This window comes from Lygodium microphyllum, chromosome 5 (assembly GCF_053477565.2).
Source record: "Lygodium microphyllum isolate KBCC chromosome 5, Lygodium_microphyllum_v1.1.10, whole genome shotgun sequence".
Classification (NCBI taxonomy): Eukaryota; Viridiplantae; Streptophyta; class Polypodiopsida; order Schizaeales; family Lygodiaceae; genus Lygodium; species Lygodium microphyllum.
In genome coordinates this window covers 71,773,765-71,845,853 of record NC_141139.1, presented here as the reverse complement: position 1 = coordinate 71,845,853, position 72,089 = coordinate 71,773,765, and the positions used below count along the sequence as shown (strand labels likewise).

The following is a 72,089-nucleotide window of genomic DNA, read 5'->3' as shown; positions in this document are numbered from 1 at the left end:
TTAATATTGACAAGTTGGATGGCACCAACTATAGTTATTGAAAGGCCCAAATCTAGCAAGTTTTAGTGCAAAAAATACAGGTTAAGCCTTTGAAACATGAGGATGTCAAGCCCAAATATATTGATGCAGAGGATTGGGCTGAATTGAACGAGCTGTGTAAGTCCACCTTCATTTTGTCCCTCTCTAAGCACGTGTTCTATAATGTTGTCTCTGATGGGCAGTCTGCATGGGACTTATGGGATAAGATTCGCAATGTCTATGATAAGTAAAGCTCCGCTTCTTAAATGTATTGGCTGAAGCAACTCATGGACCTTCGCCTGAAGAAGGGCTCTTCCATGTCATCCCACTTAAATGAGTTTTATTCTATTCTTAGCCATTTGTCTTCATAAGGGATTGAATTCAAGGGTAATCTTCCCCCTTTGTTCCTCTTGGTTACACTGCTTGAATCATGGGATACATTTCATACTGTTCTATGTGTAAACATGCCTATAAATGGGCTAAAGTTACAAGATGTAGAGGGTGCACTCTTGAATAAAGAGGTTACTAGAAAGAATAGTGATGCTTCCCACACCTCTCATGCTTTGATAGTTAGAGGCAATAATGGTAGGAGTGGTCATGACTGTCGTGGGAGAGACTCTTAGTAGTCTCATTCTTAGACACATGGATAGTCTCGTAGTACATCACGTGGTCTTAAGTCCTCATTAACTTGTTCTTACTATGGAAAAGAAAGACATATTTGGCCATAATGTCATAACATGTACAAGGACAAGTGCAAGGAAAAGGGTAAGGGTAAAGTACATGACAAAAATGATGATCGTAGCATTGTCCCTAGCAAGTCTAGCATTATGATTGAAGAGATTAGTATCGTGCAGAACTGATTCTGATGATTTTATACTTGCATCTTCTTCTCTTGATACTCTACAATGTGATTGATGTTTCTTTAGGGTATACACAGTGCTGGCTAATAGATTTAGGGGCTTCCTTTCATGCGACCCCTCATACAGAGTGGTTTCACTCCTATCACAGTATATGATTGGATATGTCCATTTGGGTAATGTAGAATTACCACCTCACTAGAAAATTCACAGCACATTTCACATTAGTTTATTAAGACCCTTTAGAGGCCAATTACTTGTATACCCTGTTTATGAAAACCCACCTTTATTAGAGGAAGAGACTGAAATACTTGAACTTGAAGCTATCATAGATACTGACTTTATGACCACTAGAACTGGCCGAAGATATTCTAGATATTTAGTCAAATTTAAGAACCATCCTGTAGAAGAAGCACAATGGATGCACGCTAGAGACTTAAATGCTTTCCCCACTCTGTTAGCTCCACATTGAGCTAATAGCAATTGAGGTCAATTGCTATCCCACCCCGGGGGTATGATGCCAGGAGGTATATTTCACGGTGGATTCCGTAAACTTTGATGACCGGGGCTCATACACAAAGTGGATTCTTTCTGCGAGAAGTTGATGGGGACGTCTGTCCTTTTCGAGCGTTTCATTAATTTAGTGTGTACATGGGTGATTCCATAGCGGGTGATTCCACAAAATGCATATTAAATTAATAAACATTTATGAGTTTAGAGTGCGCACTCGTAATAAATTAAGGTTAGGATTGATTTCTAACCAGTTGATTTATTTATGTAGTTGAAGACTTCTAGGTATTCACTTTTGTCGGTTTAATTATATTATTTTACTAACGATTGTGAATGCTTCAGTTGATGTGTAGAGATAGCAGCAGTGGCGGAGGAAAGCATTGGAGGATAGCAAGTATTCGATTTATCATTTATATTTTGATGGGCGCATACCTTAGGCATGGCGCCTATAGTTTGTCGCTCCTATTTATTGAGGCGTTGGATATTTATTTATTATTTTTTATGCGCATGGGTGCACGATTATGTTATTTGTACTCGGACATTGTATTGGGTATGCCAGACTCTTTGGGCACCGCCCATTAGCTTTATTTCTATTTTGTGCTAAAGCAAACTCAAAAGCTAAAAGCTTGCTATTTTGTAATTTGGGCTATTATTTGAGCTTGAAGATGATTAACACATAAAATACATGCTTCGTGGAGTGCTCACACAAGGCATGGGGGGAGATTGCACCCAATTGGTCTCTTGTTCATGTCGTTCATGCTTTTTACCTTGAGTTTTGTGCAAAAAGTAGAGTTCTTTTGTTCTTGGGGACCTTCCGGCATTCACTACGGGAGCGTACAACATCTGATCTGCGCACCACTAAGGGCTTTATAGAACTTGTCATAGGGACCACCTAGTATGTAGATTGAGAAAGAGCCTTTATGGCCTTAAGCAGGAACCTAGGGAATGGTACCACAAGTTTGATGCTTTTACGCATTCACATGGATATTCCCTTAGTGATATGGATCTGTGTTTATACATGAAGACGGCTCTCGATGGTAGCCTTATGATTTTGATCCTCTACTGGATGATATGTTGATTGCTAAGAGTGCTCATGATGAGCTAGATGCCTTAAAAGGTCATCTCAAGAAGAGCTTTGAGGTGAAGGACATGGAAGAGGCTTCACATATTCTGTGGGATGTGCATTACATGCTATCGCTCTAAGGGGCTCCTTTATTTGTTATAGAAGGAGGACATCCAGAAGGTCCTTGAGTTGTTTCATTTGCAAGATGTTAAGCCTATTCTCATGTGAAGGTTAGTCAGGACAATTATCCGTAGTCTGATGAGGAGGAGGCCAAGATGGACAAGATCCCGTATACCATGATAGCCACTCCTGACATAGCATTTGCAGTGGGAGTTGTGGCATGCTATATGGTTACACATGGTGGACTACATTGGGATATCATCAAGGATATCATGACGTACCTAAAGGGAAAAATAGCTATGTGCATCTATTATGATGTCTAGGATATAGGAGTCATAGGATACACTAACTCTAATTATACAAGACATGTAGACAATAGGAAATCCACCTCTAGCTATGTCTTCACCTTTTCTAGAGGCGATGTTTCTTGGATGTCTAGAATACAAAAATGCATGGCCCTATCTACTATAGAGGCAAAGTATGTTGCAAGCATTGAGGCTTAAAAGGAGGCTCTTTGGTTAGGCCGTTTGGCATTACTGATGAGGTCCCTACACTACATTTGGATTCTATGAGTGCTATTCAATTGACCAATAATCTGGTCCTTCGTAGGAAGGCGAGGTAGATTGAGGCTCCATGCTTCCACTTCAGGGCTCACTCCCTTCAATAATGTGAGGAAATACTAGTTATACTGGCTGTTAAAGGAGTCAAATAAGACTCTACTATTGAGTATTAGAGTTTTCTTAAGCCTTGAATGAGTAATGAAGCCAATTAAGATCGGATCATACTAAAGAATAGTTGTTTTATGCTGTTGTCCAGGAGTGATATAGTTCTTGATAGGGCAAGAGCTCAAGCTTATTTAATAGGAAGCATAGAAGAGGAGTAACATAGAAGAAGATTAGTAGAGTCGCTCTATAGAGTACTTGATTCAAACAAACCAAAACATGCTACCACCTTAAGCATTGAGACTAGACCTTGAATGTGGCACAAATAACATAGATTGTCCAACACTTCTACGTTTTTATTCAAGTACAATGATGGCTACCATGGTAGTCTTTACACTTAAGCACTAAGATTTTGTGCCAAAAAGCTTGAAGAAGAAGAAAAAAGGCTTTCTTTAAAAAGTAGTGAAGACTTTTAGTCTCCTCCAAGTCTAGTGAAGGCTCTTTTTCCAAGCTTCTTATTAAAATGACTCAAAATTTGACCATGACCTGCCAACATAGCATGGAGGCCACCATTTTTGTCATCAACTCCTGTAAATACCTCTAGCCATGGTCTCTTTTAGGTGTAGTAGACTTGAAAATCACAGCTAGTTGAAATCCATGTCATGTACTTGCAATACAACTTGTTTGAAATAGGTTTTTATGATGAAAATTGAGACTGGATATGAAGAAAAAGAGGAGAAAATGGATCAAAGACCAATGCTCTAATATGACTTGTCAAGAAGTGAAACGGGAGAGAGAAAGACACGAGAGAGAAGACTACTGAAGGAGAGAGAAAGAGGGAAGAGGTGAGAGAAACACTAGAAGAAGAGATAGAAATACAAGAAATGAAGGAAGATGTTAGCCATGAAAGTTGGAGGACAAAGATGAAATAAGGAAAAACTTGTATTATATCAAAATTGAGTACAAAATGATTGGTACTTCCACCTTTTATACTTGTACCCTATGTACCCTATTTCTCATCCTTTGCATTCTTATCAAGAAGTGAATTGGGAGAGAGAAAGATAGGAGAGAGAATACTATTGAAGAAGAGAGAAAGAGGGAAGGGGTGAGAAAAACACTATAAGAAGAGAGAGAAACACATGAAATGAAGGAAGATGTTAGCAATGAAAGCTACATGAGAGAGATAAAGAACCAAGAAAAAAATTGTATTATATCAAAACTCGGTACAAAATGATTGGTACTTCCACCTTATATACATGCATCATATGTACCCTATTTCCCATCCTTTACATTCCATCCCCACTAAAAATAAGTTTTTATTCTCAAAAAAAATTTGGGACCGATTATAATGGTTGAATAAGATAACTACTATATTACAATGGCTACAAAAATAGAGAAAGCACTAATATGTGCCATAAAATAGATGGAATCACGAGTGGAAAATCAAATAGACCATATGTCCATCCATTATAAATGATAAGGCAGGGAATTAGACCACTATAACTCCAAGAAAACACCAGGAAGCAATAGATAGCCTGTTGTCTACTACAATACATGTTGTAGTAAAACTGAAACATCTTTTGATGGGCTTATCCAAATGAAGTGTGCTATGGGTCAAAAGAAAGATCATTTGACATGTTTTCATTCGATATATGTGTTGATCCTCTATAAATAAATCAAAATTAAAATTAATCCAAAATAGTAAGCTATTTGTAAATTGCCTACAATAGAACAGGGGTTAAAATGACTAGTTTTTAGCCAAATAGACCTCTTAAAGAGAAAGATTTTATCCCAATATGGATATTGGTCTAATGAAGGTGTGAAATCCATCCCATATCCTTTTGGATCAAAAAGTATGCCAACATAATAATGATTCAAAGTAAGGAAAATGTCATCAAACTCATAATCTTGACCACCCGGATCAAATTGGTAGGAAGAAGTATCCCCATAATCACATCCATAATCATATCCATCATCTATCAAATCATAACCATCATGAACCTCATGTACATCCTAATTATCAAACATACCGATCGTAATATTCATTACCAAAGTCTACATAATCATATACATGCCGCTCTTCTTATGGTTGGTGTAGACCTTAGTTGAGCGTGAGCTTATGCACATCCTCAACTAATCTATCATAAGAGCAATTAAAGACTTCAAAATCTTCATTTTCAACATACCCATATCCTTCCACAAGTGGTCCATAAGCTATTCACTTACTAAGTAATCCTCATATGCATTGTCCTCTTCATCATCCTCTTCTAGTTTATCTTCTTGCTAGTTGTCTTCTTGTTCTTCATGTTACTATTGACCTCTTCTTGTTCTTCATCTTGCCCATCGTATTGCCCATTGTCCACTGTATCATCATCAATATCTTGAACAAACAAAGAATTCAGCATTACATTTGTTTGATTTATTAGCTACACTAGTTGGTATCTAAGGTGTAAGGGAGTTTATTTTTCACCATTCAGAATTAATACGAAGTCTCTTTCATCTTCAAGCTTTCCCTAAGCTTCTATGGCTTCCATCTCTCACTTCTTGTCTTTCTCTCTCTACTTTCAATGTTTCTCTCTCCTTTACACTCTTCTTCTCTCTCTTCTTTTCTCTCCTCTAACTCACTTTATATATTTAGATAAGTATAAAAAAAGTTATGACCTCAAAACAAAAATTGACTAAAACTATCCAAAACTTATCCATGTCATGTTTGCCCTGTTTTAATTCTTTTTCTTCAAAAATGTCTTCAAAATTTCAACTCCACTTACGATGCCTATGGTAAGGGATAAAATAGTGTCAATTCAAGAATGAATACTATGGGAAGCTTTGCCAATTCAAATGGCAAGCATGCTTGAATGTATGGACAATAATGAATACTATGGGAAGCTCTATCAATTCAATGATTGCAAGAAATTAACCGATTCTAACAATAGAAGGATTCAAAATGAAGGTTCTAAGATTGATTTAATCTCTCAACAAATGGATGAATTTCAACAATAGGATTCCCAAGAGAGATGAAAGAAAATGGATAGAAATACCTCTTGAATGGAACCATTTGATGAAGAATAGAGTGCTCAATGCTTCCCACATCATCATTTGATAGCCATGAGACTTCATAGGTAGCTCCAATATGAATCTCCAATGATCACAATGATCTCAAAGCTTCAAGATGAAATAATGGGTGGACTTGAAGATTTGCCCCAAATCTTGCTTCATCTTGCAATGTTGATGGAAATGGCCTTCAATGTCTTCAATCTTGATGCTTCCTTTGAAGATACTCAGTGAAGATGGATCCTTGGAGCAATAGATGAAGCTTTCTTGAAGGAAATGAAGCTTGAAGAAGAAGCTTTAAGGGAAAACCTGTTGTGATCAAGGTTTCCAAGAATGGAAAATGATAAGAAAGAAGAGTATTAAAGGCTCTGACACATCAAATAGAATACATATTTGAATATTAGAGAAGGAAGCAATGATTGACAACAAGATTTCTTGCTAGAAATGGAGAAATTTTGGCTAAATTTTAGAACAAAATGCACTACCTTGTTGAGGCCAAAAGCTTGATTTAAAGCTTAAAAAAATGATTGCCTACTTATGGCATTTGATGCATAGAAGATTGAGAAATGGTTGAGTAGATATATGGTTGGATATCTCTATGGAAGCTTGAAAAAAGCTGAAGAAGAAGGATACCTTAAAAGTAATAGTGACTTTAGTCTTGCTCTAGCAAGTCCTTTTTCTCCAAAATAACTGCTAAAACAGTTAAGTAAATAGAAGGATGGATATCTCCATGGAAGCTTGAGGAAAGCCAAAGAAGGTTTCCCTAAAAAGTAATAGTGCCTTTAGTCTTCTCCAACTCTAGTAAGTCCCCTTTCTCCAAAAGAATGCTAAAATGGCTTAAAAATGGTATACGTTGCTAAAATGGTCCTTCTTCCACCAATTTTATCCATTACACCTATCAATGACTCCAAACCTGATCTTTGCTACATGTGACAAGTCTTTGTGTCATACAAAAGGACTTCAATGGCCTATATCTCTTGTTGCAAACTGTCTTGGATTTTTTGAATAGGAAAATGGAATAGGATATGGGAGAAATAGAGGCAAACTAGATCAAAGAGACAAGAGCTCTGATACCATGTCTAAGAAGCTGAGATGGAGGAAAAAGAAAATAGACTACATGATGGAGGAGACAAAAAATGATTGCATGATGGAGGGAGAGAGAAAATAGATTGTAGGAGAGAGAAAGAAGGGAGAATACTAGATTAAAGGAGAGAAAGAGAGGAATAAGAGAGAGGAACAACAAGAAGCCATGAAAGTTGAGAGAGAAAGCTTGAAAGATGAAGAAATTGTCCTTGTATTACCATATGGTTGTGTTGAAAATAGTCTCTTACATCTTTTACACCCAAGCCAATGTGATGCCAAGTATTATTTGAATATTCCCAAAGTATATGTATAATTTCTATTCATTATAGTATGTCACTAGGAAAATCACAAAAGAACTTGATCCAAATTATTTAAAGATTGATCGATTGAGCATTCAGATATGGAGCAAGGAGTTGTGTCTTTTTTATGAAAATGAGAATTTTTTTTTCAAGCTATGTTAATTTGAATGGCATATGGATATTTGTAAGAATTTTGCTATAATTAATCATGTTGCTATTTTTCAACTTCTTGTATACAATGATGGCCTTATTGGTTGTGTAGTTGATAAACTAAAGGGAGATTTGGGCAAAGTATCTCCCTTAAGGTAATATCTTAAGAACCTTACATTTCCAAAGTTTGTTATATATAATCACAAATGCAGAGTTTTGAAGATAATGTTCATGGAGAAGCAAGAAGCTCTATGAGTTTTTAATCAATGCTCCAATTACCACATACTATGTAGTCACTACCATTCAACATACATATGTGTGAGATCAAGGATCCAAATTTTCTTAGAGAATATGGAAAAAGACCTCTATTCAAATTTGGAACAATTCTAGCAATAGAGCAACAAAAGTTACAAGTAGAGGATGAAGTTGGACCATATTTAAAGAAGATGCAATTAAAGAAGTGAAAGACTATTGTATTGTCACACTACTCAGGTATAAAATTTTCCAAAAAGTAAGTATTTCTATACGCATTGACAAAAGTATTTCATTGTGTAAGGACTTGTGAGAAACTATTGGTTGTGGGTATCTATGCCTTTCCTTGTCTTTTTCTAGTTTGTCACCACATACTAATATTTAATTACTACATTATAATTTTTTAAAGACTCTTTTTTTCTTTATCTCTTTAAATGAAGCACTGTTTTGCTACTTTTTGATCTTCTTAGTGCTTCATTCTCATTGGATCTATGGAAAAGCTTTCTATAGGTTCATTGTTGTAATTCTTTTAAACTATTGGCTTTTCTAAACTATTGACTATCGTGTTCCTTTGTAAACCAACCAGTGTGATTACCGAGTTCCTTTGTAAACCAAGGGGTGTGATTATACATAATGTGTTGTCAAGGGATAAAAAAGTGGATTAGTAAAGCAATTGCAATTAAATTATTAAGTTTTGACAAACTTTAAGAAGATAAAGTACCATATAGTGGGTGATATGTTGATCTATCCATGTACTCTTTTGAACTCGTATAATATTGTTTCAAAGGCTTGATAGTCATGCCTATTCCATACTTGTATATCACAAACCTACATATTACATCAAAGACAACCATTGACCTTAAGTGATTGTGCTTTACCATTGTCTACATGTTCTATAGCTACATTGTGAATGCACTTTCGTCCATTGTATTGAATCCTTTGAGTGAACTATATTTCTCGATAATGAGGATTAGTACATGAGGCTAGTGAAAATAAAAATCTCCATGCTTTTATACCTCCAATGGAAAGATTCTTAGGCATGTCTCAACCATCCTTTGATATTTTCTCATCCTTTTTTAATCAATTAGATTTCCACCATGTAAACCAATGTTTAACAACACCTTCTCAAGTGATGTGACTGCCTTAACATACATAGACTTAGGTTGTAGAGTCTATGCAAAATATATGTACAAGAACAATATTTTTTCAATGATTTTGTACATATCATATATTATACATATATGGACTCTTGATAATGAAATATTTAAAAGTGTCTTGACATTTGAATATTTTAGATGCCTATTGGATGCATTTTTCCAATTCTTCTTATCAAGTTCCTTTGCACTACATCTGCAATATATACATGGGCTATTCCAATTGCCCCCTTTGAAACATCATGCATGCATTTCATGATCTTGAGGTTAGCTACTAGATGCGACTCTACTTTGTACCATCCAAAGCTTCCATCTTGAAGATTTTTCCATTCCTTTGCTCACAAATGATTTGGGATATATTTTTCTTATGGAAAATCCAATGTAAAGTTTTAACATTCTTGGACATAACTTGCAATGCATACATGTTATAAGCATGTGACACTTTGTTTGACACAATCAAACTATTAAGACAAGTAAACTTCTAATATAAATGCTCTATGGATCTCAAATGACCCTAGAGAAAAAATATCGTTCTTAGATTTTATACTAATTTCCTTCCAAATAGTTGGATCAAGCATCTTGTTCATTAGGGTGATAGTAACCTACTCTAGCTTTCCCTCCACAATTTGGCATTCATCAAGCTTGAGCAAAAATTTGAGGATACAATCACATTTATCTAAGTCACTTGAAATAATTTTAGTATGTATCGTCGATGTGAAATGAAGCTCTTAAGACCTATAAAACTTCTTTGTTCACTTGCTTTCACATTCTTTTGAGTGATGTTGGATTTGGTGACTTTGATCCATGCATCCTATATTCCTTCATCTTGGATTGAAGAGATTTGTCAATAGTTGCATATCCTCTCTTGGATATGCATATCTCATCCAACAATATCTACATATCACCTAGGTTGAGTTGGTTCTCTTTCATGAAGGCCTTAATTTCCTATTTTGTAAGCTTTTGATACTTCTAATCCTTTAGGAAAGAAGCATTGTGATGTGTGAAATTCATGCCTCTAGGATTGGAGCTTCTTATTCATTGGGTTGTAGGATATATTCTATTTTTTAAAGAAAAAGCTATCATAAAATGTAAAAAAAAAAGTGCTTTTTGAGATAGAGAAACAAGGCTTAAAGAGCTTACTTCATTGTGTGTATCCTCTTCTTAATACGATAGCTTTGCAACTTCATATCTTAAATATTCCTAAGAAATTATTTGCAAATCCTTAATAGTGTTTCTTTGAACACTAATTGATCACTTTGTTCCTCAAGCTCTAAAATAGTCTCCTTGTTCTATAATCATTTATGCTAGCACTTCTCTAATATGAGCCTCAAATATGCATTCTCTCTTTTTGACAAATATCTTTCTAACTTATATACATTGCTAATTGTATCTAAATGTTGTGTATATTCTAAGAGTCCATTATATCCATCTCCAATAAAGCTAATGAAGGATGTTATATCCTAGAATGGAAGTGTAGAGTTATGCAAATGATGCAATTCCGAGTCATAAATCTATACTCATGTCTCCTTGTGATCTACATATTTCTTTGGTCATGAAAGACATGAGACAAGGTTCGTTTTTCTTATGTAATAGCTCATACTCATGATCAAGCTCAATATAAAGGTGATATACATGACTCTTATACTTATTTGATGATGATTTGGGCATTTCCATCTCCATTTGAGATGTTGATTTGACCCCATCCATCTTTGTTTGTAATGTTGATTTGGCCCGAGCTTTCTCTATTTGTGATGTTTGTGAAGTTACTTCCAAAATATGAAAATATGTCAAATGAGAATCTTTTCATATATAATGTGGCAAACACAACTTGGGCATTCACATAGTATTTTGGCTTAACTTTTGATGAAAAGAGAGTACATCATTAATCCAAATTGGTATGGGATACGAGCCATCAAATTCTAAGTACTTGATAGTTTATTCCAAGTGTTGATCTCTAGAATTTTAATCAAGGATAATTGATTACTTAAAAGATTTGTGGAATTTGTGTATTTTGGAAAAGGGATAAATTTTTAAAATTTTATGAATTATGTCATTTCTAATGAGATTTGCTTAACCTCCCTCTATGTTGAGGTGGAATTTTTTAAAATCCCAAACTTGAGCCCAAGTTTTCCCTAATGTCAAAGTCAAAGATGACAAGAACATCAACCCTTCACTTTGAGTTTTCATATTCTCAAAGTTTCAAGGTTTCATTATCATGATTGATTTCTAAGGAATGGAACTTAGCATGAGCAACATGCAATGTGGTAGAAAAGAAGAACTTTTGCATAAAAAGTACAAGTGTATGAGAGGCTAACGGTATCTCATTACATGAGTAACATGCAATGTGGTGGAAAAGAAGAAATTTTGGATATCAAAAGTGGAAGTGTATGAGAGGCTAAGGGTATCTCATTCTCAATTGATGGAGGTGGTAGCATGGTGCCTCATCATCTTCAATAATTGGGTCATTCTCCTAGTCATTTTCAAGATGTGTAGGGAAAGAAGTGAGATTGGGAGGGGAGGATCTACAATTGGGTCTTCGAGTATGCCTTCATTGCATGTGAGCCTCACTTTTGAGTGTGAGATGATGCTTGTAGCTTTGATATAATCTTCATTGTAGCCAGCTCATTGAAGGTCACGTATCATTGTCTTGTGTTTAATTAGAGGATTAAAGTCATGATAGGCATGGTCTCTTAAGTTTGATTGTAGAGGATTGGAGGCATGATATGTTTGGTAGAGGGTCTCAGGCATTTTGGAGTTTGATATCAAGTGTACATTCATTGTCTTGTTCAATGGAAGTGATAGTGGTATGGATGACTTTGAAGAATTAGATACTTGTGAGAATAAATCGCTAACTTAGACCCTTGCACTCATGAGAGATGCTAGCTCAGTGAGCAAGGCATGTTATTTTCCTTCATTTGTGCTACACTTCTTTTCATAATCTCAATGTTGATTTAATATCATTGTTCAAGTGAAGTAGCCAATCCCTTATAAGCTTGTTGTAGATAGACATCCTCCTTGTGAAGGGTTTGGTTGTGCAATCATCACAACAGACACCTTGTTCTTGGTCTCTAAAGCTAGGGCTTCCTACTACTCCTTCACTTGCTATTTGATAGTTTGAACCTCTTGATGGAGCCTTTCAATCTCATGTTTCTTGTTTTTGTAGCCATAAGTTTCCTTGAATGCCTATACATTCCTTGTGTCACTTCCTTTTCTTGTAGATCTTTTTATTTTCAATTTTGTAGCTACTACAATTGGTCCTTGAGTGTATATAACTTTTCTAGGAATACTTTCTTCACTTGTGATGCTTTCTCAAATTGCTCTTCCAAGGATTGTGTGTTTATGTATTTTGGCTATTTTACCAAACAAGTTTTGGGAGAAGTTTTGCTAGAAAGGCAATTTTTGAGAGGGAATGAAATGGATTCATATGTTATGATTGTTGAGATATCGAGCTCCACTCGTGATACGCCAGGGTGACTGTTGTGTATTTATGTCACCGACTTGTCAATTGCAGACGCGGTTGGTACACCGCCCATGAATAATAGCTACATGATAGCTATCCTTATCTACTCTAGTTCGTGGCTCAGTTAGTATGCCACCTTAGTTAGTTGAGTTTGGTTTGAGACCCATATATAGGGTTCTTCTATTTCTTTGTATGAGAGTTCTTTTGGCTTACACAACTAAGAAGAGGAAAACTGTTTTCAGCCTCCACCCTTGTGTGTATTCCCCCATTGTGCAAGCAAGAAAGCTACAAGTGAGACTCCTTCCTTCTCTCCCACAATCTTGACATGGTATCAGAGCCTTGTTCGTGGTAAGGAGCTCAAGAAAGCAAGCCAAGCTCACGGTGTTCTGGTAAGAGGAGCAGTATTGCTTTCATTTTCTGTTTTGGGAGCAGATCTCTGCAGGTAGCACAGCCAGAAAGTGCAGGAGTGCATTGTCTCAGGTTGAGACGCCCTTCGCGGTGAAGCAAGAGGGCAGTATATGCTGCGGGTAAGGGCTTTAGCCCTTGGCGACCTTGTTTTTTTGATTTGAGGCCATTTCGGGGCCTGTTTTGGAGGCGGAAGTTTTCTGCACGCACTCAGGAAAATGCCCAGTTTTATGCTGTGCGACCATTGTTCTACAGGTCGGTGAAAAGTTACTGTAGAAATTGCATTGTATGCCTGTGCGCAGAGACATTGGGAGTTACAGAATCATCCCTATTGCATGTTGATGCAAAATCGTCACTAGGAAGTGACTGTGTGGTCAAATACCACTTTCGTCAGTTTTGCAGATTTGCCCTTGTGAGGCTGAAGCTGTGTTCTTTGCAGTGACAGAATTTTTTGCAGTATTCTGTAATGGCGTCTGATTCTCTTTCACAGATTGTCACTGAAAAGCTTGACAAGAACAACTTCCAAGCATGGAAGTTTAGAATGACAAATTTCATTATGGGAAAAGGATATTGGGAATTTGTTGCAGGAAATGAAGAAGAACCAGTTCTTCCTGATGTTCCCAATCAACAGCAAATGCAGGCATTCAAAACATGGCATGAGAGAGCCAGGAAAGTTATGTATTGGCTGTCTATCAGTATTTCAGACTCTATGATTGTGCATATTCAGGATGCAAGTACACCAAAGGAGGCATGGGATACTTTGTCAAAAATGTATAGCACAAATACGCAAGCCAGGAAAATGCAGCTCAAGCAAGAGTTGCATAATGTGCAAAGAGAAAGTATGAGCATCAACGACTACCACATGAAGGTGAAGAAGATTGCAGATGCACTTGCTTCCATTGGGTCGCGAGTGGAAGATGATGATTTAGTTTCCGTGACCTTGAATGGTCTAGGAAAGGATTATGCACAGTTCCGAGCATCCATTTCCGTCCGTGAAAGATTTCCTGATTTTGAGGAGTTGATTGCTCTTCTAATTTCTGAGGAGCAGAGAAATGGTGGTGCATATTCTTCAGGAGGAACTTCAAAAGAAGCTGTCTTCTACTCAAATGCTGGAAGAGGTAGAGGCAGAGGTAGAGGAGGCCGATTTGGAGGCCGTGGCAGAAACCAGAATATGCAGCAAACTCAAGAAAACCAGTCCTATGGAGGAGGACGTGGTAACTCTAGAGGCAGGGGGAGCCAAAGAGGTCGTGGTGGATGGCAAAGAGGCCAAAATGCAAACAGTAATGTTGAATGCTACTATTGTGGTAAAATGGGTCATATGGTTAAAGACTGCTATAAAAAGCAGAATGACATCATGAATGGAAAACTGCAACAAGGAAATTATGCATCTTCTAGTAGACAGGGTGATGACAGAAATGAGCATTTGTTTATGGTGCAGCACATGAACAATTCTGTGATAAGTGCAGAAGAAAGCAACGATGTGTGGTATGTTGACTCAAGTGCATCAAACCACATGACAGGTCATGCAGAATGGATGGAGGATGCAAGGAAAATGGAAAAACCAGGATTTGTGGAGACTGGTGATGATACTGCACATCTGATTGTGCAAATTGGAAAAATTCATTTGTCTATGCAGGATGGGAAAAAGAAATACCTGTCTGATGTATTTCATGTCCCGAATATCACCAAGAATCTGGTTTCTGTTGGTCAAATGGTTGAACAGGGCTTGCAGGTTAGATTTAATCCTCATGGATGCTTTGTTGAGGATATGAAAAATAAAGGTCGCTTGATAGCAAAAGGAAAGAAGAAGGTCAGAATGTTTACATTGGATGCAGACATGCCTGAATTGAGTGCAGCAATGTTTGCACATGGGAACGGTGTAGTTGCAGATATTGATATCTGGCATAAACGCATTGGTCATGTTAATGTACAGCGACTTAAATCAATGCAGGCCCAAAATATTGTTGCAGGTTTGCCGAAATTCAACGTTGCAGAAATGCATAAGGTATGTGAAGCCTGCCAGTTTGGAAAACAGGCAAGGAAACCATTTCCTAGACATGTTCAAGAGAGTAAGAAGCCATTGAAATTAATCCACTCTGATGTGTGGACAACTAAAGCTGCATCTCTTGGAGGCTGTCATTATTTTGTTAGTTTTATTGATGACTATAGCAGAAAAGTTTGGGTGTATTTTATGAAAAAGAAAAGTGAATTTTTTGGGCATTTCAAAACTCTTAAAGCGATGGTTGAAAAAGAAACATGCCTGCAGATAAAATGCCTAAGGTCAGATGGAGGGGGAGAGTACCTCTCAAATGAGTTTGCAAGGTTCCTACAGAAGCACGGCATAAAGCAGCAATATTCATGCAGTCATACACCACAACAAAATGGAATTGCAGAAAGGAAAAACAGGCATATTGGAGAGGTATCTCGTGCCATGCTCAATGAAAAAGACTTGCCAGATTTTTATTGGGCTGAAGTAGTTGCTACAGCAGTCTACATAATGAACAGGACTCCCACTGCAGCAATACATGGAATGACTCCAGAGGAGAGGTATACTGGTAGGAAACCAGATATTTCTCATTTGAAAATTTTTGGTTGCATTGCCTATGTACATGTGCCAGATGAGTTGAGATCCAAGTTGGATCCAAAAGCTGAAAAGTGCATCTTTATTGGTTACTCTCTCCAGCAAAAAGGGTATAGATGCTATAACCCTTCTACTCGTAAGTTTACAGTGAGCAGAGATGTTGTTTTTGATTAGATGAGTAGCTGGTATAAACCAGTAAATGTGATTGATGATGTAGATGCACAAAATAGTAATGCTGCACAGAATTCACAGCAGCAGTCACAAAATATTAGTGGACCTGGAGCGTCCTCTAGCAGTAGTTCACATTCTTCGCCATGGACAGGCAGATTGAGATTAGGAGAATCTTCTCAAACCAATGCAGATAGTGGTATGCAGGTATCACGAAAAGAAAAAGAGAAGGTTGATCAGCCCATGTTTGATGTGAATGCAGGTCACTCTTATGTGGATGGTGAATCCAGTGGCTCAGAACAGAGCATTGATGATGAGTTGGGTATTCCTTCTATTGCTACACCTGGAGTAAGGAACACCATGGATGTTTTAAGAGCACCTGAGAGTGAACCTACTTTGCGCAGGTCTACGAGAGCTAGGTATCCTGTGGATAGGCTGAAATATGATGGATTTACAGCCATTCACTATGCATATATGGTTAAAGTGATACAAGAACCAGAACCCACTTCTTTTGAGGAAGCCATGGGAAAAGAAAAATGGGAGAAAGCCATGGATGAAGAAATGGATGCCTTGGAAGCAAATACTACATGGGAATTGGTACCTTTGCCTAAAGGTAAAAATGCAATTGGTTGTAAGTGGGTTTATAAGGTGAAGCACAATGCAGATGGTTCTGTGAACAGATACAAGGCAAGATTAGTAGTCAAGGGGTATGCACAAACATATGGCATTGACTATGAAGAAACATTCAGTCCGGTTGCAAGGATGGCAACCGTAAGAGCAATCATTGCTATGGCTGCATCAAAGGGATGGTCTTTACATCAGATGGATGTAAAGAATGCCTTCTTGCATGGTGATTTGCAAGAAGAGGTCTATATGGAGTAGCCACCAGGTTATGTGCATGCTGTTCATCCTGAGTTTGTTTGCAGGTTGAAGAAAGCCTTGTATGGCTTGAAGCAAGCACCTAGAGCATGGTCTGACAAGATAGGACAGTATCTTGTCACTATTGGCTTTCAGATTTCCAAGGCAGATTTCTCACTTTATGTGAGAAAAATAGAGAAAGGTATTATACTACTTATCATTTATGTTGATGATTTGATTATGACAGGTGACAGTGATGAAGATATCCTTCATGTGAAAATGCTATTAAAGCAGAAGTTTGAGATGAAGGATCTGGGAGAGCTGCGTTATTTCTTGGGCATTGAGGTGATTAGATCACCAAGTGGGATACAGCTCTTGCAGAGGCAGTATGGATTGGACATGCTGTCCAAATATGGGATGACAGGCTATAAGCCTATTTCAGTTCCTTTGGAGCAGAATGTGAAGCTGAGCACAGATGCAGGTGAGCTTCTAAAAGACCCTACTATGTACAGACGCATAGTAGGAAGTTTGATTTATATGACTATTACCAGGCCAGATTTGAGCTATGCTGTTGGATTGGTAAGTCAGTTTATGCAGGCTCCAAGGAAACCACATTTGGATGCAGCTAGACGCATACTCAGGTATGTGAAGTCCACATTGCAGTATGGACTATTTTATGAGACTGGGGTTCAGATACAGTTGCATGGATACACTGATGCTGATTGGGCTGGTAGTATTTCTGATAGACGATCTACCAGTGAATATGTGTTCTCTTTTGGGAGTGCTGCAGTCACTTGGAGCAGCAAGAAACAGCCTACAGTTGCCTTGTCGAGCACAGAGGTTGAGTATAGGGGTGCAGCAATGGCTGCATGTGAGGTAGCTTGGTTGCATAAGCTACTTTATGATATGCATCAGTCTACAGATGGACCAGTTGTCATTTATTGTGACAACATGAGTAGTATACACTTGGCAAATAACCCAGTCTATCATGCTAGAACAAAGCACATTGAGGTGCATTATCACTATGTGCGAGAGAGGGTTTTACTAGGTCTTATTGATCTAGTTTATGTCAGCACAGAGGATCATGTAGCTGACATATTCACGAAGGCATTGGGTGCAGAGAAGCTGCGCAAGTTCAGAGACCTGCTTGGTGTACAGGAATTGGGATTGAGCTCGAGGGGGAGTGTTGAGATATCGAGCTCCACTCGTGATACGCCAGGGTGACCGTTGTGTATTTATGTCACCGACTTGTCAGTTGCAGACACGGTTGGTACACTGCCCATGAATAATAGCTACATGATAGCTATCCTTATCTACTCTAGTTCGTGGCTCAGTTAGTATGCCACCTTAGTTAGTTGAGTTTGGTTTGAGACCCATATATAGGGTTCTTCTATTTCTTTGTATGAGAGTTCTTTTGGCTTACACAACTAAGAAGAGGAAAACTGTTTTCAGCCTCCACCCTTGTGTGTATTCCCCCATTGTGCAAGCAAGAAAGCTACAAGTGAGACTCCTTCCTTCTCTCCCACAATCTTGACAATGATTGGGTAAACACTATGGTTTGAAGTACGTTGATAGTTTGAGTGAGTTATTAAATGAGGGTTGCCTATGGTATAAAGAATTATTGAGGTTTGAGGAACACATTTTGTTCTTAGAGTGGGGCTCTTCCATGGGTTCCTTCCCCTAAACATTGCAATTTCAATGGATTTTGCTTTAAACTAGTCATACTCCATGCACATTAAGCTATTAACATACACTTCTCATCCTCTCTAGAAGTTTTGGCGGCCCTCTCATATTGCTCCCTTTTGTTGATGTGCCTCTTCACGAGATGGCTTCTATGTTTTCAACTCTTTCATATGCCACTCCTTTGATACCTTTATTGTACCCTAGAGTTCTTCTTCCTCTAGATATCAATTTTCACTTTATCATATATTTCTTCCTTGGTTTACTATTCTTAGGTCAATCCTTTAACTTGATCTTCTTAGTGACAAGTGGCACTCAAATCTTGGGGGATTTCCTACACCTTTTATCCTTTTTTCAAGGTTGCAAGGTGAACCTATTAAATTCCAAATGGCATTGTTGATAATCATTATAGGTGTAGGACAAAGCCTATCATCATGGTATTTGGTTCTCTAGTTGCTATCTTTTTACTTGTAGATTCCTAGTCTTCCTCTTGTATGACTTTCTTGAATATGCCCTACACTAACTTGATTAAAGCTTCTTGTACAAGTTCGATACAATATTTGTTGAAGTGAACTTTAGTGTGACCATCCATATAGAGAGGTCATCCATGAAGAACTAGGGGATCTTGATTGTGTGGGAATGATATCTTAGTGTGGGGAAGAGGGCATGGATTGGCTATGCTTCTACTCAGAGCTTGGAGGATAGTTATGAAGATTTGACCATCTTGGTTTTCCTTTAGGGACTATGTTGAATGGATTTTGGTGGAGTTGAGTAAAGTGTAGCTCTCAAATCCATGTGGATTACCTAGAATTATTTCAACTACCTTGTTACTTAGCTAGATGGAAACCTTGATTTGGTATCTTCACAATTGCTCACCTACCCTCATCACTTGGCTAAATGTGCAAAACAATTTGCATCTATAATGTAATCAATTGTATGATTGAAATAATATATATCTAGCAAGCCACATCTCTTGTGATTTGAATGAAACTTGTACTTGGCCATGGTTTTCAATGCTAGCACCATGATTTTTTCCATATGCCTAATAGATCAATAGAAGTGGTAACTTGCAAATTTCTCATTAGATGTTTAGATTTTCACTTTTTGGGTGTCATTTTATCTATTTACATAAGATTAGCAATTAATTTTTGTGCACTTTTCCTTGAACTTTTTGTTTTTTATGACTATATTATTTTTATGCTTCTTGTGATTTTTAAGTGCTTGTTTTCTATCAATATACACTATTTTTTCATCCTAGGAGGTAGCAATGGTAGAATAGATGAAATCATATTAGGGTAAGGGGGCCAATGAAGTGATAATGTTGAGAGACTTGTCATGTATGGCTAGAAGACACTAGCTCTCAAGATGAGAGGGTTCAACTTAGCATATGAGGAAATATAAGATTTAGGGTTCATGGATGAGGAAAGAAGAAATGAATAGAGAGTTTACAAAGAAGGTAGATAGAAAGACTCAAAGCATGACAATAGCATCCTATATTCCGTAAAAGCACTAATCCAATACAGGTACAACATATACATCAGTTTTGGAGATTTTTGTTGAGTAAAATCCTAGCTATGATAAGTCTTGAATGAGTATAATAAACCATGCTTATGACAACAAATAATGATTATATGGAACAAGAACAATCTTATTCATGCTTGAGAACAACCTTGCACTTATTCAGCCCATATGTTCATGAAATATCCTACTCTAGACCAAGAATAATCCTCTAGATTAGCTCTCTATATCAATCTTTGATTTACGTATAGTAGTAAACCAAGTATGCATCAAACTCTCTTGATTTAGGATAGAGGAACATACATAATAGCAATGGGTTTCAGGATAGCAGAGTCTTGCTATAGGTTAGCCTTATTATACAATATTTTCATCCTCAATCTTCAACCCTATTTAGCCACACAACAAAAATTCTCTTAAGTATCTAGTCAACAAAGTATGTTGTGTATATACCATGCTCATTTTGTAGACAAGATGGAGCTAGATAATAGCTTTGAAAGTGCATTGATTGCCCTACTATTGCACATGACATGTATTCCCCTGTATACTTTCTTTTTGCCTAAAACTCCTACTTTCCCCCCTATTTTCTATCCATGCCCTTAACCTCATGCAAGTGCAATGTACCACATTTATCATAGACCCACATCCATGGTCACCAAGTTAACCACCCACTTATAATACATAGCCAGTGGATACCTCGAATGTAGCCCATCATGATATCGCACACATGACTAGATTTGGAAAGTGGTACCAGTCTCCACAAATTACAGTACATCTTTGCACATGACTTTCCACTAGTATCTTTCTTGTAATTTTCCAAAGAACATGATGTTGTAACTATATTTTTAAACGAGAGTCCCATACAAATTGTAAAATATTTTCCAAATTAGGACAATTGGCCATGACTAGTATGAGGTGTTGTGGCCATGGAGTTGTGCTCATTAAGGTTGGGAAAGGCCAATTAAAGTGAAGATTGCATGCATAAATCAAAGGAGGTCCAATTTTATGCCCAATCCAAGCTCATGTATAAAAGCTAGAAAATGAATGGATAAGCTCGTTCTTGTGGTATGTAATCTTGAGAGAGCTCTCTTCTTGCTTCTACCTCTTACTTGTGTGGAGAGAGTGAGACAGAGGGAGAGCAAGGCACCATTGTGTGAAGCTCTTTGCCTCTTTCTTCTTCTTTTTCTTCTTCGTGAAAGCGAGCTTGGAGCAATCGAAACTATGGAGATGGAGCATAGTTAAGGAGCATCACTTGAATCATGGAGCCATCAAGGAGCCTTTATGGGTAGACTATAACGGGAGGTAAATCGAGGGATTCGCTATGGTTATGAGAGCTAAATTTGGGAGTTCATAAGAGGTAGCCATAGTCCTATTACTCAAAGCACTTGAAACAATAAGTGTTCTATTAGATCTAGCATTGAGCTTGAACTTACATCTAAGAATTTGTTGTTGTGTGAAGAAACTTTAAGGTATATCTTAACATCTTTAGTTCACTAAGGAGCATCATTAACCTCCATTCTTTCTTCACGTGGTAACCTATAGCTCAAGATTAAAAAACATCCAATCTATATCAAAATCTCATATTATGTAACAAAATTCTTTTGGACATGTAAATCAAATGCTTTGTTTATGAGTGCATATTGAAAATTGTTTTTGTCAACTATTTGTGTCACAATAATATGAATGAGCAAAAATAAATTGTCACAACTATTCATTGGCATATGCATGGTTCAAAACTTTTAACATTGGTTGAAGGAAGCATTGAGCTCTTTTACCAAATTGCAATACCATTAACTTTGAACTTATAATTAGGATTTATGTTGTTAAGAAACTCCAAGGTATCTTCTACATCCTTTAAGGTCCACTCAAAGTAACATTCTCCTTTATGTCTTCACGTGGAATAATCTACACCTTGAGAGATTGCCATGTGGAAAATTTTATACATTGAGTTTAAATGGTATGAAATCTACATCAAAATCTAAGGGCACCTAGGTACCCAATCTAAGCCTATATATCCCATAATCCATGCCCATAGTAAGAGATTGTTGAGAGATATTCTAAGACAAAGCCAAGGACTAAGGACATATATTGCACCTTATAAAGTCACCCTTATGGTCACACTCTCTAAATTTCCAAAATAGTCCTACAATATTTTCCAAATCCTCTTTAGAAAAATTTCTACTTAGCCATATAGGGGTACAATCCACGATAAACACATTCTTCTCAAGAACCTTCTAAAATTCATGACCTTTTGCATATCCTAGGAGATTTTCAATTTAAAGCTCTATACAATTGCTTCATTTGGAATCTCCCAAATTGGAGATGAAAGACTTGGCGCTTGCAAATCTTAGATGTGCCCATACACACCAAATCTTGAGGGGATAACATATTTTGCATAATATAGAAAAATCTTATCTTCATTAAAAAAATCCGCAATCTAATCAGTATAGATAATCTCTATAGATTTTTGTGAATGGCTTCGAAAGTACCATTTAGACTCTCCACATGCTGCCACTCAAAAATTATTGATGGAAAGACAACTATATTCAATAACCCACTACTTATTATTTACATTAATAAAATATAAAATATATCTACATACATTACTCAACTCAAAACTTACAGTGTGGTTGCAAAGAAATGCATTCCATTGGAGGCAAGTACATATCCCTAGCTATGTAAACATATTGAACATGAGCAAACTATCCTTGAGGCATACCTTTGAAAGTAGCAATATATCCCTTCCAAATATATTTTTCATCCTCTTATTTTGGTTTTTTAAACCTTGTGGAAGCCCTTGTAGGATGGCAACATGGTAACCCAATTGTTTACCGTACATGTATTAGATTTCCAGTTTTTATTTGTGCTCTTATTAAAGACAATGCAAGAGTTTATGGAATGAGAAGGAAGCCTTGCGGATGCCATGTTTTTAAAAAAATGTATAGATGTGTGTAGAGAAAGGAACTCAAAGAAAATATCCAAGAATTTTTTAAATTCATCAAGAAAAAGAATTGAGGGACCTTAGATAAAAGTACCTATTTATAAAACTTTATCCCATTTTTATCACATCTTTTGACAACTTTTGTCGGTAAATAAGACAATTAGAACTACCAAAATATGTCAAATCAAAGACATGGACAACTTTTGTTAGTAAATAAGATAGTTAGAACTACCAAAATATGTTGGGCTTTAGAAATGTTGATTGAAAAGGAGAGAACCATAGTATGGGTACAAAAAAGAATATTGACTTTAGAGTCTTCATTTGCAAAACTCTATCCCATCTTTATTCACGTATTTAGACAGTTTTTGTTAATAAATAGGACCGTTGAGACTACCAAATTAGGTTAGACTTTAGATATTTTGACTAAAAATGAGGAGAGAACCGCACAATGGACTTTACTATCTCCAAATCAAAGAAGACAAGAATAACATATTCTTGTACATGTGGCAAGCCCTCTTTGGATATTTACTTAATCTAGGAATCAATAAAGAGCCCTTTTCTTTTATGTTTTGATCTTAATGATAAGTGCCATGTTATAATGTGTGTGTGGATGTGGGTGGGGGTTTGTGTATGTGTGTTTGTACATACTCACACACATAAACTATTGTTATATATATGCATGATAGTATGCTAGCATTTATGCAGAGTATTAAATTATTCATGAATTGTAGTTTTTAATCAATATAATGGTCTACAAGCTTCATACCACGATCCATAAATTGTACTTTATCTAAATTTGAAGTAGAATTAACAAGTCATTCGATCTTGTTGATTCTATATCTTAGTGGAAGTAGATAGCAAGGGTAGGTCAGATGATCACAACCACGTCATTCCACTACTAGCCCTCATATTGGAGCCACATCATAACCTTATATATTAAGAAAAAAATGACTAAGATATGAAATTGGTTTTGCTAGCTACTTAAGATTAGACTTTATTTTACTTCTATTATTTTTATTTTCAAAAATAAAAAATTGAATCAATGTTTGGAGAAGGTTTGATGCCTTTTCCATCCGGAAATGATTACAAATATCACAAAAAGTCAAACCGTTTTCAAAAGCATGTCAATTTGCATAATTCCCTTCTCCTTGCACTCCAAAATAAGTTGCTAAAAGAAAATAACCACATTCAATTCCTTTGTTGGCTATTTTAAGAGAAATTGCAAATGAAGCTCCACTCTTATCCTTATCGTGCACCATACAAATGGAATAAAAGAAAATCCCTGAATAGTCATTGTGCATGCCCATATTTAGAGTAGGCTTATAAAACTCTAACTTTTCTTAAGAGTTTCATAATGGAGCTTACTAACTCCATATGTAAACTCTTTTTTTAAAGGTAGTTAGATCATCACTTTTTTATTATATTATTTATTTGATTATATAAATAATATTACAATATTAGATTTAAGATGATATTTTCTTTGAAATTACAAGCTTTCTTTGGGGAATGCTTTGCTAGTTTCTTTATATGGCCCATTTCTGAAAAGCTTCAATAGCTTTCTTTAACAAAGCAACAAGACCGTGCGCAAAATTGGAGAATAAAGCAAAGATATTGATTTGCTTTTTTCACTCATCTAAAATCAACATTAAGAGCTATACTAGTTGTTTTGGGGATGTTGCCACACTTCAAATGCAATGGTAATGTCAAAACATCAAGATTTGACATAAAGAAACCTCTCCATCTAGTAAAGCAACCTTTAGAGACCTTCTTATACATTGTAGCCTAGATTCCAATTAGTATTTATATCTCTTTTATGTAAAAGTATGATGTATGAATACATATATCTATGCAACACCATATTTTCATAACGGAGGATGGCAAACCATGGCTTTTGTCATGAGGCAAGTTGGGCCCTATCATGTGTTTTCTTTCTATTCTTTTTGAATTTTTAAACTTATATAAGCTTTTTTATGTTTTGTGAGGTTATATGTAACTAAGTTTGAGGTGCTAAGTTCACCATGTTATCCACTTCATAACAAAGACGAGCATAGAAAATATAGTAAAGGAAATCGTGTATATATCTCAACCAACAATGAGCAATGCAATATGACACAAAAATGTAAGGACTAGTCTTAGGAAAACAACTCCATATATGTCCTCGAGCTCAATAGCTTACAAGTAGGAGTGGATAAGAGAAATGCAAGTAGAGATTTCCATTTCTACCATGCTACAATCCTAAACCAATAGTAGACCCTAAATTTTAAAGATAGATCTATTAATGCCTTGGAAACAATCATAGATATACTATCTCGTACCATCAACATTGTTACTTTTTTGGGTGTGCATATGAACATTCAACAAGTAACTAACTCGTCTATCTCATTTTATCTCCTCAAGTATGCAATCATCAATCTCATTTTACTTGCTCAAATACCCAATAAAAGCAAAAACAATGGCAAAGTTAAACAGTTTAGCAACAGATGCTAAAAACTTGAGATAGTATGACTAAGACTCTAACAAACAAAAGTTAATCTCTACTACTGTACTTTTAAATCCAACATCACCTATGGAAGCAACCTTCAACTGCATGCAAATTCTAATAGTGGTAAGAAGAAAGGTTATCGAGTATATCAATATATACCCTATGGAGATATGGAAGGAATTTCATCATGCATCTAGTGGACCTTCATTGTGCCAAGTCCCTAAACATATAAAAACTTGCATTATGTAAGCATAACTAAATTATATGTCAAAAACATTGCGTAAGAACACTTATGGAAATATTATGGAAGTATATAAAAGACTAGTAAGGTTTGTTAATTTCCATCTAGGTCACCAAACAAAAGGTATTTGCTTCAACACATCGCTATATAGAGTGAGTTTCAATTCAAAGAAGTAATTAATTATCAAGTAATGAGAATACATCATAGTTCTACTATGTTGAGTATGAACTACGTTACTTGAAATTGATTGAGGAAGATCTCAAAATGTACATCATAGAGGGCACAAAGAAATCTCCAGCCCTCAAATTGAATCTACCAATGAATATGATCATTCAAAAAATCTTCTCTAAAAAACAACCCAATGACAAAAGCATTGCAAACCCAACACCTATAGATCAAAGCCCCAACCTATGTGAATAGAGATGTTACAACTTGGAAAAGAGATCAAGCTAATAGTTGATCATGCATTCACAATATGACAAGTGAGGTATATAACAAATGTAACATCCAAATTGCATGTTATCAATGGGAGTACAAGCTTCCAACAATGAGTGTTGCAACTAGACTATACTATTACGATTCAAGTGCAATACATCAATCCACACACAAGAATATCCAATATCAATACAAGAAACCAAACAAATCTTAATTGCAATAAAAGGTACAAATGCAATCATCATCATTGGTGAGATGTCTATGTTTATCTGAACAACATTCAACATTATAGGTAATCAAATAGTGAGTGTTTGCCAAATGTCATTATTCGAGCCATTCAAAAATGAGTTGATAGTATTTGGTAGTTTTGCATAGATATAGCCAATTTGCAAACACTAAAATGGTGTGTGCCGAATATGTCATATATCATCTACATATTTGACACATTCACATTACACCTTGTTCCCATGAGTGAGGCATATACTACCTATGCCAAGTAGTTTGTAATGATTGATCTAGGCCATGCTAATGATGAGGCAATTCAGGTTGCTTCTAAATGGCATTCCACTTGGGAGGACAACAAACATCTTTTCGATAAAAGCCTCTTGATTTAGAAGGAATATGTTTGGACTCTCCCTCAAGAGCACTTGCTATAATGGTGATTTATTTCTTCTTATGCTTCTATGACCAAAATCCAAGACCAATCAGATGAGCTTGAGTAGAATTGTCATTCCTCAACTTCATTTTTGCAGAAGTGTTTTCCTCATCAATTTGAGATGCTTGTGATGGTAGCCGTCTTATGACCAAATCTGAGCAACTCCATATACTTAGTACACTTCAAGCTAACCCATGAGATGATGGATCACGTACTACAAAAAAGACAAATTACCACAACCTAAATATCTACTTAATAACCATGGTGGTGGTGCTTTTCTTTTGGGCGGTGGGAGGGAGGGGTTATTTCCACTCTTCCTCTTTAACAACAAAAAAAAAGGGCACTCCTTCAAAAGTTGCTACTAGTATCATATTTTGCCTTTACTCCATACAAACATGATTTCCTTTGGTGTTATCATCACATATTCAACACCTACAAAGGAGGAGAACGATGCAAATCATGTATATCAAACTAACAAAATAGAAAATGTGTACACATTTATTGTAACATAAATAAATCTAATATAAAAATTCACAATTAAAAATTGACAAACACACGAAGCCAATTCAAGAGAGAGCCACAAATATAGAGCATTGCAACTACCTACCACTTACCAAAAATGAGAATGGCAAACAATGCTAACTAGCAACAATCAACATATACAAAGGCTTAAATGATAACGAACACCAAAAATTCATGGACGCATACAAGGACAATCAAATAACTGAGGACAAACAAACAATATAATTTATTCTCCTCCCATTCATTGATAAAGGAGTGCAAATAAGAATAGTGCACAAAAAATGGAAGATTGCTAAAAGAAATTCTCAACATGGATATCAAATATGATGATTCAATAGTGAACAATTGTCACACAAAAACTGAACAAGGATATCTCCACATATACAATCAAGGTTGTTACACCACAAACATAACACCTCCCTCAAATTACTATTAGCAACCTACTAAAACAAGCCAACAAAAGCACCAAGTAAATCCATAAGAGATTGACCACACACACATCATAAACCAGTCATCACTATTAAAAACACTAACTCGTTTTAGCAAAGAGAGAGAGAACAAATTCTTCAAAGAGTAGACAACCCTTTCAACAACATTGCCAAAAAAAATTCACAAGTAATCAACTATACTTGTTCTCTCTCTCTCTCTCTCTCTCTCTCTCTCTCTCTCTCTCTCTCTCTCTCTCTCTCTCTCTCTCTCTCTCTCTCTCTCTGCGCGCGCGCACAACACTCCAACCACAATGTTGCCTATAGAAGTTTCGGTAGAGGAAGCACTAAAAATACCCCCTACTACCAACCCTAGAACACCTCCATCAACCAATACAATACTATCCCCTCCTTTGCTAGCACCAACCCTAAACAACATACAAGAGCAAACACCACAGTGACAACATAGGGAGATCAACCTAGGCAAGTAATCAACTATACTTGTTTTATCTCATATACATAGATGTGTGTGTGTGTGTGTGTGTGTGTGTGTGTGTGTGTGTGTGTGAAATCAAATACTCCCAACAACCACAGTGTTGCCTATAGAAGTTTCGGTAGAGGAAGCACGAAAAGTACCCCCTACTACCAAACCTAGAACACCTCCATCAACCAATACAAATACTACCACCTCCTCAGCTAGCACCAGCCCTAAACAACATACAAGAGCGAACACCACAGTGACAACATAGGGATGCAAGAGGAAGCACTACATACACAAAATACCATGCAAAAGGAGAGTAGAATAGCATTAAAAAGGCTCAATCACAAAATCAAGAAACACATTTAAAACTTTCAAACCTTAGGACAATTTTGATATGGGGGGAAAAAACCAACAAAAAGCATAGATACAGCAAGAAACCTAGAGCAAGCACTAATCCTTCTAAAACACACATCATTCACAAGATATAAACATTTGCATGGACACCCAACAACATATAAAATGTATTACTTTCTAAAGAGAGGAAACTTTGATTCACTGGTATGAAAAAAAGTGCATGCTCTTAAGCTGCACATTCATTCAAGTGGCATCTCACAAGAGACCAGATTGTAGATAGACATGATCCATTTCTACAGATATTCCATTGTTATCATCACATTTATCTGCATATCAAAGCTCACGTGGTCATTACTTTTTTACAATGCACCCATCATAGGTGCAATCATTTTAAAACAGTTGTGATTTTTCTACAAGACACTCTTCATTGATGGATTGCTCCTCTTTTCACTCACTATATCTCAACACTAAGAAAGAATGGCACACTAGGTTGCTCCTGAGCTTTAAAAGTGGTCCAATAATGAACACTATGAAAGAATCCAATACTATCTTAACAACCCCAGGAATACAAACCCATTCCACAAGCTATGCAAAAGCATAGATGGCAATAAGTTCCGAGATCTTACAAACATGATGCCCATTACAAGACCCAAGAAACTCAGAGGCAGCACTCTCTGCACATTGAAATGGGCCAGGCCAAATACAACAGCACTCACAAAGATGGAGGCCCACACAGGCAAGTACCTCGTTAGAGAAGGTAGCAGAAATCCCCTAAATATCACTTCTTCCCAAATTGGGCAGCAGATTGAGACTACAATGGCATAGACTAATGAAGCAATGGGATCACGGGCCATGATAGACTGCTCATAGGATGATGTTACCGGTACTGAAAGTGGAAGCAGTTCTAAATTGATTTGAGATAATTTATTCACAATGGGAAAAGTTAAGCACCCAAGCAGTACATCAATATACCAGTGACCACGCCAGCTGAAAGGGAACCAGTCTTTTGGAAGAGGGTGAAATCGAGACAAGCATCTTTTCAAAATGCTAAGTCCAACTGTCCCCTCTGCAACATCTGTGATGAGGCTATAGAGTGCTTGCCCACGATAAGTCAAGCTGTCTCTGCTATACCCAACGCAATGAGCTGCAAAGGGTATGACCCATGATCCTACTAGCCAGAATGTGCAGAACCAGAGAAACATGACCTGCATAGTAGCATTTAATGTAGCCTTTCATATAATGTTACAATGAATTTCCTTCACCAAAAGCCAGTTCTGTAGAACATTGCTACTAAGGATTCTAAATTTGTGAATAAGATGACAATCTTAACCATGAAATAAGAAATGTAAGAATAGATTTGCTTCTCTGATTTGCAACAAAAGCCAATTCTTTAGAGCATTGCTACTAAGGATTCTAAGTTTGTGAATGAGATAACAATCTTAACCATGAAAATAAGAAATGTCACTAACTTGTACAACTGTAAACGATGTCCATGGAACTGTCCAAGGCTCCTTAGTTTTTGAGAATCCAGACACTACAAGAAAAATTTGACAAAAGAATATGTAAATTGAAAACGGCAAATGTTTGTTGTAGATCAACAACTACCCCCCTTCCCAGAGAGAGATGCATCCACCCCCCAAACCCCCCCCCCCCCCCCCCATATATATATATATATATAAACACCACTCCAATCAAATACCAAAAAACAAGACAGAGACCAGAAGTCCAAGAAAAATTAAGAAATGACTGCATATACGAACACAGAACGTGACATGACTGTAATAATCAATCAGCTAATTTTTACAAAACAGCCTGCACAAATTTCATACAAAATGCCTGGAAGAAAAAAGGCACCACGAGGAGTCAATTGACCAATAAGCCAGAGTTCCAATGTGGATAAAGTAATAGAACAACAAAGGGACTTTGCCAACAAATGTACATCACTAGCCAGCGGTAGCAGTTTTGGAGAAAGCCGTTATGACTTAGTCAGCAAACTGAAGCACATTCTCATATCGACATTCAATTTGACTATCAGAAGTATGAACTACAAAAGCAGACGTAAATCCAGTTTAATTACAAGCTCGTTAATAAAAAAGTCTGCTGCAAGCTGCCAACACAACTCTAGCAATTGGAACCTGGTTTCATGTACAATGCCAATACTGACTCTCTACTGGCAATTGGAACTTGCCTTCATCTCACCAGTGTAGTAGCACTAGAAGTAAATAAGACTGCAAGTGTATTATTCATGTGAATGGGATGTACTTCAGCAAAGCCCAAAACCAAAGTGTGTGAGTAGAACTTATACGCATACATTATGTCTCGAGCCGTGACTGTGCCTGAGCTGAAATAGAAGCCCATCTGATATCAACCGAAGGAGCGAGAGGGGGGAGAGGAGAGGGGGTAGAGACGCCTTTCGTAGAAGGTCCCAATGGATGAGCCACTTTGGAGAGCACCTTGGCTGCAATGGCAACCTTTACCTGGCCTCTCTTTGGAGGTGGCCGGGGTTGTGAGCTACCCATCGTCATCTCCTCCTTCTCCTCTGTTTGAAGACCCAATAATTGTAGCATAGTGCCAAAAGCAATTGCAAGTCTGATAAGAACCATAACAACAGCGTAGACAAGAATCTACACATATAAAGAGCACATCAGAAGCCAGTGGAATCAACAGTTAAGACAAAGCAATGCCAGAGCTCATGCAGACCTTGGGCTGTCTAAGATGGGCTACATAGGTGATAATAAAGCACACACACTATGGAGGCAAACCACACTGCCACTGCAATCATGGCAGCCATACTGACATCTCACAGTCATACCTGCTTGACTGATGTACCAGACCTGGAGCATGTTATGGTGGATGTGAGGAAAAAACAAGAAACAAGCATGAGATGGAGGGCATGTGTAAATTAGTGCTTCAAGTTTGGACACCAAAAAAATTACGTAGCTTAGCCTCCTATCTGCTGATGGTCAATCCCTGCCAACCTGTTTGGCCACTTATTTGCATAGCCCTGGTAGGCACTGGTTAGCAAGGACCATGGATGCCTTTGCAAATTCTCGAAAAGACTGGGTCAACCAGTTGCATGTTGTCACCCACTCTTTAAACTGGCTCTTGATAACCTCTTGAGTGATTACATGTACCAATTATGCTACATAATGCTACAATGAACTACAACAGTTAAGTCTCTCCTCTTAGACATACAAGGAAATCCATGTGGTTCAAGGATTCATCAGAGCATTGTATGGAGTCTCCACAAAATACTTCAGCAAAATAATGGATCTATTGAACTTCATAAAGACTGCATAGAGTTTTCTCAATATCCCTAGAACCCAACAGACTGCCTCTTTTGTTTAGTTTAAGTTTCTGCACTCCTTAATCTTGTTTGTAGCTTCCAAGTCTAACGAAACCGACTTCAACCAAGCCCCCAGGCTTAAATGTGCCTCCAGCTGGCCTTTCTGTAGAGATTCATCTTTTTGACACTTACTTGAACTCTTCAATCCTATCACTCACATGAGCAGCTTACAGTTACACAGCACCACTTAACTACTACCTGATTCCTACGTCTGAAAGCATTTAAATAGGGGTATGTTCATGCACTTGGGCGTTGACATTATGTCGCACTATCTTAAGGGTGGACGTTCGAATTTGGAAAACATTCCTTTGTGTGTTGTTTGGCCATGCATTACATCTCACATTTTATTGTCATAAAGGTAGCTATTATATCCTTGATGTTAAATAGAAACAATTGAGATCAAGAAGAGAGCACAAATTATGTACTTAAACTTGCAATCCAGGGTTCTCCTCGGTGTGACAAGCCAGCAAAAGTAGCATCTGTTTGCCCATTCTGTGGAAGTAGCTCCTCTGTACTGTTATCGACAGATGCTGCATCCCATGTCATACATGACACCACACACTCTCTCTACAAATGAAAAGAGCCACAAAAAGAAATTTATGTCAGAAAGAATATATCCAATAATTGTTGGAAAAACCTTTAGTACATCAAAGAGACAAGAAATGTGTGTTTTATTTAACAAATGTACAATTGGCAAGAACTTCAAGGAAGTGTTCATGCTTTTGCCAAAGACAACAACATTTCTTTAGTGCCTAGTGAATCTCATTAATTCAGTAACAAAGAATGAAAATATTCCAATGCATTCCAATGCTATTAAGGGTCGATTGTTCCATAGGTAGTGCACCTAGCTGCGACTCTGCAGCTTGCGCCAAGTTTGGAACTTGTGCGAGATCGAGATGATGGAGAAGGTTGTCAGAGAGGCCGTGATTGATGATGGCAAGCGCACTTGCGCTCTTCACGAGCCATTCCTAATGAAGTTGCAGGTTGCCTTAAAGAGCAAATGGCCCTCTCAAACTCTAGGACTCAACAAACCTTGAAGCGGCTCACCTCTCTTGTCGCTCAGCTAGCTACAACTTCATCCCAAGAGAAGGCAAATGAATCCAAGTGCGAATCTAGACACCTGCCACCACTAGATCCACTACATGGCCCATAGGGCATTGTTGGATCTAAAGGTATTGCCCCTTCTACCTAGGAGGTTGGTGGACACCGACCCTTCATGCACCTTCCAACGTTGGTATGAGTTGAATCTTCATCTTCCAAATGGAGAAGCCGATGCCCAATAACTTCTCAATGCTGATGCTGTATCATGACATACAGGTAGTAGATGCCATTGTGTGTTGGTAGAAGATCATAGATGGCAATGCTTCTTATCCTTCTTCTGTTGTTGCTGTTGTTACCAGCACATTATGAGCAGCAGGGTGAACTGAGCTGGATGAGAGCAAGTGTTGATTAAGGTAGAGGATGAGCTTGGTACAGCCAATACAGCAGATAGCTGGGCGGATTACCCAGACAGCAACATTGGTTGTTGCGAAGATGGCCTATCAGTCTCTCTTTGGTAGGTTCATAGGTCATCAATCTGAATTCTACTGCGAAATCAATCTTTACCAAGGCCACAATGGCCACTCCCAACTAGGCCTTGAGCTCCTTAACCTGGTCTATCTAGGATTTCATTGCAATGGTTATTGCAATTTGCCTCATGGTACATTCTTTGCTGGGCACTACCCAAATCAATAGCCACACACTATAGCTTTGAACTCAGCACTCAAAATGATCTGCACTCTGTCTCGATCCTTGCACATCGACATCAAACTGGTATCATAGCGGGCAAGAGACAACTCAGGTGCACGCGTCTCAAGACAGTCGACACGCATGCACAAGCTCAACAGGCACAAGTTAGAGTCAACGGTTGACTGCCTGACAGAGGCAGTCGAGCCACGATTCACGGCCCAAGAGGAGATCACGCCTGGTCAACATCTTGACATGCCTGATTTTTTTCGTTTTTTTAAATACCTTGCAATCCTTTTTTCTTCTCCCACTCCTGGACGTTCGCATGCACAAGCATAGTGTGCAGACTTGGCCTAAAAATTTGGGGCTTTTCTTGGATTTGGGGACTGTGATGCAAAACAGGACAATCTGACCCAAAAATTGTAAAATCGGTGCACATTTGCCCGGGACATTTTGGGGCTTTTCACATTTTAGTGAAATTTCTTTGATTTCATTGAAATTTGTGCACATCGGACCCAAGAAAATTGGGGCTTCTGCAAAATTTCTTCAATTTGTGCAACAATTGCCTGGTATATGCACTTAGGTACATGTATTGATGCAGTCTAGATGGATTTCCTTCTGAAAATTTGGGGCTTTTGACCGAAATTGTCATATTTGTGCCTGTGAATGCTTTTGGAGTAGAAATTGCAGTCAAATTTTAGGCATTTCACATGTAATTGGTGCCTTGGTCTCTGAATGTGGCTGTAATTGCTTGTGGAGTGCAGTAACAAACACTCTCTAATTCTGAAAATCTATTTGCAGATCTGAAATTTCTGCAAAAAAAATTTATTTTCACTACTGGTTGGTACTTGCAATGTACCATGGTCATTTGTGTGGTATTTGGGCTTATATTTGGTGACCTTCGAGTCAATTTAGTGCTGCAAATTATGGCTGGAAATAGTGACAACAGCAATCTTTTGCACATCAAGAAGCTTGAGGGTGCACATAATTTTGCAATATGACAAAAATAGTGCTACAATGTCTTGGTGCACAAGAAATAGGTGAAGCCCATCAAAGCAGAGGAAATAAAACCAACAAGTATGAAACAAGAAGAGTGAAATGATTTGGATGAGCTTGCACGCTGTCCGAGGGGTTTTTGTCGAAAGGTCGAATCCACCGGGGATCAGAAGTAGAAGGAAGTAGAGATAGGAGATGGAAGAGAAGATAGAGAATATCCAAGTGGTAACCACTACAAAAAAAAATCACAATGAATTGAAACAATATGTATTGAAAGAACCTGGAATCTTTGCACTACTCAGAAGCAATCTCCAGGCATTAGTTCTCTTGGAGCTCCTTCGTAGACCAAAAACGTGGATTAGAAAAATCAACTCTTTCTCTACTGCTCGGAACCCAAATCTGATGGCTCCGTTGACTCCGAAAGGGGAGTAAAACCCCAGGACACCAGGACACCTGCTCACAGATCTCACAGATCACTCCTTCTTCTTCTTTTAGTTCAATCTGCAGTTTTCAGCCCGTTTACAGCGATCGCGACGTGCGATATTTCATCAATCTGTCTTTTTTATGATAAATCTCCTAATTGGCCGAAAAAACCACTAGCTTTATTGCATGCCATCCTAATCTAGAAGCTTTTTCTAACTTTTTCAAATTTTTACAAACAATATCAAAAATAGACTAAAATTATCCAAAAATCTAGTATTTTCGGATAATCCATGCAACTCACACTAGTACTAATGGCTCAGATCACATTGACTCTCTAGATCAATAGAGAAGTCGGATGATGATGCATTCCATACTTTTTCACACAGTGTCCTTATAACATCACGACATCCATCCCCTTTGAACCTGCACATCCTCTGGTATGTGCCAAAATCCTAGTTGTCACTGGATTCTGAGTCCTCCTCATCCTCTCCAACCATATCTTTTACTTCATCATCTTCCATATCTTCCTGGCTAGCCTCTGTATCATGGCCACTATTTTCTTCCAATCCTGGTAACTCATAGGCAGTAGATTCCCGCCTTTTGAATAATTTGATTCTTTTCCCTGCTACTGGAAGTTTTATGGCTGTCCCATCCAGCTCATTTAATGCATAAGTAGCATTATCAAACACCTGTCTTACGATATAGGGTCCAAACCATCTTTTGGAAACTTTATGCATGGCACTATGCTGATTATCTAAACTGCTATCATAAACCAATACCCAATCCCCATCTTGTATGGTTCTTGGTCTCAGTCTATGTCTTTTGTCAAACCGTTTCTTATTCTGTATCGTTGCTGCCCTTAACTTTGTAGTTGTTGCCTCTATGTCTTCTGACTTTCTTTCCAACTGTCTAATGCGTAAGGCCAACAACTCCTCTCGATTCAACTCCTCCTCCCAAGGTACACACTCCATGTGACTATCATCTCTTCTATCGGCATGATAGGTTTTTGACCATACATCAATTCTACAGGCATATATCCTGTAACAGCACTTTGTGGAAACAAGGTATCCATCTTTTAAGAAAAATCCATAGGCTTGCCTTTTGATCTTCTTAAACTCCTCATCTGACCATTCATCTCTCTTTGTTAATGTACTGAGATATTGACCAATTCTCAGCCACTCTCCTGCATATTTGTCTTCTAAAAACACTTCTACACAAGATGCAAAACACCTAAAGTGTCTTCTCTTTGTTGTCCAAGCTTCTGTTAATGCTATAGCAACACCTTGCATTGCTGAATTCACTCTTGCAACATCATTTTCAGCCATAAGAAAGTCCTTATTCATCATCCCATCTTCATTCTCATAGCGTGCTCAAGATAACATGTCTGCCATTGGGTTATCTCTTCCTGCAATATGCTGAAATTCAGGGTTCAAAGATTTAATGTATGCAATCCACCAGAGCATAGCAATGTCCGGGGTAGCACAACTAGTAATCATACCCAATACCAGCAAACAATCAGTCTCAATGACTACAGCACCCATAAAATACTCCTTATCACATTTAAGGGCTGTCACAATTCCCCATAGTTCTCTTTTAACCTGTGAATCTTCTTTGTCGTTCAGTCAATACTTTAGCACCAAAGCGAATTGCATATCTTTGTCCTTCCTCATCATCTTGCCCAATTGCCCATCCAATCCCGATTGGGCTCGTATCAACAGTAATAATGATAAGCTTTCCATGTGAATAGTCAACCTTTCTTAACGTAAGAGTAGATTTTAAGAGTTGCTTCAATTTCTTCATTGCTTTCTGATGCTTCCTTTCCCAATGAAATTTTTTACCTTTCCTTAGAAGCTGATAAATAACATTGGCTACATGTGCAAAGTGAGGAATCCATATCAAATAGAACACACATGCACCCAAGAATCTATGCACCTCTGATACATTCGTGCATACATCTTGCATTCTATCAATCCCATCTATTTTTGCTGGTGATGGCCTTCGCCCATAAGGCCCACACATATGCCCAACAATCAAAACCTCTTCAACTCCAAAGACAAACTTTTGTCCAGAAAGAGTTAAATGCACCTCTTCTAGACGTGTCAAAATCCTCTCACAATCCACAATTTGATCTGCAACAAACTGTATGCATCCATGAGCATCCATCTCTTCTTTCTTTTCATCCACTGCACATCCTTTGATTGGAATATCATCCAAGAAGGGCATAGTCAATTGTGGTATAAAATCCCTAAGTACCATATTCATAGCATTTGTCATGTGTGCCACTAAGTTTGTTGCACCCTGTGGAAGAGTACACATCCGTACTAACCCCAAAGGAGTCTTCATGGTTTTGATATCCCTGCTTTCAATTGCAAGCTGAAACTGATCATACCCCGAGTAAATATCACCCAAAGAATAGATCGCTCTGCCTGCAAAAGCCTCTGCAAATTCATCAACCACAGGACCTGCACCCACATTTCTTATGGTCACTTTATTGACCAGTTGCATGTCTTGAATAAATCTCAAAGCCCCATTCTTTTTGGGCACAGTAAACCAACGATTTGAGTACGAGGCTGAAGAAGGCTCCAAGATCTTCATGCAAATCTTTTCATTTAGCAAATCCATCAGCTTTGGCAAGTAAGCTTTAGGCACTGGAATAGGCCTCAAGTTCCATGGTACATGTGGCACAATAAATATGACCATAGGAGAGACAACATTTGGATCCACACAACCTATTTCACTTGGTTGAAATGCAAATGCCTTCCCATGTCTAGCCAATATCTGCATAAAACAGTTACTCTCAGCAAGCAAAAGAAACCCTTCTACACCAACTTTCAATTCCTGTAATGTTTCAAATGTAAACTGATGACCTATATCTTTAGGATCCTGTAAGCTTGGCTGCCTTGACACTTTTTCATACATACCCTCACTCTCTGGTGGAAGTGGCAAAGCAATTGGTTTCACCTTTTTTTCAATTGTCTTATACTTTGTCTCCACAAGTGCTTCAGCCCATTGTAATCCTTCCTGCTGAGCAAACAATGCTATAACATCATACATATCCAAAGAACATACTGACAACACTCTGTTTTCAGCCTCATTTTTTGCATGTATAGTTGCTGAAATTTCAGCCATAGTGTCAGTAATAAAATTTCAGCCATAGTGTCAGTAATATTCAGCCCATAAAAGATGCCTGAAATGCCATCATTTTTAGCTAACAGCCCCAATGATCTCAGTTTCTTAATAGCCCGTTTCATAGATATGTGTTCAGCCCTACACATAGCTTTCATAGGCTTAAACCAACATGAACTGTTTGCTATAAAATGAGAATTACCAATAGTAAATACATGCTTCATTTCATCAAGAGGCGAGAACACCCTCTGAACAGCACTACTGTAGCTCCGCATTACAACAGTGCTTAATGAAAATCCAGGTCTTTGAATTCCCTTGCATTTGGAACCAAAGGAGACTCTTGAAGCGTATCACGATTTCTAGGATGATTAACACAAACAGTAAGAAATTGGACTGATTTTCTCCCATCCTTGCTTCTGACTCTTGCATAAGCAGAACCATCATCAAGCACCTTTGTTTCCATACGCACACCTGTGATATAGGGCTGTCCCAAAATCACTGCATATAAGGAATTATCTTACACAAAAAAGTGTTGCTCTTCCTGTACATCACCAATCGTCACTTTTACATTAGGACATGCAGCATAGAGCTCCTTTGAAGAATTATTTACAGCCCTCATACGCCAACCATGATCAGTGTCCACAGGCCATGCACCATTTTCATACAATCCCCACTCAATGACATTTATCTCAAACCCATGGTCAAGTAAAGCAACACAAGGAGTTTCATGTTCCTCTATTTTCACTACCGTTTCAGTGGTAGCTCTAGCCCAATGATTTCCTGTGTAGTGACTGCAAGGAATAAATCCTAGAGTCTCTTCTCCATATTGTTGCATTTGCCTTACTCCACCATGCATATTGCTACAAGACAATGCATTTTCAGCCGCTTTCTTCTCTTTTCCACATGCTGTCCACTGATTAGTAGCATCCTGCATAGATAATCCAGTACTTACTTCATGCTCATATTCAGCCCGAATACCCAACAAAGCAGTTTCCTCTTCAAATTGCAGCAATGCACTAGTGGTATCACCAAGAAACCGACGCTTCCTTTTAATTATGTCAATGATCCCATCATGAATTTCTCGCTTGGCAATGCCAAGCACCTCTCCCAAGGTAAATTCCACCCGACTGTTTAAGATCCGTTCTTCAAGAACCTTCTTAAGATCTGTGGCTGTCTCAATGTCAGATTGCAACTTATATCCTGGCTGCTTGCCATTCTTTTTGCCATCTTGTTTGTTATCCTATTTTTGCTTCTGACTAACCTCTTCCATAACATGCTCGGGAGGTGGCTGATTTGCAGCTTTAGGCTGATCCACACTTCTTGTCATTCTATTAGATATCCCTGCAATATCTTCATCTCTTTTTCGTTTTTCTTCCATAAGTATATTCGTGTTTTGTACCTTTGCTAAATATGCATACACTGAATATGCATCTATCAGTGATTCCTAACCAGTTATGCCACGAATGTCTTGCCCTGCATGAGACATTTTACTACCAGTGACCTTTCTCTTTTCAGCTGCATGTAAAGCATGTGTCCATATTTCAGCCTTTGGACCAATCATCACTTGGCCATGCATTCTATCTAACTGTAGACCAAAAGTAGAAGCATGTATCACCGCATAAGCATTTCGGATAGCCAAGTCTTCCAACAACTTCTGCATACCTCCCTTTCCAAAATTCAAAGCAAGAGGCAATCCCGTTTCTTGTGCATGGATCTTGCCATCTTTCCAAAAGATAAGCTGCCGTGCCAAGGTCTCCTAATAGGCAGCACAATCCTTTCTCTCGTGCTACAAACTGTCACACCACACATACATCTTTTTCCAGGCTTAGGGGCTATTGCTCGTCATCTTTTCTCTTGTACTTTTTCATCCAAATTTGCAACCTTCAATTGAAGATCCCGCATCCCTTTGACCAATTTATCTAAGACATCTTCCCTAATAGAGGGAACAATAGCAGGTATAGCCATAGGTAGAGCGGGTGGCTTACTGGATACTTCAACTGTCTTACCCGTAACAGTGGGCAAGCTAGAGACATGCAATCTTTCTCTTCTTCTATGCTTCTTCACAAGCGAAGTAACAGCTTTCTTGACATGTCTCCACTCTATTTTCAAACCTGTCTCTGTAGTCTGATCCTCCAGGAAATCATCAAGTTTCTCTTGAAGCTCAGGATCAGCTACCTATAGAAACAATTCAATTTTCTGACTTGCAAGAGCTTGCTGTTCTGCAAAATCCAACTGCTCAAATCTACTTTCAAATTCTCTTAACAATTCTGTAACCACAAGACCCTTATTGGGTTGTATAACCCACTCCTGAAAAGTCTTGCGCGTAATCAAACCGATATCCTCAATGTAAAATTCTTACCTGAATGTCTTCTTGAAGGCTACCCAATCTGCATCCTACAAGTATAATTCAGTAATCCGTGCTTTCAGTTCATGAACAGTAACACGTACAAAATACCGGCTCCATGCAGATTGAGCCACTCCAAAGAATTCCAACTTTTGAGCATAGGTATGTACATATGCAGATACATTCCTACCATTGAATAACTTCACCTCATGCTCAACTGCTTACAAAGCATTCATCACAACACTTTATGTTTGACCTAAAGCTTGCATTACCTGTTGTTGTTGTTGTACCTGCATAAGCATATTCATATTTTGCACCAACTGTTGCAAAACATCACTGGAGATTGTATTCGAAGATTCTCCCATCTTGTATTTCCTTCTTCTGTGACGACCTTTCACGTCAAGTTCACCAATGTCAAAGGGGTTTTTGTCGAAAGGTTGAATCCACCGGGGATCAGAAGTAGAAGGAAGTAGAGATAGGAGATGGAAGAGAAGATAGAGAATATCCAAGTGGTAAACACTACAAAAACAAATCACAATGAATTGAAACAATATGTATTGAAAGAACCTGGAATCTTTGCACTACTCAGAAGCAATCTCTAGGAATTAGTTCTCCTGGAGCTCCTTGGTAGACCAAAAATGTAGATCAGAAAAATCAGCTCTTTCTCTGCTGCCCGGAACACAAATCTGATGGCTCCGTTGGCTTCGAAAGGGGTGTAAAACCCCAGGACACCTACTCACATATCTCACAGATCACTACTCCTTCTTTCAGTCCAATCTGCAGTTTTCAGCCTGTTTACAACGATCGCGACACGCGCGATTTCGTCAATCTGTCTTTTTTATGATAAATCTTCTAATTGGCTAAAAAAGCCACTAGCTTTTTTGCATGCCATCCTAATCTAGAAGCTTTTTCTAACTTTTTCGAATTTTTATAATAAATAATATCAAAAATAAACTAAAATTATCCAAAAATCTAGTATTTTCGGATAATCCATGCAACTCACACTAGTACTAATGGCTCAAGTCACATTGACTCTCTAGATCAATAGAGAAGTCGGATGATGATGCATTCCATACTTTTTCACATTGTGTCCTCATAACATCACGACAACGCTCTACCATTGAGCTCTCAGTATCAAACAACTTGCTCTTTAACATTGAGAAGCTGAATTCAACATATGCAATGTGGCAAAGACTTGAAGAATCGTATGCTCAGAATAGTGCAACCAACAAGGTTCATTGGCTAAAAAGGTTAATGGACTTTTGCATAAAGGAAGGTACAGCCATGTCTGTACATTTGAACGAGTTCAATTTCATTTTCAGTCAGCTGATTGCTTTGGATTTCCATATTGATAATGAATTCAAAGCTACTTTTTTGCTATGCATTTTGCCTGAAAGTTGGGATACTTTCAGGACAGCCTTGAGTAACTTAAATGCTCAGCTATTATATTCTAATGTGGAGAATTCTCTACTAATGGAAGAACTCAACAGACAAAATAATTCAGCAAACAAGTCTTCTCATGCATTACACACTAGGGGCAGATTTCAGCAAAAGGACAGTTCTGAAAATAGAGCACGCAGCAAGTCTCCTCGTGGCAAAAATATGAAGTGTCATCATTGTGGCAAAAAATGGCACTACAAATGGAATTGTTTTCAATTAAAGAAAGAGAAAGGTAAAAACAAAAACATTGAAGACAACAAGGCTGAGAAAAAGGACAGCTAGCCTGCAAAGAAGAGCAATGTGAAGATAGAAGAGGTAAATGTAGTCACTCATAGGAATGATAATGATGGTGATGTACTTCTTGCTTCTTCTTTGAGTGCACATACATTGATCACAGATTCTGAGGATGACGTGCACACTTGGATACTTGATTCAGGTGCGCCTTTTCATGTTACACCACATCATGAGTGATTCTCTGACTACAATGGTGGTGCGAGTGGTGTCGTCCACTTGGGGGATAACTATGCATGTAAAATTGCAAGCATTGGCAATGTGAAATTGGAATTTCAGTATGGCTCCGTGTTTGTTTTGCATGATGTGAGGTATGTACCTCAGCTCAAGAAGAGCTTGATAAGCACAGGGCAGCTAGATGATGAAGGCTATCACACCACCTTTGGGGATAGCAAATGGAAAATTTATAAGGGCTCTCACATTGTTACCAAGGACTCCAAAAGTGATACTCTGTATCCTTTGCATGTATCTAGCGTGCGTGATCATGTAGTTGCCATAACCAAGCAGCCAAGTGTTTCTTTGTGGCATAGCCAGTTAGGACACATGAGTTAAACTGGAATGAAAGTCCTTTCTCGCTTGGGTTATTTATTAGATGTATCTGGTGGCCATGATACGAAGGAGGTTAATGCATTTATTATTTATATTATAAACAATGTGATCATTGTATTTATGGTAAGCATGCTCAAACATCACATAAAAAATCTCTCTAAAGTCTTTACCCTTACAGTTGGTACATTCGGATGTATATCAAATGCCAAGGTTATCTCTAGGGGGATAGAAGTATTTCATTACCTTTGTTGATGATGCCACATGCAAAGTATGGGTTTATCCAATCTGTCAAAAAGACGAGGCCTTGAATAAATTTAAAATTTTCCTAGCACTCACTAAAAATTAGACCAACAAGACATTAAATTGTCTTCACTGTGACAACGGTGGGGAATATGTGTCCAAAGCCTTTTAGGACTTTTGTGACAACAAAGGGAGCTCACCGCCCCTCACAATCCACCCCAAAATGGTGTTGCAGAGCGTATGAACATGACCATTCAAGACAAGGTCCGTACAATACTGTCACATGTTGCTTTATCTCATGGATTTTGAACAGAGGCCATTATGATAGCCATACACTTGATTACTCAATCACCAAATAGGTCTTGGGCGCAAGGGGGGGTTGTTATTAGCAGATTAGTCAAGTTCATGGCTAAGTCTATACATGTGGTACAATAGACTGGGCACTAGAGATATTTTAGGCATTTTATTTGTCAGTATTTATGGGGATTTGACATTATTTGCAGCGCCGACCAATCGTATTTTATGGCATTTATTTGGCCTATATATTCTCAAGCTTCCTCCTCCTCATTCATTCATCACCTGGCAGTTCTTGGGGAGAGGGAGCATGTGCTAGTGCCTCCATAGCCGATGACTCACATTGCTTTTGTATTGTCTCATGTCTTGGTATATGAATTCCATTTCTCGAGCATACTTTTCTTTTGAACAGTTTATTTCACCACATGTTTATGCTTCCATTGCTGCACCACTTCTAACATGGTGTCAGATTTCAGGATTTGTGCTCCTGCTATGTTTTCTTGCTGATTTCAGGACTATTTTCACCTTTGTTGATCAGGCGACTACTGCTCCAACCAGGTGACCTATTTTACTTGTGTTTTTTGTTGACATCAACATCTGTGTCCGTTTCAGCTTGCGTTTTGGTGTCTCTACATCTCCTCCTAGCTGATTGCTCGCATTATCAAGCCGTTTTTGCTGTTTTTAACAGTTTTTGACTGACTTTTTGACTTTTTCCAGTAACTTTTGTCTTATTTTGATCAAATTTTGGGTTATATTGTATGTGAACTCTTGTTTTTCTACAGTCTGTGCTCGTGTTTTGGCTGTGTTCCCTCTCCAAATACCTTCTTTTCTCTACTTCTCTTCTCAATCCTCTACAAATGGCTCCTCAATGCACATCCAATGATGATACGCTACATGGAGATTCTCGTGAGGCTTTTGCAGCTTCAAAGAGGGGTTCCAAGACGAAGAAGTCAAAGGGCCCAGATGTGGACTCCTTCGATGAGTCATCATTTGCCTCAGATTTCGACTCAGATCCTCTAGCCAAGGTGAAGTCCACAGCGCAGAAGGGATACTCTTCTTCGAATCATAGGAGGGGCTTGGTGGCCCCTTCCTCGGCTGCTTTCTAGTGGTGGTGATGCGATCATCCCTTACGACTCTCCAGTGCCAGAGGAGTGTGAGAGGGTGGTGAGAGGGTGGTGAGATGGGGCAACCGTGCCTCATCTATATTTTTATACACATGCACAGGATCCAGAGAGAGACATCCCTGACGTATCGATCAAAATCTCTCATGTACAAATCCTGGAGCTGGGATTGACATCCAGGTTCATGATGGGCTGGTTATTTGACAGAGAGCGGGTGGCTTTCGTCTGAAGCTTATATGAGGGGACACTTTGGCGGTTTGGCTAAAGGACGGAAATTCATGGTCATTTATGTGTTGCAGCATTGGTGACAGGGTGGTCATGTGTGCTACATTAGAGGTATCATTGGCGGACATGAGAGCTGCTATGATTCTTCTCTATTTTTAGGAACTAGTACGATCAACATTGACATCAGGTTCTCTCCAAGACACGTTGGTCGTGGCTTGCACATCCACTACTTGGGTATCCATGGTTCTACTCTGATGGACATTGTTGTATGTACTATGATGAGACATTATCATTATACATTGTATTGTATCAGATCACCCATGATCTGAGAGAGGGTACTAGCAGATTAGTCAATTCATGGCTGAGTCTATACATGTGGTATAACAGGTTGGACACTAGAGATATTTTAGGCATTTTATTTGTCAGTATTTATGGCGATGTGGCATTATTTGCAGCCAATCGACCGGCCGACCAATCATATTTTATGGCATTTATTTGGCCTATATATTCTCAGGCTCCCTCCTCCTCATTCATTCATCACATAACAATTCTTGGGGAGAGGGAGCATGTGCCAGTACCTCCACAACCGGTGACTCACATTGCTTCTGTACTATCTCATGTCTTGTTATATGGATTCCATTTCCCGAGCATACATCTTAGTTCTAATCCGTATTGTGTTCTCTCTTTCTTTTCTTTTGTCTTGTGTTCAGTAGCTTATTTCAGCACATGTTTATGCTTCCATTGCTGCACCACTTCTGGCAGGGGGGGGGTCCCTCGAGAAGCGTGGTCGAGCAAGCCACCTTCATATGATCACTTGAGAGTGGCTGCGAGGCATTTGTGCACATTTGCAAGGAAGAACGCGGCAAACTTGAGCCAAAGTTCTGTAAATGTATTTTCCTAGGATATGGTGATGAAGGTAAAATGGGGTATCGATTATGGGAAGAAAAGAAAAGTAGTACCCAACAATGATGTTCCCTTTCAGGAATATTGCATGCACAAACAGCCCGAAAAGACAGAGAAGGTCAAAAGGGTAGTATTTCGGGAGGATGTACCAATTGGACAACAAAGAAAACCCGCTAGACAGCGACAAATACCTACTGTAAATGTCCCTGAAAATGCGAGGAATAATGCTGAAAATGATCAGCAAGATATTGCCCATGATGTACCACAAATTCAGCAAGAACACATGCCTATGGAACAACCAGAACCAGCTGTACAACATGCTCAACTTGCAGAACAGCAAGCTGTTAATGCAGATTTGCAAGTTGAACAGCTAGTAAATCTTGACCATTGGGTCCATAGGTTGACCAGAGTGCAAAGACAGCCAGACAAGTTTGTTCCTGGTGTCAATTATGTGGCTGATTATGTCATGTTGACAGATCGTGGTGAGCCGTCATGCTTCTAGGAAGTAATGGACAGAAAAGACAGCAAGAAATGACATAAGGCTATGCTGTCAGAGATGGAAAATCTCATGAAAAATGACACTTGGGATTTGGTGCATTTTCCTAAAGGGCAGAAAGTGCTACCATGCAAATGGTTTTACAAAATGAAAGTCACTTTTGGTTCTTTGTCAAAGTACAAGGCATGACTAGTTGCTAAAGGGTACAAGCAAGAACATGGAATTGATTTTGATGAAATCTTTTCTCCTATAGTTAAAATGACTACTTTGTGAACCATCTTGGGCTTGGTTGCATCTAAAGATATGAAACTCATACAGATGGATATCAAGACAACCTTCTTACATGGTGATCTGCATGAATAGATCTGTATGCAACAACCTAAGGGTTTTGTTGCAAAGGGAAAAGGGCACATGGTATGTAAACTCAACAAGAGTTTGTATGGGCTGAAATAGACACCCCGCAAATGGTATCATAAATTTGATACTTTTATGCAATCTCAGGGATTCCATTGCTCTCAAGTTGATCATTGGTTAGCCTTATTCTCTTGGTTTTGTATGTGGATGACATACTAGTTGTAGGCAAGGATCTTCATGCCTTGGACTCCTTGAAGCAGAGCTTATACAGTAGCTTTGACATGAAGGATTGGTATCATGAGATACCTTAAGGGCACAAAGGATTTATGTATCTGCTTTGGGAAGCAAAAGTCATTTGTTGTTGGCTTCATGGATGCAGACTATGCTAGTCATCCTGACTGCAGGAAGTCTACTTCAGGATATGTGTTCACATTCACTAGGGAAGCAATCTCTTGGATATCCAAGCTGCAAAAGTGTGTTGCACTGTCTACTACAAAGGCAGAGTATGTGGCTGCCACTGAGGCATGTAAAGAGGCTTTATGGCTTACATGTCTGGTGAGAGACCTTGATATTACAGAGGTTCCTATCCCCCATTGTGACAGTCAGAGTGCTATCATGCTAGCATGGAATCATGCCTTTCACGCAAAGACAAAGCACATACAAGTGACGTATCATTTTATCAAGGATGCACTTGATAGCAAGAGCATTGAGCTTGTCAAGGTACATACAGATGATAACCCTGCAAGCCTTTTTATGAAGGGTCTTCCAGTAGAGTAGTTTGCTCATTGCCGCCAAATGATGAGGGTTGGATAGTATATGTGTATTTTATCTTTGTACATACATAGACTTAGCTGATTCTTTCCTCTATCTTCAGGCACATTGCCTTTAGGTGGGAGATTGTTGGGAATAAAGGCTTTCCGAACCTTTTACGGTGTTCGGGTGTGCACGCACCCTTACACTTGTACTTTATATTTATTATCAAAACCTAAAGCGGTACATCTTGTCATTGTACCAAACACTTTGTGTGTCATGCTCTCACTCTTTCTGCTCACTCTTTCTACTCTGAACTCTACACGCAAACTAATGTGTACTTTGTCTCGATCCTTGCACATCGACATCTACTTGCCCCATCTCACCACCCTCTCACACTCCCTCTCTAACACTAGAGGATTGTGAAGGATGATCGCATAACCACACTAGAAAGCAACAAGAGAAGGGCTAGCAAAGGCCTTCCTTCTTTTGGCAAAAGATATAAACTTGGCCACAGGATCTGAGTTGGAGTCAGAGGAGAATGAGAATGACTCGTCGGAGAAGTCCATATTCTGCTACTTCTTCTCCTTCTTCTACTGCAAAGCCACTGGCTCCTTGTAATCCTTGCGTAGGTGTCCCTTCTTACCACAATGAAGGCATTGGGTCTCCATCCTCTTTTTCCTATCAACCCTTTGTGAAGCTACAAATGCATTGTAACCAACCTTATGTATATCGATTGTTACCAAGATATATTGCCTCAATGATTCAAATTAATTCGATACTCATTTATTTTGAAAGGCGATATATATTATTTGAGTATTTCAAAATATGTTTAAATGTTCATTTTTCTATACAAGGATGGCCAATATCCAGAACACCCTAGAATTATTATTAGGTTGTCACTGACGAGATACCTAAGAGAAATTACAAGTTTAGTCAAGCGGTCGAATTGACAAAAAAGCCTAGATGACTAAGACTTTTTCACTCGAGTAGTCACATTGACTAGAAGCCCATATAATGAGTGGTTTCAGAAAGCGAAACCAAATACTCATGATTTAAAAAACAAACCATGAACCGGTGAACCTATACAATTAACCTCTCCAAAACATAAATTTGGCAACTCCTAAAATATAGGAGGTTATTATTTTTGAAAGTTACTCAAAATGGAAATTTTATTCGCACAAAAGGCTCTAAATTTTTGCCAATGACCAATTTTGTCATTAGTGGCTATCTCAAATTCTTAATCATTTGAGAGATGTTAGCATAGAAGGTTTAGAAGCTTCTTTCTCTAAAAAAGTGACATGTGACATCTAAAATAGGACGTGTCATTTTTTAAGAGACAAAAGTGTCCCTACACTTGTCATTTTCAACAAACACTCATTTTTTACCTCTATTTTTCACTTTTGAGCACCCAAGCCCCACACTTATATATCCAAGGTCTCTCTCTTCATTTTAAATAAGCTCTCACACTAAAATTTCAACTACATGCTTTGTACTCTCCTACCAATCACTCATCTAAGAAGCATTTTTCACTTGGCTTGATCTAATCCAAGCACTAAAGAAGATCATCAGCTTGCTGCTCGGAGTATGCAAAAATTAGGATTTCAAAACCCTAATTTTCAGAATTGTAGCAAATCGGCCCTTTGTGCATGGTTCAGCCACTTGGTGCCCATGGTTTATTTCAATAAATTCCTATAAAATTTGTAAAGAGAGAGGGGCCGGTTTCCCTCTCAACAACTCTCTTTCCCCCCTCCCCCCCCTCTCTCTTCCTCTGTCTTCTGATTTTCATGGTGATAGTTGATCGAGTTGGTTAAGTTCAAAGTATTGTCATTCTCAAGTTCTTCCACGCCAAGGTTGTCACATCTGATGGCGTCTGACTAGTACCCTCTGATACTAGTACGGTACTAATCACACTAATAAATATTGGACCTACGTCTAATGAAAAAAATTATACATATAATTTTAATATCTATAGTGAATGTTGGGACTCAAAATAATACACTTTAAACATTTAGAGACTTTATACTAGAATTTTATATATTAAGAGCTTGAGGATAGAGAGGATGGCCAATGGAGGGCTTGAAAGTGGAGGTAGGGTGGAGATATGGCAAAGGACAACTTGAGGAAGTGGGGTTAGAGAGCTTGAGGAGAGAGAAATTGAGAATAGAGAGCTTGAAATTTGAATTTGAAATTAGAGAGGGAAAGAGAGGGAGAGAGTATATTGCTAGAAGGGAGGCAAGAAGGGGGGAGAGAGAGAGAGAGAGAGAGAGAGAGAGGGAGAGATTTGGGGTATGTACAAGTGTGCCGTGGAGAGGAAGCCTAAACAACACCTACAATTTACCCCAAAAGTGACCCCAAATGGTCACATACAAGCACTTAAAACAATCGGATAGTTTCCATCGAACATGATCGGAAGTGTCGTACTGGACAGGACCGATAGGACAAGTTGACCCGTTCGTCGGACGTGGATAACTAGGTTCCCTGCGCTTACACATGGCCAAGATATGGAAGCCTCCTCTATAACCTCAAGGATGCCTCATGCTTAAGCAACATCGAGGAAACATGAGTAAAGCTAATTTGGCTACAAAGAGGTCTGGGGCCTCAAAGCATTGGCTACTCCATCAAACTCCAAAGGGAGCTTATAGAGTAGAGTCCCTTTTGTAACACAAAGTAAGAAAGATTGAATAGTATCCTTCGGATCAAAGTTCATCTGCTCGAGCTAGCCATGGAGGGTCACTCCATGCATGGTCAATGGAGCCTTGTACAACATCTCGAGCTTCACCCACACCTTTGAAGCTATACTACAAGAGGTGACCACTAGTAGAACCTCTTTAGAAATGCATCGAAGAAGAGCCGAATATGCACGAGTATTGTCTATATCCCATTTAAGCATAGCTTTCTCATAGTTGTCACAATCCCAATCATCGAGATGAGGAGTTGGAGTCCTCAGCCGCACAATAGCTTCTGAAACCATGTACCATAATCGCTTCACCACAAACCATGCTTTCATAATAGCACTCCGTATAAGGTAGTCAAGGCCATGAAGTTTATCATCAATACTAGAGCGGTAAGGAGGTGCCATGTGGAGAGGATAAGATGAGAAGATAAAGAGAAGAAGAGAAATAAAGAGAGATTACAGCCAAACACAGCACAAACTGCACAGATAACGAGTTCACATGCAATGTAGAGAAGAACTGATCACAAAATGACTGTTGCAATATGGGAAATCTGATCAAACACAGCTAAGAGATGGAGCGGCAACCATTTGCTTCAGAGCTAGCCTCATATTATAAAGGCGACAAAGCATGAGAATATTATAAGCAAACCCAGTCTCAAAATACTTCAGCAACTCCTTTTTAGCATATTGTCTAGACAAGGCTAGACAGAAGTGATGGTGGGTGACAAAAGAGATAATTTCCTTGCTTATAACAATAGTGCTCTCGATCCATACTAGTGCTTCAATATCTTTCAAAAAACTATTAAGACAATGGGCCATATATGAACTCCATGTAATGTGGGGATATTGTTGCTCCAATAGAGCACTTGCAACCCTACTTGTTGCCTCCCCATCTGAGACAAACTGAAATACATTTTTGGGCCCTACATATTCGACTCTTTGCCCACAACTCGCATAAGACAGGAGCTGTCTTTTGCCAAGCACCGCACTCCGTGGATTTTATGTAAAGAGCCTTCCTACAACATGCAGCAAGAACACCTTCCAAGGAGTGGCTATGCACGTCAGACCAACTATCACCAAAGAGACTTATACCATAGTTATCCCACTGTTGTTTAATTGGTGCGATGGTGGCCTTTATGCTGGCCACTTCCTCGTGCAGAAGTTTCTCACGTAAAGCATCATAGGTAGGAGGTTGATAAGATGGGCCAAATTACACAATTTCGGAAACCGTCTCCTTGAAGAAAGTAGATTGTGCCACATTGAAGGGAATTTCACATGAGTAATTAAAAAAAAGCCTACTACAGTTGCATCTAATTGAGCTTTCCTTTGAGGGTACCATGCAAAGAACAAATTACTTTGTTTTGCTCGAGAGTTGGATGATGTACCTTGTGTGTCACTACTTGTGCCAGTCCTAGGAATTCCACATGAGATCGTGCCACATTGAAGGGAATTCCACGTGAGTAAAAAAAAAAACATACTACAACTGCATCTACTTGAGCTTTCCTTTGAGGGTACCATGCAGTGAACAAATTACTTTGTTTTGCTCAAGAGTTGAATGATGTACCTTGTGTGTCACTACTTGTGCCAGTCGTAGGAAAAGTGGTAGTCTGATTGGCTCCACTCTCACGGGCTCAACTTCCACTAGTAGCAATTGCAGCTAAAGATAAAAGTGTCCTTTGGAGGTCTAGTTTCCAATTACATCTTCACATCCCTCGCCATGCGAGCATGATTCTTTGGAGGTACCTTGTCACAACCTTTGATACCATGGCCAAGAACATAAGGAGATGCGCCATCACTTGATTAGCACCTCCACCTTGCTTGATGCCATAAAAGCGACACTCAAAATGCCTTGTTTCACCTACCTTGTATAATGCACACACATGTTGAGCTAAAAATGTATTAGCTTTACAGCCCCAAAACTTGCTTAATTAATGAAGAAACCTTGTTTATTTAAAAGAAATGCGATCCTAGAGAGTTTCTATGTCCCATAAGCACAAACCCACTAGGGAAGGCCCAAACTTTCCATAAATACGTATGTTGCCCTCCATTCAATCCAACAATCTCGTTTTTGCAGATTTCAGATGTTTCAGCTTGCTGCCCACATCCCCTTCGCGGAGGACATCTCAGCCGAAGCTGTCCATTGCTGTCTACATCAGTTGGCGCCTGATTTCCAGCCCTCTTCGCACAATTTGGAGCTGATCTGAGCCAGGTGACTGCTGTTCCTGCACAGACCTGCTGCCATGTTGCCTGCCACATCATCTGCAGCTTGCGTTTGGCAGTTATCTCTCTCCTCCAACTGTCGCCCAGCTTCTGCAAGCTATCGCCAGGCTGTCCAGCCTGCATTTGGCAGTTTTCTCTCTCCTACAGGCGGTCTTGCCTACGTTTTTAGTCTTTCTCTCTCCTCACTGCTGTCTGCATCAGATCCAACTTCTCACTGCTACGTTTACTAGTGTTCAGCATTCGGAGGCTGCCTTGCTATTTTCTGTGTTCATTGCCTTTGAGTTACCCTAACTGTGTTCTTTTATCACTCTGTGCTTTGTCGTACGATTGTTATTTGTGTTTCTGTGTTAGAGTATTTCTTTACATGGTATCAAAGCCTGGTACTTTCTAGAGACCTAGGCCTTTGATCTGAAAACTCTCCACAAGAAGCAAGAACAACAATAGGTTCAAATGACTTCGAACATATCAACACCAATTCAGTCTCCACAACAACCTATGTCGAGAATCGAGCGAGAGTGGGCAGAACAACTTGCTCCACAAGGTTCCAACATGGTGGAAGACACTTCTGACAACACGGAAGAAAGGTTACACAAGCTTCCACAAAAGAATATCATGTGATCATGGACTTTAGACGAAAGAAGATTGAGGAGCTCGATTGAAGGATTGCCCTTTAGGAGAAGCTACTCAATGAAGGTATGCACGAATTTCTCTCTTCAGATGTTGCGCATAAATCTAATGATATTGCAGGGCCGTCGAGACCTCCCTTAAGGATGGGCCCCCCTGTTGGAGAAAGAGATCTGGAGTATGTTCCATTCCTTCATCCTCTTCCGTCCACTCCGATGCAAGGTACTTTAGATTGGTCTTTTGTTGTTTCATCTTTTACCTTTTCTACTTTGCAATATACTGATAGAAATCATGAGAAAGATAGAGTACAATCTGCTAACTATGAAAAAGGCTCTCTTGAGGACCAATTCTTGTATGCTAATACACGTCGTGGGGATTATAAGAAAAAGTCAAGTACCTCTTCTTCTAACCTTTTTTCTTTTCAGTTTACTTCTCAAAATCAGAATGAATTTGGTGTTTCTATTTCTACATTGCATGGTGCATCATCATTTCATTTTCAATCATTAAATGGTAAAAATGAACAAAATGCATCTGCACCTTTCACACCACAAATTCAAAACCCACCATATTCTTCCGCTGCTTTTCCACTTTCTTTTACACCATTTACATTCCCCTATCAAACACCTCATGTTGCACATCACAGTGCACCGGGGAATTATAGAAACATAGGCACTGCCTTTAAGACCTCATCCTTTCCTTCATCGAGTGGTGTTCCACCTACTTCTCAAACACTTTCGGGATCATTGCAACCTGGGTATCCCCCCAAGTCTCTCCCGAGTGTGGATCAATTGGTACCACAACATGCCTCTATAGCATTACCTAGTGGACCTCCTGGTCATACTGGTGTGCCACATCCGAGCTTTGGACAGGGCTTTCATGTCCCAGTGCCTCCACCTCCATCGGCACCTTATGGAAACATTCATGTTTCAGCGCCTCCGCAACAATCGGCACTCATTGGACACTTCCAATCTATTTCTGCCTATCCACCTTTCCCCCCCTCATTCTTTCTAATAGACACATCCACCACCACCATCTTACCCTCCACCTCCATCTTATCCCACTTTCCCGACACCTCCTGGTTCTAGCTCATCTTCTGCCACAAGCATGCTTTCAATGATAAGACTCGTTTTAATGGGTTAAACTTTACCACTTGATCGAACTTGATGAGACATGTCCTTGACTCCCAAAACCTATGGGATCTTGTGCAAGGGTTGGAACCCCAACCCTATCCACACTTGTTCCATACAAGGTTGTCCACTCATGGAAGACTAGGAATGCCTTCACACTTGTCGAGCTGTCAGCTTCAGCATCTTGACTTAGCGTCAAAACGATGGGCACACTTGACTAACCGATATAAGGGTTGGGATAGGACCCGTCGTATAAATCTTGACCATGAGCTCCAACTCTTTAAAATCACTGACCAGGATGACTTGAAAGTCAAGTTGGCCGAGTATCAGCAACTTCTTGCCGAATTCTCCACTACGAGGACTCCCAAGTCCTCTGACGATCAAGTCACATTGTTTCTAAACAAACTTCCCAAGAAATACTTCAATTTTGTGAAAGATATTGTTTCAAAGTCTACCATGCCTACTTTCTATGAATTTGAGTGTCAGTTCTTGCGTTACGCACAGTTATTCAATCAGTTTCATATGAATTCTTCCTTAGAGGAGGTTCTTGTTGCTCATTCTCAAAAGGGGCAACAAGGGAAGGGCAAACAAAATCAAACCTCCACTCAGTATCAAAAACAAAATCAATTCGGGGAATCACAAGGAAACTCCCAATCACAACTCAGACAAGGGTGGTAGAATGTACCTTTAAAAAATAGGTATTGTCAACATTGTCAAAAGGCTGGTCATTTTGACGACGAGTGTCGAACGAAGGCCAGAAGCACAATACCCAAATCTAAGTCTCACACCCCCGCCCCTCATTCGGGCAACCCCCAGTAGGGGAGGTAGGGTGATAGCAAGGGGCAGCTTAAAGATCAGACTCATACTGCAATCGCTCAGCCATCTCAGTCGACAACGTTCTCAACTCCAATGGGCTTGTCTAACTAGTCTGCAGAGGCCCACATTATCTCCATAGAGACATCAGATGCGAGTCTCGTCCACATCTGTGAGTTGCCTCCTGACGAGATTACCGCAGAGGCCCACTCATCATAGCCGAGCACTTCGGCTCCTGTTTGGATTACAGACAGTGGAGGTATATATTATATGACTCCTATAGAGAACACTTTCTGTACCCGAGCCCCTCCAGCCAAGCGGGTCCGCGTAGGAAACAACTCCTCGGTCAAGATTCAAGCTCAAGGTAGCGTCAGTTTTGCCACTTACAAGGGTTTGGATCTGGCCTCGTTGAACAATGTATACCATGTTCCCCAGCTTAGGACGAACTTGTTATCTGTTCAGCAGCTTTGCCAGTTAGGGTGAGCAGTTTTCTTTACAACGACCACAGTCGAGATCCTTGACTCTCAGACTAGTTTAGTTATTGCTCGCGGTGAGGCATAGCCTAATGGCCTTTACCACATGACACACTTTCTGACCGAGCCGACAATCGAGGGCTCCATGTTCCATAGCTTCCAAGCATTAGCCACATCTCAGGACCCTACAAACAATAGGTGTCTTTGGCACTTTCGCTTAGGCATATTGGTTATGACTCTCTTTATGAGTTATCCCACTGTGAGCTGGTTGAGGGCCTTCCCCGCCTAAAACTAGCTCACAATGTCTGTAAAGCTTCTCAGCTCGGAAACCAGGACCGTACCCCATTCCCTCAGTAGTCCACACGTTTTCGAGTTTCTACCGAAGCATGGCATCTCACGCCAGCTCACCTCTACTAACTCCCCCTCTCAGAATGGAGTCAGAGAGCGTAGGAATTGGACAATCATGGAAATGGCACGCTCTATGTTGTTCGCAACAAAGCTTCTTGAGCGCCTTTGGGTAGAGACTATTAACACTTCGGTATACATCCTCAACCGGTGCCCGACTGCGGCTCTTCTTCAAAAGACCCCGTATGAGGCACTTTTTGGCTCTCGGCCTGTCATTTCCCACTTCGAAGTCTTCGGGTATCATGCCTACACACACATGCCTAATGATAAGATAGGAAAGCTCACTCCTCGAGCTGATCTCCTTATTTTTGTTGGATATTCCTCTAAAGCGAAAGCCTATCGTTTAATCGATCCTCGAACAAACAAGGTGATTGTTAGGAGGGACGTCATTTTATACGAGAAGGATATCGTGCGATCCTCTGCACAAGATTCTGATCCTATTCCTTCTTCCACATCATCGGAGATCATGCCTACTGAGCCTGGTCTACTTCCCACTCCTGACATTCTTGTAGATTCTTCATCTCCTAGGTCCCCTCCGCGAGACCCGTTACCTCGCTACTAGTACCAACAAAAAAGTGTGGGATTTGGGGATCCTACCACCGGATTCCACTCTGGAGGAACCCAGAAGATCTACCCGGTTTGCTCCTCAGGCTTCATTTACGTCGCTATTTACAGCCGATTACATAGTCCAAGCCGGATACATGGCAAAAGGCTCTTCAACACCCTCAATGGTGGAGGCCATGGAGAAGAAGCTAGAGAGTATTAACCGGAATGAGACTTGGACATTGGTGGATCGTCCAACCCACAAGAAAGTCATCGGGACAAAGTGGATTTTCAAGACCAAGCTAAAAGCTAATGGGACTTTAGATAAGTACAAAGCTCACCTTGTCGTGCAAGGGTTTCGACAAAAGCATGGTATTGCTTATGAAGAGACCTTTCCTCCTACTGCGCGGTTGATATCTTTCCGATTACTTCTCGTGCTAGTCGCTCATCCGGCTGGCCAATATATCAAATGGATATCAATAGTGCCTTCCTGAATGGTTATTTAGAGGAGAAAGTCTATGTGGAGCAGCCACTGGGCTTTCCTTCAAGAAACCCGCGCGATAAGGTATTCCGCTTGTAGAAAGCTCTTTATGGGTTGAAGCAAGCATCGCGATCTTGGTTCTATTAGATGGATGAGTTCTTACAGACTCTTTCTACCCCTTATGATCCGAACTTATATATTCGATCTACTGCAGAGGGGGTTAGCTATATCCTACTATATATTAACAACTTACTCATCACAGGCTCAGATTCTGCTGTCCTAGCAGACATCAAGGCAAAGCTTAGTGCTACTTTTGAGATGACAGACCTTGGTTTGTTGTTTTATTTTTTGGGGATGGAGATAGTTCATTCTGGGAGATGCATTTTTGTGTCACAGAAAAAGTACGCACTTTAGCTAGTAGAACAGCACACTTTGGATCAGACATAGCCAGTGGTCACGCCTCTTGATCCTACTATCCACTTATCAAAGGATACCCTAGGACAGCCCTTCGATGCACATACCTATCATTCTATTGTAGGACAACTTCTTTGGTCAATTCACACTAGGGCAAATTTAGCTTACTCAGTCGTCAACATACTCAATCAGTATTTCATAGCACCTAGGATGCCACATTGGATTGCATATCTTCGTGTGTTACGTTATTTACGGTGTACTTATTCTTATGGCCTGACATATGGTTCTGGTTTATATTTGCCAGGGTACACTAATTCTTATTAGGCAAGAGATCCCGACACCCGGCATTCCCATGGCCGCTACCTCTTTACCTTGGGCATGGCTCCCATTTCTTGGTCAAGCCATAAGCAAGAGACAGTGGCAGTTTCCATGGTCGAGGCTAAGTACCGGGCTCTCTTCAATGGCACCACCGAGGCCATCTACTTGAGGAGTTTAAGAGGGAGCGGCTTCTACTCTTGATAGTGACAGTGATGATGCTTACATTTTTTTAGCAGTCTCCAAGGCAGTTTTTCCTTAGCTTGCTTACTTGCTTTGCTTGTCTTGCTTGCTTCACATATTTGCTATACCCACAGCCATTTTCCTTATTTACCAACACCTAGTAATGATAGGGATAGTACGCTTGTTTTGTGAAAGTCTTGGGTATGACCATCCTTATCATTCTTCCGTTTGGGGCACGGATACTCAATAGGACGAAAACTGATTTGAACCCCCACTAAATGCTACATCTATCAAATTTATATATATTTTTTTTAAAAAGAGCAGTCCATAGCTGATTCCATCCGCCTTTGTAGTGCTTGATAGGCCATGCAACCGATGTGCACCACTAAATGCTACATCTATCAAATTTATAATTATTTTTTTTAAAAGAGCAATCCATAGTTGATTCCATCCGCCTTTGTAGGGCTTGATAGGCCAGGCAACCGACGTGCACCCTTTGTCCAATGCCCTGTCCTCTCTGGGGTGATCACTTGGGCTCCCTTGATAAAATAACCATCGCCTCTGTAGTCTTAGTAGGCCACTGGGCAGCCGATGTGCACCCTTTGTCCGATGCTCTGGCTGCTTTGGGGTGGGATGCCTTGGGGTAAAAGATCTTTCTCTTGGCACCGTTGTTGGGCCTGAGAGAGGGTGTTGAGCTAAAAATGCATTAGCTTTACTTGAAGGAACCTTGTTTATTTAAAAGAAACGCGATCCTAGAGAGTTTTTATGTCCCATAAGCACAAACCCAACTGGGAGAGCCCAAACTTTCTATAAATACGTATATTGCCCTCCATTCAATCCAACAATCTCGTTTTTGCATATTTCAAGTGTTTCAGCTTGCTGCCCACACCCCGTTCGCGGAAGACATCTCAGCCGAAGCTGTCCATTGCTGTCTACATCAATTGGCGCCTGATTTCCAGCCCTCTTTACGCAATTTGGAGCTGATCCCAGCCAGGCGACTGTTGTTCTTGCACAGACCTACTGCCATATTGCCTACCACATCATCTGCAGCCTACGTTTGGCAGTTTTCTCTCTCCTCCAATTGTCGCCCAGCTTTTGCAAGCTGTCGCCACGCTGTCCAACCTGCATTTGGCAGTTTTCTCTCTTGCAGGCTATCCTGCCTGCGTTTTTAGTTTTTCTCTCTCCTGTAGGCTGTCCTACCTGCGTTGTCTTTCTCTCTCCTCACTACTGTCTGCATCGGTTCCAATTTCTCACTGCTGCGTTTGTTGGTGTTCGACATCAGGAGGCTGCCTTGCTACGATTCAGGATCCGTTCAGAGTACAACACACTCTCTAGCTCATTACCCCTGCCCTGATCCTTGAGATACAGGAGTTCGAGGTTCAATATTCATTCACTACATAGTGTGTTTGCTGCATGAGCATCGTATATTCGGCAATTATATCACTTCAATTATTTTCTATGTTCATTGTCTCTGAGTTACCCTAACCCTAACTGTGTTCTTTTATCAGTCTGTGCTTTGTTGTACGATTGTTATTTGTGTTTCTGTGTTAAAGTATTTCTTTACCACACACACACAGTCTTTAATCATTGGTGTGTGAGAGGGGAGCTATGTTCTGCTATGATTTTAAATTTGGCATTATTCATAAAACAAATTACATGACAAAGAGCGAGTCACAAATAGACAGTAGTCATTTGTTTCAACTATATAGGAATGATTTTTTGCTAAGATGGTTGGTACCACTTGAGAGAAAGAGAGAGTCCATTCGAATCTCTGCAACAATCCGCTCAGAACTAAGATGAAACAAAAGAGAGGTATTAGTGGTGCGAATCATGATGTCGTGGCGGTGATTGTGGATTTGGATTTTGTTGAAACATGCTTGCCTAGTCCAGAATCAAGATTCGTTTGTCTTTAAGGGAATGTGCCTTTTAATAGCCACGCTTTATTTTTATGTTTAAAAAGAAATGTTTTATACAAAACAAATCTGAATGTTTTAACAATTTATGCTAATGAAACATTATTTGCAAAATGTTTTAGGTAAAACGTTTCTTAGCATAAAATGTTTTACATAATACAAATCTCAAACATTTTAAACCAGGAAACATTTCGCAACAGACCATTCTACCTTGAAACGCCAGCCAAAACGTTTTGTTAGGGGCTTGAAATACCACATGGCACTTGACCAAAACACCAAAAATGTTTCGCCTGCCAAAACGTGTTTAGCCCATCTCTCATTTCCACGTTTCTGACTTGTTTTGGAGCCATTTCGGGCCATTTTGCATAACTATAGTGCTTGCTATAAACGGCAGGAAAAACTTATTATAGCAAGCTATTGCTGCACCATATGCTTCCAAACAGCAAGATATTGATAATGGTGTGCCACACGCAATGGAAGAATCAATATAGCATGAAATGACTGTTATAAATGCAATCAAAACAGTTCCTGGATGGCTGTTACAAACTCTCTAGGAGAGGAAAGTGGATGCTTCTTTACATCGCACTAGAAGGGTTGCTATACATATAGCACATGATGCAAGGGGGCACATTTGGCTAATATTACGGAAGTAGATGATTGTGATGAGCATGTATTCATGAGCTCACTGCTGGATGATGGTGAGTCTACTTCCTTGGACGAAGCTCAGCAAGATGTATATTGGATGCAGGCCATGCAAGATGAGTTAGACTCCATTGCCACTAACTCTACATGGGATCTTGTGGATTTACCACCTGGCAAGAAGGCCATTGGCACAAAATGGGATTTAAAACTCAAACGTAAGGCTAATGGTATAATTGACAGGTACAAAGCATGGTTGGTAGGAAAAGGCTATGCACACAAAAAAAGCATAGATTATGAGGAAACTTTTGCTCCTACATATCGTATGAGTATGGTGAGATGTGTGATTGCTATGGCTACAAATTATGGCTGGAAAGTCCATCAATTGGATATTAAGACATTACTCTTGAATGGGGATTTGCATGAGAGGGGAGCAAAGGTCGAAGGTGGCAAGTAGCGGTGGTGTGTTTGGTGATGCCACAATAGAAGCACCCAGTGGTATGTCCATCTGCCTGTGGAGAAGTCATATCATTGGAGTGTCAACCTAAAAAAGGGAGGGAGGGTGGGAGAAGAGGAGAAGGATATCTCCCAATGATGTAGTAAAAGATGGGGGGGTAGTCAGAAGAAGATGCCAAACCCGCAACCTATCTTTGGCTTCTCTGATGCAAAGAATCTTTGAAGCTCTCTGAGCACCTCCAGCTCTGATACCATGTCGTGATACCAAAGAGAGAGTAGGGTTTGCGAGGTGAAACACAAAGTGTGTACGGCAACCATTGAGAAAGAAAAGAAACTCGGAAGAACATGATGATGATGCACAAAATCATTGCTATAATGAGAAAAGTTGATACAGAGTGGAGCCAAAGCTCAAAAGATAACGGCACTGTCCTGTCTAAATCAGGTGCCATCACCTATAGGGAGTCTGCACAGTGAAGGGAGTGAAACGCAATCCTCCAGCAGTAGGGATATCAAAGATGTATGCTGAAGGTGAAGGACAACTATCGAGGAGTAGAGCGCAATCCTCTGATGCGGTCTGAGTGAAGGAGAGCAATCACTAGCTACAATTGGTCTCCGAAGGATGTCAGACAGTAGGACAACCACCAAAAAGCTGAAACACCAGGTATAGAAGCCCAATAGCTACAAAACGCAGCCTCCTACAAGGTATGGACTATCTGTCGAAGCCGATCCGATGCCAAGGGAAGATCCAGCGCCAAACGCAAGATGCACAATATTAGATGGCTCAAAGTAAGTATTACATTTTGTATCAGATCTGTCTTTTTTTTATGAACAACTCTGCTACAGGAAAACAAGCTCGAGAGCCCCTCTCTCTCCTCCCGACCACGCTTAGGAAGTTCTCCCAGTGCCACCCCATCGTGACCCATCTACCAGCTATCATTACCTGGTGAGTTCTACTATTTTAGTATTACTCACTTACTTCCTAAGCTACCCTTAACCCTGTACACGCGCCCAAAGCCCCCGGACGGTCATCCCTTGCACTTGTCTCCCCATATGTTACATTTATTAATGTAACATTTCCTCCCTCTTAAGAATGGGTTTTGTCCTCGTAAACGATGCTTGGGAGGTCCAACTGTAAATTGGGAAACCTTTTCCCTAAGGTACTTACTCGCTCCCATGTTGAGCTTTCCTCTGAAAAATCTTTCCATTTTACTAGATATTCTTGATAAATAGTATTCCTCGTTCGTCTGTTACGAACACTTAAAATTCTTTCTAGTTCGTGTGAAATAGATTGGTCTCCTATTAGCTCCTCAATGTTATCATTTAAGATCAGATTATCCATATCACCCAGCTTCTTTCTTAGCTTGCTTACATGGAAAACTGGATGTGTTTTACTACCAGCAAGTAGTTGGAGTTTGTAAGCATGTTCTCCCACCCTTTTAAGTATTGTGAAAGGACCACAATACCTGAGTGACAGCTTTGGACATCGTCCTATTTTCATGGTTTTAGTTTGTTCAGGCACCTTAAGATAAACCAATTCCCCTTCTTCAAAGGAGATGCCTCTTCAGTGAGGATCTCCATAAGCTCTAGCTCGATTTTGAGCTTTTTTAATATTTTCTTGAGCAAATTTTTCATATCCTCCAAAAAATCCTTTGCTGCCTGAACCTTTTCCTTATGCAGTCCTACTGCATGAGGAGCTCTGGGCTGAAACCCATACATTAGCATAAATGGACTATATCCAGTGGAAGAGTGCTTGGCACTATTATATGCAAACTCTGCAATCGGTAAATACTCTTCTCAATTAGTTTGCCTTTTACTTACATATGCTCTCAACATATCTTCAAGGATTTGGTTAACCCTTTCAGTTTGCCCAATTGTTTGTGGGTGCTCCGCCGTGCTCATTCTAAGTTTAGTATCCAATTTCTTAAATACAGCACGCCAAAATTGAGTATCAAATTTTCTATCACGATCAGAAACTATATTTGCCGGAAGGCCATACAATCGGTATATGTTCTCTATGAACAATCTAGCCAATTCTGGTGTTTTAACATCAGTTGAAGTTGGAATAAACCTAGCCATTTTGGTTAACCTATCCACTATCACCCACACAGAGTCGTGCCCCCTCTGTGTCCTGGGTAATGCGACAATAAAGTCCATGGAGATACTCTCCCATTTTCCCGAAGGAATCTCTAATGGGTGGAGAAGTCCTCTCATTTTCAATCTTTCAGCTTTATTAATATGGCATTTATTACATTTGACCACATAGTCAAGGACGTCCTTATTCATTCCAGGCCAATAGAACTGCCTTTTAATAAAACTATAAGTCTTATTAACTCCTGGATGTCCCGCACTAGGGATATCATGACACTCAAAGAGTATCTGGCGCCTTATTTCTTCATCTTTCGGGACACATACCCTACCCTTGTAGAGTAAATAACCATTATCAATGGTAAAATTCTTCCACTTGAATCCCATTTGAGCAACCCCTGATGCTCCATTTCCTTGTTGAACATCCTCAGATGTTCCTTCCTCAGTGGAGGCTCTTCCATTTGGATCCCCATTTTCTATGGCTTCCCATATGTTGGAATATGTCGGATCAACCTGGCATTTCCCTTTTAAGGATTCAAGTAAATCGGAAGTGAACTAAGTAAAACTCAATTCATTTATGATGGGCATTCTGCTAAGTGCATCAGCCACTATATTATACTTTCCTTTTCTATACCTTATCTCATAGTCGAACTCTTGGAGGAGTTCGGCCCATCTGGCTTTACGCCCTTGTAGATCCAGTTGGTCATTAAGCCACTTAATGCTTTCATGATCCGACAAGATCAAAAGTTTGGCACCGTACAAATAGTGCCTTCATTTCTTCATTGCATGTACTATTGCATACAGGTCCCTCTCATAACAAAATAATTCCGTTTTGCGCGGTCTAATTTCTTGCTTTCGAAAGCAACTGGTCGACCTTCTTGTAATAAGACCGTGCCTACTACCCTATTACTGGCATCAGCTTCAACCACAAATGGTTTATTGGGATTCACAATTAATAGTACTGGAGCTGTAGCAATAGCTACCTTAAGTTTTTGAAAACTTTTATTTTGGTCTGTTCCCCAATTAAAGCTCTTTACTTTCCCTTTAAGTTGGTCCGTCATTTGAACAGCTATCTTGGCATAATCTCGAATGAATCTACGATAAAATCCAAATAAACCTAGGAAGATCTGCAACTCTTCCAGGTTCCTTGGAGATGGCCATTCAATGATTGCCCTTACTTTTCTAAATCCATCTTGATTCCCTCTTTCGAGATAATATGCCCCAAATATTTGACCTCTTGTGCAAAGAATTCACATTTAGTTTTCTTCGCATAAAGGGAATGGGTTCTTAACAATTGGAATACTAACTGTAAATGTTCCAAATGTTCTTCTCTTGATTTACTAAAGATCAAGATATCATCCAAGAAGACTACTACAAAGTGTCCTAGATAGGGCCGTAATACACTATTCATCAGCTTCATAAAAGTAGTTGGTGCATTAGTGAGACCAAAAGGCATCACCAAAAAATCATAGTGCCCGTATCTAGTATGAAATGCCGTCTTAGGAACATCCTGGGCCTTAATTCTTACTTGGTGATAGCGTGATCTTAAATCAATCTTTGTGAAACACAAAGTTGCATAGAACCATCGTTTTTCTTCACCAATAGAATTGGCGAAGCCCAAGGTGAATTGCTGGGTTGTATAAACCCTTTATCAAGGTAATCCTTAATTTGTCTTTCGACTTCTTGGTGCTGTGTTTCACTTAGTTTATAAGGTGGTTTAGAAAGAGGGTGTGTATCCCTATCTATGTCAATTGGGTGATTTACATCACCCCTATCTGGTGGAAGGCCACTTGGTAAATCAGAAGGAAACATCTTTGAATTCATCTAACAAACCACTTAATTCATTATTCACATTCAACTCACAAACATAAGAAAATTGTTGCTTAACATTACAAAAAGTAAAAGTGTTTTATACAGGAAGGGACCATAACATATATACCTCACAAGCTTCCTTCTTTATCAGCTTCTGAACTTCAAGGGAACACATCAAAGGGTTATCAGATACTTCATGTTCACCTTGAATCACAAAATTCTTAACCATCCCTTTCAAATTCCAGTGTATTATGATGATAACTACGCTTTAAGGATGGTTCCAATCCCCATAGCCACTCCCTCCCTAAAGCAATATCGGCTCTTTCCATATTCATAATTTGAAAATCAAGCTTATCTTTATATTCTTGGATCTGGATTTTCAAATTGGATACCATTGTATCCCATATTTTATATCTTGACCTTGCATCATACGAACAACATATTGATGCTTACTCTTTTGTTGGGAAAGTTTCAACTTTTTGACAAGTGCATAATTTATGAAATTGTGGATGGCAGAGCCATCAATCATGACTCTAACCCTCTTTCCTGCTATCAATCCATGCACTCTAACTAAATCATGTGGCCCAAAGGTAGGCTGCCACATAGAAGTTGACATACAACACCTGTGTTGTACATCCTTGTGCAAGATCTCTAAAGATTTATACTTTTTATGCCCCTTTAATTCCAAGGTCTGCACTACATGGATTTGTTTCTCTTTTCCCTTGTCCTTGTCCTTATCCTTTCCTTTATCTTGCCCCTTTTTCCTTTGAGGGCAATTCCAAGCAGCATGATTAGGAGATAGGCAGTTGAAACACAGCCTTTCTTTTTTAGCCTTATCAAAGTCATCTTGACTTAACTTTGGCCTTACATATTGTTTCTTTTCAAAGGGTTGTTTCTTACCCTTAAGGAATGGCATTTTCCTTTTAGATTTGCCTACAAATTTTGAGGCTTCAAATTCCCTAGTCTTAGGCTCCGTATCAATGAGACTAGTGAGTGCACCTGGACGCGTATTATCTTCATTGATTAATGCAAATTTAATTGCCTCTTCAAGCGTCTTAGGAGAACTCCTTTTCACTTCCTTTTTACAAGCCTTATCTAGTCCCCTTATGAATCCTCGTCTTTTGAAATTCATCTATTCCTTCCAATTTAAGGATTATCTCACGATACTCCTCGAGATATGTCAGCAAAGGTCTTACCTTTTATCTGACAAAATCCCAATCTTCCCAATTTCTTTCCATTTCATTTTCAGGAAGGAATTCTTTCAAAAAGACTGATTCAAATTGAGCCCAAGATTCAGGTATTTTATTTGCCTCCTTTAAAGTTCTCCACCATTTATATGCTTTCGGCCCAAAGGTTAGACTAGCCTCCAGCGCTTGGAGATGTGGTGGAGTATTCTTTAATTTGTACAAATCTTCCCATTTTTGGAGGAAATTAAAGATAGCATCTTTATTTCTGTCTTTTTCCTCCCCATGAAACTAAGGGGGTTTCATATCTTTTAACATTGGGTTATCCCTCAGCTTTTTGATGGGGTTCCCTAGAGTCTCACATAGACACATCTAGATCTTTCAATGAAGATGGAATATCTGAGGTCTCTACCTTACCTTTATCCCTTTCTAATAATAAGGCTAATTGGGATTTTATTTCAGTGAGTGCTTGAGTTAGCAACTCCATTTGAACCCCCTGTGCTTGCACACGAGCAGTTAGATCATCAAATTGTTCTCGTGTAGCAAAAAATTCTTCCCATTGTTCTTCTTGTATTTCCATTTCATAGGGATCTACCATAGGGTGGTCCCCGGAACTAGAGCCTTCGGTTACTCCCTCTTTCTCTTTCCCCTCCATTAATACACTGGAATTTAAAAAGCAAATATAAGAAATTTGCGTACAAAGAAGAGGTACTTCCCTGCTTACAGAGGGGCACAAAGAATGGTGAAGCTTTCCTCAAATCTGCGCTAATTGTGTGTAGATTACGCAAGAATAAAGCCTATCAGGCAGGAACGTTGGGTAAGGATGTGATTAAACACCCCTCTCACCAGGTCACGTGGGAACAACCTGTGACCAAAGTTGTAACTAGAAGCCGGATTTCGCCCGACTTGCACCGCCCACCGAACTTCACCCTGACTTGCACCGTCCCACCGTACTCGCCAACACGGAAGTGATCATGTGGGCTCCGCCCATGCAGGTTTGAATCCTACCGTCCACGCCAACACGGAAGTGATCGACATGTCAAAAGACGGGGACTTGAACCATCCCATCGAGGTCGCCAACACGGAAGCGTTTAAAGACGGGACCCTAACACACTTCGGCAGGAATTTCGAAGTAGCTGAAGACGACAGGAAGCGTGATCGAAGCGACTGAAGACGAGGACGAAACCCTTTCGACAGGACGTGGCCCGATGGCTCTCATACCAGTATAAAATGGCTCAAAGTAAGTATTACGTTTTGTATCAGATCTGTCTTTTTTTTTATGAACAACTCTGTTACGGGAAAGCAAGCTCGAGAGCCCTTCTCTCTCCTCCCGACCACGCATAGGAAGTTCTCCCAGTGCCACCCCGTCGTGACCCATCTACCAGTTGTCATTACCTGGTGAGTTCTACTATTTTAGTATTACTCACCTACTTCCTAAGCTCCCCTTAAACCCGTACAGGTGTCCAAAGCCCCCGGATGGTCATCCCTCGCACTTGTCTCCCCATATGTTACATTTAGTAATGTAACACACAGTCAGAAGAGATGACGCCATGTGTGGAAGGCTGATGCCTAATGATGATGGAGCTGACACCAGCTGGGAGAAGTAACGCCACGTATGAGGAAGGCTCCAGAAGGTGAAAATGCAGCAAAGTGTAGCCTCTATCCACCAAACGCAGATGCCAGAAGGGAGGAACACTAACGCCAAGGCTGATGTGCTGACGCCAAGTGAGAACAGACCCAAAACACAAGGTAGGAGGGCCTAGATGATGACGCCAGGTGTGAGGATGATGACACCAACAGTGTGGGAGTTGTCACCAGGTGTGAAAGGCTGACGCTTGCAGATGAAGAAGGAGGGAGCCACCAACGACGAACCTCGATGTCCTCCAGAAGGGGTGTGGGGGCAGTGGAGATACTGGAGATGGAGTGGAGGGGTGTCTAATGACAGAAGGAGAGAGGTGAAGAATGAACTGTGTGTGTGTAGAATGTGTGAAAAGGTGGCCTATAAATAAGTATGCACAGTCTAGGGTGGCGCCCCACTGATGTGGGCGCCCACTAATAAAGTGCCCAAAAATAAGGGCGCCAGCCCTTTTTGGGGCTGTCAGTGAGAAACCCTAACTGAAGGTGATGAACTAAAGAAATGGTTTCTCAACACATGGTACTCAAAAACTAATGCTTATTTGGCCAGCAAAGGGTTCAAAAATAGTTAAATTGCTTCCACTCTATCCATTAAGAATGAAGGGGGGGACTTGTTGATCATCATTTTTTATGTAGATGACATGCTGCTCACTAGGCCTACAAAGGGAAATTTTGTAGATTTTAAGGCTGAATTAAAGCATGCATTTGCGATGTTAGATATGGGCTATCTACACTATTGTTTGGGGACTCAGTTCACCCAAAATCAGCATGGTATCATCATGTCACAATCACAGTATGTGAACAAGCTCTTACATAGGTTTAATATGCAAGATTGCAAGTCTATGTGCACTCCTATGGAGCCGGGCTTAAAGCTGTCTATGCATGATGTTGCAATTTACAGTTTGGCTACCTTATTTACCTTTGCAACACACGACTTGACATTCAATATGCAGTATCTCATGTGAGCATATAAATGTACAGCCCATGAACCATACATTGTCAAGTTGTTAAGTGAATCTTCGGATATTTGCTAGATACTCAATCACATGCATTATTATTTCCCGCCGGGGGCGCAGCAGAGACTTGCACGTATAGGCTTACAAGGATTCAAATTGGGTTGATCACATTTCAACCAGGTTTCAAGCAAACCTATGATGAAGGAAAGACCAGTTACCAGTTGTAGATAACCCACTCCACAAAATCAATGTTTTCTACAGATCTCAGCAACAAACAAAAAACTGCGGTTCTTTCATGCTATTATTTACATTAAGCAGTCAGCATTCCCACTCTTCTATATTGAATAATTGGAAACCTGAACTCGCAAATGCCCTCAAACAAACCTCATGGCCTTGATCCAAAAGCGCCACGGCAGAAGACATACCAGCAAGACTCAGTCTTCTGGCTACCTTCTCAATACACACATGCATTCCAATGTATGGTGGAAATAGACTTTTTGGACCTGCCAAATGAAGAGATAACACTGTTAGAATAGCAACACTCACGCTAGCTGAACAGCACAAAGAGATAACAGAGTTAGAACAACAACATCGCCAAGTCCCCACACAGTATACATCCATATAAAAGAAAATTGTGCATGCTTTTATTGTAGATGACCACTGGAGTTCAACTTCTAAAAGGTGGAAGGGACGACCACTGGCAGGAAATTCTTGGCATTTCAAATGCTTGGTATTAATTTCAGGAAAAACAAGATCCCGATCATGTTCCCAAAGGCAGGGAAACAAAAGGCCTAGGCAATCCAGTTTTGCTAAACAAAACACCCTGAGAGATGATGGTCGTAAACTGAGAGAAAGGATGCTCGTGAGACTCCCAAAAACAAGAGTTGTTACAGCAGGATATGTTCTCATGTGTCAGAGGTGATGGTCATGGAGGCTTTGTAAACAATATATTCAAATTGAATTTCGCCTTTCACCTTCACGAAATCTGTAAGTCATAAAAGGCGACACCTATACGACAGTAATTCTTCCTCCCCTGGAGGCCAAAATTACATAAAATTCAAGGTGAAACGTGCCTTTGGACTATGCCTGCCTTCCCACCTTCGGGACCAATCTCGCGTATATAAGGTTATACCCATACATAGACAATTATTCCTCTACTGTCTACATGTTTTTCAATTAAACCTAATATCTCCTGAGGGTACAGAAAAGACTCAGACTTCCCTCTTCAGAATCTGATTGAAATGGTATATCCTTCAAAAGACTGAGAAGCACAGACTACCTCGGAAATCTCATTTTTGTCAAACAAACGCAGATGAGAAGGAGAAGCAATTTGAGAGGATTCAAATCTTACATTTCCTGCTTGTGTAACGCAAGCCGCAGCACCATTGAACGGCCCGCCTGGCAGCCCTATGCTGCAGTTGCTGCTGCCGATGATGATGATGATGATGAACGCATGAAAATCGATCTCCTCCGACACTGCTGGGACACAACGTAGAAGATGACGACGACAGCAAGAGGTGGGACGAGCTAGAAGCCATGATCGATTGTACGAAAGGAGCTTCTCCCCCTCAACGAGGGAGGCTGGGAGCCGTCGTAAGAGAAGATTCGCACATGAGAGCCTAGAGACTAGAGGTATTGGAGTGGACTATGATTATTGTAACTAGCGGCCAAACGATGGGAAATATATGTAATTTGTTTCAAAAATAGAGTAGATTGTTATCATTATTATTAGCAAAAAATAGGAAATTTGAATTCCACTCATGTCCTTTCATGTGGCTTCTAGAGCTTGACAAGCTTATCTTTTAAGTAGGGAAAGCTTTGAGCACGAATCAACTACACAAGCTGAACGAGTGGGGGAGGACGAAGCATAGGAAGACTCTACATGGCCCAAGGTGCAAAAGGTTGGTGCAGATGGTGAGATCAAGGTTGAGGCTTATGCCACGCATGTGAAAAATGCATGCATAAGGTAAGCGAGGCTAAGAAACATAGCCTGTTGGCTTCCTCTACGCGAGTGCATTCGATGGAAATGGAGCGTCCTATGGAAGCAATATGTCAAAGATACTAAGATTTTTCTTCTAGTGTGCTTTACCTCTATTTTATGGAGAGTACCTACAAATGATGAGTTCTCCATGTGGTTTCTCAAAACCTTCCAAGCACATTGCAATTTTGTGTACTTTCACTTTGTTGGGAAAGGTTTTTCCCAAGTTCTAGAGGGCACACAAGCAAAGAGAAACTAGATTTTGTCTTGTGCAATCGAATATAGAGGAAACTTGGTATACAATATGGCATGGTTGGGAACATTCTCCCCAAATGATGACTTGTTATCCAAATCTCATAAGTGGGTGGCATTCACACAATCTTATGTATCCCCTCTCACTTTTAATCTGAAAAGGAGGATGGCAAATGTGCATCCTATGGGACGGGAGGTTGGAACCATGTGAGGTCCTTGAATTTCATGATAAGAGAGGTCATTCATTGGTATATGAGGTCAGATCCTCTAGTTTTCCATATGTTTGTTATTTGTGCAAACGATTAGGATTTGCTTGTATTTGCCCTCAAAAAACCAAAGGAGGAGCATAGGGTAGTGATCAAGACAATCAAAAAATGGTGGAAAATAGTGAGCAAGCCCCAGAATCTAAAGGTTTCTGATAATTTTTCCTCTACAACAAGAGGTAATGCCAAAGAGAGTACTTGCTAGCCTACAATTGCCTCAAGAAGAACCAATGGTAATGTTGTTCATCCCAAATAGGAAAATGGTAAGAAGGTACGTACAAATGATTGCAAACCACTATAGCCTATTGAATCCAACAAAGTAAGAGAGAGTCAAGGTAACTTCAATGCGAGAGGGAAGGAGAATGATAATCCTAAACATTCTAAGGAAAGGTGGGAGAAAGCCAAAGGGAGCAAGGTGTCTATTAAGATGTTGGCAAGGGGGTTCTAGTTTACGAACATATATCCCCCCTTAGCAAGTGAGAATGATACTTAAGGCTTTTATCTAAATGGAAAGAGCATTGAACAAAATCTCCTTTCTTACTAAGAATGCAAGAGGTGTTTGCTCCAAGAACAGACAAGAGGACCTACATGACTTGATTAAGAGGTGCAAACCAAACATGCTAGGGTCCAAGAAACTAACTTGGGCATGATTGACAAGTTGGAAGTAGACAATCCTAGTCACAATCAAATTTTCAATCCTACATATTGAGACAGAGGAGGCTTGCTCATTGTAGCTAAGGAATGAGAAGTGGAGATGGATTAAAGATAAAATGACATCTATGGTATTGTTTTCTTCAACAGTTGGACTATGGCAAAATATGCTTGCAATAGATTGCATTGTCTTGGTAATTCACTAGAGGCTAAAAAAGAGGAGTGGGATACCCTTAAGTCCCAGCTTAAACTTATTGATGCTACCTTAATTATCACAAATGGTTCATGCAAAGAACTAACTTGACATAATAAACACAATGACCTTACATGAAGAGGAGCGAGATTAGACAGGTTCTATTTGTCACCTGACATTGCATGGGCTACCCCTAGCTTAAGGTTCTATTGTCCCAATTTTTAAGCATGTTCCCATAATGATGACACACAAGATTATCTGCTCTTCCCCAAGCAAGAAAGAGTCTCCCCCTTTTGAGTTGAATTTTCCTCACGAAGCCCAAATTCGTCAAGAAAGTGAAAAAAGTTTGGGCATTAGTCATTATAGGTAACAACCCACTTGCCAACAACTAGGACTTATGCATGCATAGAATCACCAAAACTTGCAAGGATCATGGGAGAGCTCAAGATAAGTTGGGGAGGGAATAGTCATCTTCTGCTAACAATTTAGAAGCCAAATTATTGCTACTCTTCTACTGATGCCTATTGATCTTATACTCACTTGTGTATTTTATTTGTTGTACAAAGCTTCATAAATCTAAGAGTATTAAGACTTGCTTGAGGATTTGCTACTGGGAGAAGCCCCTACATCGACTTTCCTTGCATCTTTATAACTAATACATCATTGAGAGGCATTGATTATGATAGAGGAAGATTCACATAGATTAGGATGGCATCTTGAAGGTGTCATCGAAACATCTAGCTATTATTGTA

The 72,089-nt window shown here is 39.6% G+C and overlaps 1 protein-coding gene across 1 annotated transcript; it reads right to left on the bottom strand.

Moving 5' to 3' along the window:
• Positions 1-28,667: 28,667 nt before the first annotated feature.
• LOC148035961 (CAAX amino terminal protease family protein) lies at positions 28,668-69,641 on the bottom strand. The gene is made up of 5 exons (XM_087677945.1): positions 69,352-69,641; positions 68,385-68,503; positions 32,194-32,335; positions 29,892-29,956; positions 28,668-29,627 (listed from the first exon to the last, which is right to left on the bottom strand). Exons 1-5 carry the CDS (start codon positions 69,536-69,538, stop codon positions 28,968-28,970), a joined length of 1,173 nt encoding a protein of 390 aa, XP_087534071.1. The 5' UTR covers positions 69,539-69,641; the 3' UTR covers positions 28,668-28,967.
• Positions 69,642-72,089: the final 2,448 nt, after the last annotated feature.

Coding starts and splice junctions, on each gene's coding strand:
- LOC148035961 (XM_087677945.1), bottom strand. CDS start 69,538: ATGGCTTCTAGCTCGTCCCACCTCTTGCTGTCGTCGTCATCTTCTACG. Junction 29,957..32,193: donor ACCCTGGATTGCAAGTTTAA/GTACATAATTTG, acceptor TTTTTCTTGTAG/TGTCTGGATTCTCAAAAACT. Junction 29,628..29,891: donor CATCGTTTACAGTTGTACAA/GTTAGTGACATT, acceptor GCTACTATGCAG/GTCATGTTTCTCTGGTTCTG.